The following is a 72,089-nucleotide window of genomic DNA, read 5'->3' on the forward strand; positions in this document are numbered from 1 at the left end:
TAACATTGATATTTGAGAAGACGCGTAGAGGTAGAAGCAATAATTTGGACTTCATTGGCACATATTATCCCAATCTGAGAGGCTGACAGTCCTGGCCTAGGATACGACAACTCCGCGACCCCGATATTTCGCCACGAAAATGGACACAGCCGAAACGAGTGCGACAGTAGTTTTGTGCGGGAAAATTTAAATCAAATATTTTTTCTCCTATTTTCAAGCAATATTATCATCAATTTTATCGATTTTCAACGATTTTTCGGGTTTTTTTGCGAAAAAATAAATAATAATTGTGCTTTGCTTCGATATTCTTACGTTTTATTCTCGCTTCTTTGAAAATATTCGATTCGCTGTCATATTTTATTATTTTTACACCTATTTCATCGATTTTTTTGCTTTCAGGTACACCGAAGACATCAACGCTTCAACACATCGTCATTTTCCCCGTTTCAACCGATTTCGATTCTTTTTTTGCGGTTAGTTTAATTTCAGAGCAGATATTTTCTTCTCCGCCAGAGGTTTTCGTTTCAGATTTTGTCAGTCAACGTCACGAAGACGGATAAATTCAATGGATGTGGCTGTCTAGAAGGGAACAAGCTGCTTTTAAAGGAATCATCCACAAAGGAATCGTGAAGGTCTGAAAAGCCAGCAACAGAAATGAGAAAATTTGAAAGAGATTCGAAGCATCCTCATTCCACTGCCACTGTTGTCATCTTCATCGATCACAAATTTGTTTTTTTTTTGCGGTTAGTTTTAGTAAAGAGCAGGTGTATTCTTCTCCGCCGAACCTCCTCGTTACAGGTTTCATCGCTGAGCCAACAACGTCAATCAACGTCGCGAAGTAATTCGTGTTCTCAAAATTCAAAAAAAAAGAGATGGACTTCAAGACAAATCCAACTCGTTGTTTCCACGACGTCAATGTTTCAAACGATGTTAATCTTGACAATGGTTCCAAAGATCTGAATGATGCCAACAATGTTTGCGGTTAGTTTTATTGCAGAACGGGTAAATTCTTCTCCGCCAAAAGTTCTCGTTTCAGATTTCGTCGCTGAGTCAACGCCGAGAAGTGTCAACGTTCAAAAGAAGAGCTCTTCACTCGGTTTCCACGTCCAAAAGAAGCCATTGGAATGCACGCATATCTCATGAAGACTCCTTTCATTTTAAATGTATTAAATTTCTTTGTTTTCTTATAATAAAAATAAAATTTATGTGTGACATTGAGTGTTCTGAATATTCATGAAGTGGTCTTTCAATGCATCTGAATTAAGCAACTCTGAAAATACGAACGTGATGTTTCAGGGAAAAATGTTGCCTCCGTTCATAAAAATTAAATTCTCGAATCTCGGTCCACTTAGTTGCTCGAAACTGTGGCCAAAAGAAAGACTTTCCATGGAGCAGATTCGATTGGTTGAGACCTCGCCATCGGCATTCTTGATGATTGATAATGGAACAGATATTTCCACCCAGACAGATTTCTGTAGTATTAACACATCTACTCAAACAGAGGTACACATCACATTTTTCGTAATTAGCTAGAATTTTTTTAATCAGACTGATCCATTCAAATCATTCTATGAAATCATGACACAAATGAAAACTGTTGACGTCAAAAATCCATCGGGAAACAGCCAGGCTCGCCTCATCCAGATGATCAAAAACATCCTCATCCAAGTGAACAACTTCAAGTCACAGTTAGGAGCATTTGCTCGCCTCACTGTGTTTCGCAATGTGAACAAACTTGTGGCTGCGTTGTTGGGTGTCGCCGAGTCCACTGTGATTCGATACAATAAGAAGACTGTCGCCGATGTCAAAGAAAAGCGAGTTGAAACAAGAAAAATGCGAAATGCAAAGGCTTTGGAACTTTTGAGTGATGATGAAAAGAGGCTCATTTCCGAGCACATCGAAAAGTGCTACATCGAGGATTCCAACTTCTCGGTGCACTCTCTTCACTCAGATCTCCAAAATTTGTACGACTATCCGTACTCTCCATCAACGCTCTATCGACAGCTGAAAGCTATGAGATTTAGCTACAAAATTAAGACTTATAATCCTTTCAGTACTGTTCGAGAAGAGATCGTTGAATGGCGAGCTCGATATTTGCAAACAATGGAGGAACTCAGAGCACAGGGAGCATACATCTGTTATTACGATGAAACCTGGCTATACCATGGGATGACTAAAACTCGGGGATGGAATCGAACAGATACATCACCATATCTCATTGCAAATTTGGGGGATTTGAGTAAACCTCGACCAGGATTCACTGCCTCCAGTGACAAGGGACAACGGGCAATCGTTCTTGCAGTCACTACGGAATCCGAAATCCTTCCAGGATCCATCGACGTCGTGATTCCAAACCGTCCGAAGGCCGAGGTGTTAGTCGATTACCACCAGTACATGTCATCCGACTTGTACACGCAGTACATGGAAAAAGTTCTTCCGTTGATCGTCAAAGCAACTCCAGCCGGCCGTCAAGCAGTTCTCGTAATCGATAATGCGTCGATTCACAACACATTAGTCGAGACGGTACTTTGATAACCTGAAACAATTGAAACATTATGGTTTACAGCTTCCCACCAAAAGCTCCAACAAATCTGAACTTCTCGCATTTCTAGAAAAGTATCAAGTTGACACTGCTGCGGGTGCCACAAATAAGGAATTGTGGGAAGAAGTTCAAATTGTTATGGAGGCTAGAGGTGGAAGAGATGCTCTCAAACGCTATCTGACAGATGAATATGCGGCGACTCTTGGTGTCCTGATTGTACGACTTCCACCTTATCACTGTCAGTTTTCTCCAATCGAACTGGTTTGGAACCAACTGAAAAGTCATCTTCGAACTGCTGGGAAGACAAGTGATAAGCTGGAAGTCGTTGCGGAACGGGCTAAGACATGGCTACGAAATACGAATGAAGCGCAAATGGCGTGGACGTATGAGCATGTACTTGACATTGAAGAGGGAATCAAACTTGTCATGGATGAAGATGACGAAAGCTGGGAGTGGGACGACGACGAATCGGATATGTGATTTTTCTTCGTATTTTTCATAAATTGTTGTTGACGTTTCCCATTCTTAACGAATTTGCAGTCATCGAAGTGATCTGAAACAATAGAAGGCGGAGAAGAATTTGCTGAACATTGTGCGACTAACCGCTCATAATTTTTTAAATATGTCGTTCCATAGTGTTGCTTTTATTTGGTCGTCGAATTGCGCAATCGATTGATTCCATGGTCTAATCTGAAACGAAAACCTCTGGCGGAGAAGAAAATATCTGCTCTGAAATTAAACTAACCGCAAAAAAAGAATCGAAATCGGTTGAAACGGGGAAAATGACGATGTGTTGAAGCGTTGATGTCTTCGGTGTACCTGAAAGCAAAAAAATCGATGAAATAGGTGTAAAAATAATAAAATATGACAGCGAATCGAATATTTTCAAAGAAGCGAGAATAAAACGTAAGAATATCGAAGCAAAGCACAATTATTTTTTATTTTTTCGCAAAAAAAACCCGAAAAATCGTTGAAAATCGATAAAATTGATGATAATATTGCTTGAAAATAGGAGAAAAAATATTTGATTTAAATTTTCCCGCACAAAACTACTGTCGCACTCGTTTCGGCTGTGTCCATTTTCGTGGCGAAATATCGGGGTCGCGGAGTTGTCGTATCCTAGGCCAGGACTGTCAGCCTCTCAGATTGGGATAATACATACATAGTTTTGTGAAACAGTGCTTGCATACATTTGCTAAATAGTCTATTGCGAGAAGGGTCTCACCATTAACTGTAAACTGTTGTAAAATAAGTCTTTCGCACACTCGATACACTGATGAAACAGAATACAATCAAGAAATAGTGTTAGTTTGAAAATTGTTCTATTAAAACCGCAAAAATGAAGTTTCAATGATTTGCTTAAGACGGAGTGAAATTCTTTGTGGAAGCTTCGAAACAAAAAATTGAAAACGCACAGTAGTGCGAGGCGTAAGTTCCTGCAACGAAAATATTTGAACTTTTTCCGAATTGCGTAGCGTGTGCGTCGCGGTTTTTATTAAAAGATACGGCAAATTCTATTTTGGCACCGTGACAACCGTTGCGCGTTAGAGAGCTTTTCCGCGATCCTCGCGCTGCTGTGACCGACAGACTAACTAGGGAAGGTCCTCGACTCGGTCTGGAGTTATAGTACTGGATCTATATCATTGGAAAGCTGCGAAAACGCTGATTCCAAATATATATTCAGTTTTTGCCCTCGATCCCTGGTGTTCAAGAAACACAAGGTCAAAGTTCGGAAAAATGACAAATTATTGCCTTTTAACACGCGAAAATCGCAAAAAAATTTCAAAACATTTTTCCCGTGTTAAAAAAGCAATAATTTGTCTTTTTTCTAACTTTGACCTTGTTTTTCTCGAATACCAGGCCTCGAGGGCAAAAACTGAATATATATTTGGAATCAGCGTTTTCCCAGCTTTCCAATGATATATGTCACGTCCCATTATTCCAGAATAAATTGGTGACATTTTGTGAAATAAGTAAACAATAAGAAACAGATATACATTTTTGAAACATTTTCAGTATCAGCGACTTCGAGACCATAATCAATATTGGATATTAAAAACATATTATTTTAATTATGACCTGAAATGTTTCTCAAGCGGGACGTTGTGAATATAGTGTATCTGAACAGGTGGATTTCAAGTTTCAAGATATTATTTTCAGTATTCATTTCTTTCAATTTGGATATATAATTAACTTGTTTTCAATTTCTAAAAATGATTATATCTGTACTGCTAGGGTGCAAACAGAAACCACGGTTTTGAGTTTTATGTCATTGAATCTTGAAATCACTGAAAATTGTTCACTGAACTTTTTCAACGTTTTGAAAAAGAAATCTTCCTATTAGAAAAATAATGAAGAAAACAGTATTAAGGTCTGGAAATAGACAAAGAGTGTGTGTCTTGTTTAAACCTCAGGAAGCACTGATTAAAAAATAAAAAATGTGGACTTAACAGTTCTCTGAAACAGTAATGATTAGGGAAACTAGTGGAACAGAATGACAAAATAAGTTTGTACAGGCAAAATAATGGAATATGATTCGTAGTTAGTCTTAGTTTTTGTGATAAAAAGTATGATGGAAAATAATAAAATACCGGAAGCAAATTGCTCTCTTGTGCTGAGAAATAAAAATACTGTGGATCAGGAAGTGTTTTTCGACACTTTCAATCGCCCACTTTGCCAGTGCTCCTTCATTTCTTTATACCTTTTATAGCTAGTAAGATTATAGATTCGAAAAAAAACAATAATGAATCAGAAACTCTTACTTCAGCATTTTCTTCATTTTCACTAAAAATCAACAAAAACCCCCAGAGGATTAGAAAAACGAATCTAGATTTTTTTTTCATTATCGGTGAGTATGTTGCTTCATACACTATATTTAGCCTTGGTTGGAGGTAATTGACTCAGCTCTGATAATTGGCTCGTGACCGAAACGTTGACTATTTATTGACACTAACTTTAAACATGTCATTGAAACAGATAATCATTGCTACACAAAAGCTTGAAAAAGTAATTTAATTGCACTAGTATTAAGTTTCTCTTTACTTTGCGGTATTATTCAATACGGTGAAAATAAGCTGTCTTTCTTTTAATGTTTCAAAAAATCTATTTTCACTAAGTAACAGAATACAAACATTTTTCTTCATGGACTAAAATTGATTAGTTTCAACCACCTTATCAAGTTTTGTCACTCTTTGGAAAAACCATATTTATTTCTCTTTTAGAAAAATCATTTTTAAAAACTTGTTGGTTGAATACTAATTATCTCTGTAGTCCAGATAACTGGAACCTGTGATTACCGGCTTTATATTTGGAACCTCTAGTCAGACATACTCTATTTCACATTTGTCTTTTCTCAGATTTCTGTGATTCAGAGGTAATTATTCGCTTTGCTCTTACCTTTCTGACATGTCAACCCTTTGGTGTTAACAATTCAACAAAATTTTTTTTTCGATTAATTGACTACAACATGCTAGCAGCTTCGGAGTTAGTACAGAATATGCGTGAGTTAATGAACATTTATTCATAAGGAAAAACACTAATCTAAATTTAACGGTAGTTTGTCTGATAAGCAGCAATTTATTTTAACAAAACACCTTTCATTTTTCACCGTTCTCCACATGTTAAATTTTTCTGTGTTGCGGAGTGTGGTTATAATGGAAAATGTTCAAAATTATTCAATTGTTTTTTTGGTCTATCCGGATTGAAATAGTTAAATTTCACGAACGTTTCGTAACTAAATGATCATTTTGGAATCAGAATTTTTAGAATGAAAATTAAAAAAAAAGAAGGAATTTCGCAAAAAAGAGCAGCAACGCCAAACCCAGTAGCGATTAAAATCTGAAAATCTGAAAATGATTATTTTGAAACAGAATAATCGAAAAAGTTTGTCAAGCAGCCACGTGGTAAGGAAATACACAAAAACATTTTTAACAGTCTTGAATCTCACACAAAAAAGTTGACGTGAAAGTGAGAGACGCAGAGAAACATTGCTTTTAATATTATCTTTTGCTCCATTAAAATTTTCGACATTGAACTTGGGAAAACTAACAAGAAATATCTGGTAACCAAGTAATGAAGAGAAACTGATATATAATTGAATGGAAGCTATAACAGTGTTTCAATGTGTTTATCGGGCGTCACTTGATGGAAAGCTGGAATTGCATATTATTTTCGCGACTACATACTTTGAACGAAAAATGTGCCAGCGCAACGAGAAAAGCGTCAGAAGTCTACTGTGCGCATAACGTGATAAAAATGTTTTAAGAGGCGTTGTCTGTAAGATGAGGATTCCTCTTGGCACAGTTGCAAAAAGTTGTTTCAATCCGAACTCTTTTTACAGCATATGTACCCCTATGGTAGTGGTTTACAAAAAATATGTCATCAGTCCCCTATGACGTCATCATAGGAAAATATGACCAATAATTGAATTTTCTCCCAAAAATTCATAAAAATTTCAATCTTTCAGATAACATTAGGAAACTTTCGCAACATGTTAGGAGTGTTTTTGACTACCCCTACACAAATTTTTAGCTGCTCAGAAACCCCAGAAACCGTTCAAGTGAATTTCTCTTTCATGTTTTTCCAACTTTTCTCGAAAAATCCCTCTAGAAGTACTCAAATTTCAAATCGTATTCGTATTCTCCGCAAAAAGTTCTATTAGGTCCAATTAAAATCATCCAAAAACCATTGCACCATTTTGAGATATTTCGATTTTTTCAAAAATCCCATAAGGGTCCCCCCTTATGAAAAAAAAAATTTCACGAAAAATTCCAAGAAAAAATTTGTTCTGAAAATAATTAGAATATTGATAAAAGAGAAAGAATAAACCAATTCCGAGATTATACACCTCAGAAATATGTTTGAACCGATTTCGTTTTTTTCTTCATCGAAATTTTTTCCCATTTTTTGACGTTTTCATCAATATTTTGTACTGAAGTACACAAATTTCAAGTAATGTACTTATTGCTCGCTAAATTCAACATATAATCAAAATAAGACAAATGAAAAACCATTGGACCATTTTGAGATTTTTCCATTTATTTCGAAAATCACATAAGGGTCCCCCCCATGGAACACAATTTTTATCGAAAAAATAATTCAACATTATTTTGATGCAAAAACGTTCAGAACATTGACGCAATATTACAAAATGTTTTCTAAAAAAGTGGTGACAATAAGAAAGTCAATGATTGCTAGACTTTTGTCAATTGTATTTTGCACTTTTCGAAACAGTACAATTTTTATGGGATTACACCATAGTTAAACATTTTTTGAAACGCTATAAAAAATATCGATGAAAAAAACCTTTTCAATTTCAGATGTCAGAATCTAATAACAATGATAGTAGTCTGTTTGAGAGAAAAAGATCCCATTTGAAACAGGAATCGCTTAACAAATCCGAAAAATAATAGAAGTGAAAGAAGTTGAGAATGATGCAATTAAACAATTTCTGTGGAAAAAGCAAAAATTAAAAATCATTTTAACGAAAATGTATTGGTTATTGGAACCATTGGAAAACAGTATTTCTTTAAATTTCTGAGTGGTTATTGTAATGTTAACAATTCTGATCATTTTTTGAAAATTATCATTTCTTATTCCTCTTTCCTAGAAATACTTATTTACATTCAAAGTGAGAGGTAGAACTTCATCAGACCTAAAATATCCACAGTTCTAATTGTATTTGAAAGAACAAAATGCATATAAAGTCATTTGGTCTAAATATCCTCAACCAATTGACAGAAATGTTTCGAATTGTCTTATTCTGTACCCTACCTACTGTTTGGAACATTGGAACTTCAGCACTTCAATTTATACTGAAAATGTAGTTTTTTTTGAAAGAAAAGTTATTTCGTTTTTATTACTTTTATTTTATTACTATCTGATGACAACTAAACACATTTCAATAAACTATTTCGAAACCGTAAATAAATACCGAAGTAATAATTTGAGCGTTCTGAAAAATAAAAATGGTGCAGAAACCGATATAAATATTATGTTATGACAGAATGGTGATAATAATGATGTCATGCGATGAACTGCGTTGATAATTAAATAAATGAAATAATTAACCTTCTGAAACTGAGAATTTTTGTAAATTTTGAGTCACTGTAAGAAACGTGTTGTTATTTTTTTGTTTAGTGAGGTTTACTTATCAAAGTCTGATTTGTATCAGCTTTAATTAATAATTACAACTGACAAACGGCAATTTTTGGAATACTGATTTCAAAACCACGGTAATCCCTTTGTAACCAAAAATCACATAAAAGTGAGAATGAAATTAGGACTTTATGAAACAGTGAAAACACCCAATAATATGTTTTGGGTATTCGAAGCAAATTGCGATTTATTAATTGTAAGTGAAAAGTTAACAAGACAACTAAGATAATCGAGATAATGAATATTGCTGTGGTGAACACTGTCTTGAAACCTTTATAAAACAGTAAACAAGCAAATAACATGTTAGAATTGATTTCAGAGAATGATAATTGAGACAATTGGTAGCTTGGATATCGAAACTAAATAATACCTCCAAGGAATTAAGACATTTTTGAAACTGGCTTTCATGCACTGAAATAGGAACACTGAACCAATAAACGGAAAAAAACTAAAAGCACTAAAAAGTGATTATCCTGAAACTAGAAAAACACGTTGAGGCCCATGCTACCTATGCAAACGCGCTCTGAAAAAGACATGGTCCGCAATACGTGACGGTGAACATTAGAATCTATTTTCCTACAGAAAATTGTAGGATACGTGAAAATATTTTCATTTCCACGTAGTTTCTCGTTAGAGCGTGTTTGCATAGGGAGCCTGGGCCTCAACGTGGAAAAGGTCATTTCAAACGCTCATCAGTAAAATGACCTATTTCGATATAGCATCAAAAAAGCAACAACTTTGAAAAAATTAAGAGCATTTATGTTTTTTGTAAAACCGATAAACATCGCCCATTTAAGAACGCGTTTTATAGATTAATATTTTGTAACAGAAGAAAAATCTAACTTTCAAGATTTTTCAGTAGGCAACATTTTCAATTTTTCTGATAAAAATGACTGTTTCTAAACCTTGATGTGTTGTATGACCTCAATTTGAAATTGATAGAAGTTTAATTTATAATATAAATCTAATGAAGTTGAATTCTGTCTATGTCTCCCCAACATTCTGTTTTTCAGCGAGTCTTCTGATTCAATTCCAGAAGCTTTCAATTTCACTTTTTCTCAAAGACCGACCAGGATAGGTGAACAATTTAAAAATAAACCGTAGCGTTGAAATTTTGTCACGGTTTGTCAATGACTTCCTGTTTCTACAGCCTGTGTTTAATGCATTTTTCTTATTTGGATGATGATCCTAGGAGACTCTGAACTTTTGGTTAGCTTACTATTAGAAACAACAACAAATCATTCATATAATGGAAACAATTGTTAATAATTGAATACCAAACTCAGATCGACTGCCAAACAAGAAACCCATCATAATTGAAATGCTCTTGAAACATGACTTTTCAAAAGGAAATCAGTCATGTTTAATGTCTTTTGATTTTCTAATCGATAATGTTTTCGATATTGAGAGAAACTAGACCAATTGAAACAGGAACTTTCGGGCAGTGATTTTGTTATTATGGCATCTGTCGGACACACAGATTATCTGTGGTATGAGACTGATCAGACATCCTTATTGGTTATTTAAAAAGGACAGCCTTCTACAATTTTCGAACATTGCCGCAAGGAATGGGCGTGGCCGCCGCAAAAAATGAGGCGATTTTTCCTTGAACAAAGAAATTTGAATTTATAATCAACCAGCTTGGCTGCCATGGCGCGCTCTCCCCTTTATTTCTCAAAAATCTTGCGAACATCCTGAAAAACACACAGACAAATCCACAAACAGAGCCCACACGCGTTTTATATATAAGAATGATGTCAATATCATTTTACTGTCAATATCGATCTAACTTTTTTTGTTTCTTACGTCATTCCTGAAACAGTCCTTCCCCACAAAAACAAAAATAATTACCTGGGAAACTTAGACATTTTCAATGACAACTCCGGTCTGTCCTTATAGCTGAAAACCCTAGAAGCAGAAAAAATTACAAATGGAAACTTTTTTCAATTCGTGAATTCAAAGTACTGTTTCAGTGGCTCGTTATCAGAAAACCATTTTTCTTGAAACTCAATTTGTGTAAAATGTGTTTCTTGATACACCCGTAACGAAACATTATGAGATAACGTTCATAATATTTCAGAAGTTTACAATAGGAAGTGTTTTAACCGAGATGGGTACAAAGCGAAAATAAGACAAAGAGAAACCACAATAATAACACTTGTTACTTTCAATCTTTTTTGAATTTTCGAAACACGAATGGTAGTGGGAGTAGTTTCAAATCCACAAGACGTACCTAACTTCCAAAAAAAATGCATGTGCCCTTAAAACAAACGAATAAAAAACTGTTGATTTTTTAATTTTGACGGTATTTTCTATAATTTTTTTGTATTTCTTCGAGGATTCAAAGTACTGTTTCAGTGGCGGCTCGTTATCAGTAAACCATTTTCTTGAAACTCAATTTGAGGTATGTATAAGCCAGTTTGGAAAATTTTCTAGTTACACCGGTAACCATTTCTGATGAAGTTGAATCTGGGATTGACAGTGATTTGCAAAAATTGAATTGACAAAGTGGAAATGAGTACAATTTTGAATGTTACAAAGCAGAAAATAGTTTTTTTTTAAATATTAGTTGAGCTCCATTCTTTCAAAATTGGCCACGATAAACGTTCTTCGAAAATAAACTTCCAAGAAACAGAAAAAGTTGGAGAACTGGATTTGGAGAACAATTTGAACCAATTTTCTATTCTTTTCCATGTTTCACCGTGCCATTATCAACAAAACACCGTTTTCAGAACGATTTGTTTTGATATAAAAATCTATTTTTCATCAACTCCCGAAAATTTTGATTTTTTTTTGGGTTCAGACCATGCATGTAAATTCAGTAACAATGAATCCAAATAGAAATGAAAATGGATGAACATGAAATCAATATCGATCAATCCTCAAGGGTCAAACTTTAAAAAATTATTAAAGAATCTTGATATTTGAAGACGGAAAACTAAACTTTAGGTGTTGAAATCAAACCGGAAACATTATAAAAAAGTACTGTTCTTCAAAACTGACTTCATCTTTTTAGAAAAGATGGATAGTATTCGACGGAGAATATTAGCAGCCCACGCGTTCTTACAACTGCGCCCCACTGCAAACGATCGACGAGAGACGCAGAGTATTTTCTGGCGCGAAACAAATTTTCACCATTTTTGATCTATTTTTGCAAAATTTTATTTCGGGAATTGGCAAATTTTGAATTAAAACTTGTGAAAATAGATCAAAAATGGTGAAAATCTGCTTCGCGCCAGAAAATACTCTGCGTCTCTCTCCGATACTCTCTCGCTTGCGGTGGGGCGCAGTTGTAACGAAATTGCTCTGCTAATAATTGTGGCGATTTTGGTACAGAATGCAAATGAGACACCGATAAAACGAAACAGATACTATTCGTAATTTGGACATCAGTGAATATGATTCATTTGAACAGAAAAATTCAATCAGAAATAATAACTCTAGAAATTACCTTTTCAAGTCTTTTTTAATTCTTTGTTTGTCTTTTCGATGCAATAACTTGAATCAAGGCAGAAACATCTAAATTTATCGAGAATGTTGTAACTGGACATTTTGAAAATGTTATCTGATTTTCAGGTAAATACACACAAATTACTAAAAAAATTGTTTCCCAAACTGCTGAAGAGAATCATAGTTTGAAAAAAAACACTTGAATATTCCATTAAATCAGAATTAGTTTATTAAAAGGAACGTGACCTAGTTTCGTTCATTTAAGCAAATTATTTCCCAATTTTATATTCATTTTTTCGTAATACTAGCGGAATACTGACATAATATTGCTCACTTCCAGAAAATCACATTTTGATACAGAACAATTTTAATGAAAATCTGAAAAAAAGTGAAGTGTACAACAAATGATATACAGTTTCAGATACATCTTCTTTGTTTGCTTGTGATGTGACTGACAATAGGAACAATAGTTTTATATTAAAAATTCTACATTTTTCCATGAAATTAGAATTTCAAATGCCTGTATATCTATGCAAGTTTCAGAACTTATTCTAGTAAATATGAAAATTAATAGCTAAACATTTTTAGATGAGGGCAGTCCTTGGAACATTGATATTCAAGCCATGGGATTAGTTAAAACCTTACATAAAATATTTATGAAACTGGAATTATACGTTTCCAAATTACATATTCTGAAACTCCAGGCAAACATTTTAGGGTCTGTCTACTATAAACGGGAGAGATGCAAGATTCCGAAGTATGAAGAAGAGTAGAAATAACCCTTGTTTTTACTTTCTATCTCTTAGAAGTTTTGTAATACGATTGGTTGTCGGAATAAGTTCCAATTCACCGGAAGCAACAAACTTCCCAAAATTTTTCTCAAGTGTCCATTATAAAAAAAAGTCTGTAATCATTCTCAGCGAAAAGAAAAGAACTGAACTATTATACGATGAATTTTTGAATTTGAAGTGTTAAGAGAACAGTAATATTTGATCCATTAGTTGAACCTTTTTTTTTAACCGGTGTTTATTCATTTGGTGTACCTGCGTACAGTAGCGAGCATAAGTGAGCACCCCTTCATACTTTTATGTGTAACTCTGCTGAATCGTGTCCGTTTTGCATAAACTTTTTTTTGAAAAAAAGCCAAAGTATTCAGCAATAAGAAAATATGTTTTTTGAAAAATTTCAATCACTGATTTTTTCGATAATCGATTTTTCCTAATCTTGATTTGAAAATTCGAAAAAAAACATTTTCTTTTTCTCTTGGAGATATTGAATTTTTTGTTTCAAAATGTTGAAAACAGTCTGAATAAACAAAAAATTGTGTTGAATTAGCTTCTCAACTCCTAAGTATCGCGCTAAAGCTCCAGAAGTCAAAAGTAGTGCCCTCGGGGAAACCATCATAACTCATCAAAAAATTCTCCAAATTTTTTGAAACATGTATCAAAATACGTGTCTTGAGTTTTTCTACAAACCAACATTAAAAAGTTACAATTTTAGAAAAAATTATTTTTCAAATTATTTTCACTCAAAAATTATTTTATTCTCATTTTTTCTCAATTTCCGTAATTTTTTGGCTATAACACGAACAAGGAATACATACATGTGTTTTGTTATTTGTGATAACGCACTTTGCATACAGTTTTGGAAAGGTATGTACGTTTTATAGCCAAAAAATTACGGAAACTGAGAAAAAATGAGAATAAAATAATTTTTGAGTGAAAATAATTTGAAAAATAATTTTTTCTAAAATTGTAACTTTTTAATGTTGGTTTGTAGAAAAACTCAAGACACGTATTTTGGTACATGTTTCAAAAAATTTGGAGAATTTTTTGATGAGTTATGATGGTTTCGCCGAGGGCACTACTTTTGACTTCTGGAGCTTTAGCACGATACTTAGAAGTTGAGAAGCTAATTCAACACAATTTTTTGTTTATTTCAGTGTTTTCCAATATTTTAAAACCAAAAACTCAATATCTCCAAGAGAAAAATAAAAAGTTTTTTTTCGAATTTTCAAATCAAGATTAGGAAAAATCGATTATCGAAAAAATCAGTGATTGAAATTTTTCAAAAAACATATTTTCTTATTGCTGAATAGTTTGGCTTTCTTTCAAAAAAAAGTTTATGCGAAACGGACACGATTCAGCAGAGTTACACATGAAAGTATGAAGGGGTGCTCACTTATGCTCGCTACTGTATGTAACCGAAGTGGGAATCCTGATTACAATATAATGACAATTAAAATACCTGTCAGAAACAGCACAGTATTAATCGTATATAGTTTTCTTTTAATACCACACTGTTTATTTTGTTCTCATTTTTGAAACGTCCACAGGTTGTCTAGAGTTTTTTAGAGGCCTAATTTCCGTGTTGGACCTCGGCACAGTCTGAACGGAGATCGAACAGGTTTTTGTTTGAGAAATGTCAGAAAACAGATAATGTACCTGGAAAAGTGGAAGCATTCATTTCCTAATTCGGAAACAGGGAAAAATATTGAAAAATATTTTAGTTTAGTTTCAAATAATAACTTGTTTCAAGTTGTTGTCATTTGTTAGGAAAGTTTGATAACGGATTACAGTAAGGAGGCTAAATCGCGATTTCTACAAATTACAGAGTGGCGCATAAGTATACAACGCTCTTTTCTCGTGCCCCAGATCCTGCACCATTAAACCTGATTCCGAAAATCAAAGTTTTTACTTAAGAAATCTTTGTGTTTAATTAAAACATTCAGTTATTGAGAACATTTCTTTTTTCAGATAGTCAATTTCAGTACTAAATTGACAAAGTCGGATAGTCTACAGTATTCTGGTGCAGACTGTGAAAACACAAAATTGTTCATTATATGCATATCGTATATTTATCGTTTTTATATTTTCAAGTTCATTGAAAACAAAAATCTGAAACATGGAATATAAGAAAAAATCTTTTACAAGTCAATCCAGGATGAGAGTTTTCATTGTCAAATTTGGATTTAAAGAGATAGAACTGACAACTCTTACGAATACAACATTCTATGCATTCTTCAAAACAGTTAGTTTTGAAACAGATAGATTGATAGGCTCTATTCCAGTTTAGATGTCCTTTGAAAACTTGAACGTCCCAAAAAACACTTAGACGTCCCTTAAAACACTCAGACGTCCCTTGAAACACTTAGACGTCCCTTGAAACATTTAAACGTCCTTTCGGATCCCAAATATGTTCAAAAATGTTTAAACGTCCCAAAAAACATTTAGACGTCCCAAAATACGTTTAGACGTCCCATAAAATATTGAGACGTCCCTTAAAATCCGGAAATTTGATTTTAAATAATTAGACGTCCCAAAAAACATTTAGACGTCCCAATAAACATTTAAACGTCCCAAAAAATGTTTAGACGTCCCTTCAATACTAAAAGCCACTGAAAATGTTCGAGGGACGTCTAAATAATTTTTGGGACGTTTAAATGTTTTTTGGGACGTCTAAATGTTTTGTTAGACGTCTAAATGTTTTTTGGGACGTTTAAAACTTCAGAACTATATTTTGGGATTTCAAGGGACGTCTATACATTTTATGGGACGTTTAAACGTTTTTTGGGACGTCTAAACTTTTGAAAGGACGTTTTAAAAAAATTAGAGTTTGAAAGGACGTTTAAGTGTTTTAAGGGACGTCTAAGTGTTTTAAGGGACGTTTAAGTGTTTTAAGGGACGTTTTAGTTTTTAAAGGACATCTAAACTGGAATAGAGCCGATTGATATTGTAGAGGTCGATACAAGTCATCAGTTACTTACAGAGGCTCTGAATATTCATCTAAAAATTCGTGTTGCTGAAAAGTGCAGTTGACACCGGTAGAATTTTTCACAAAACTGTATAACATCAAGGTAATCTCAATCTTGTGTGACACTAACTGTATCGAATACCATTAAACATTGGATAAGCATAATCCCAATGATAAATTTTTTTGTTTTCAAGCTTTTTGGAAGTTTTGAAGCAGCAAGTGTTGTTTTTGAATTTTGACTGAAAGAGAGCTTTGATAAGAAGCCTAAAAAATTTTCAGGTTATTGCAAGAATAGACTGAATTGGGTGAATTAAGACGTTTTGAATCTGCAATTTTTTTAAATATTGAAAAAACGATATAAGTGATCAAAATATCAGGTTTTATTTAATTTTTTATGAGATTCCTATTTTTAAAGCAAGACAAATAAATTTGGATTAAATATAATTTTTGTACAGACACGATCGAAACAAAATTTCAGCAACGGCATGAAATTGACAAATTCCGAAAACAGTAATTTTTTGGAATGTGTAATTGTTGAAAACCGTTTGTAGAACAAGGTGCTGAAAGAAACATATATTGACTCAATAAATCAATCAGATATTCAGAATTAGGAGCTTTCAGATGTTGATTCTCAAGGGACTCAATCAGGTGAATCAAAATATTAAGATTTCTTAAATTAGAACTTAAGGAATCATTGGTGATTTCGACTTTTTAAAGGAAGCTCTGCAACTTTAAAGACGCATAGGATCGGTGAAATTTCAGAATGCCGCATACCTAGTCATGATTATACTCATTCGAACCATCTCGAAGCGCATTTTCCGAATAATTCATTGGTTGTTTGAAATCTAATAAACCGCTTAAAAACTTTATTTTCCAACATCTCTTATAAACCAAACGGAGCGGCAGGTGTGTCTTCACCATTAAAAAGGATAGCGGTGCTATGTATGTCCCACCGAGATAGTCTATGCAAAGTGGAGAGTAAAAAGAAAGAGAGATAGGTACTTTATGTTTATTCCCCCTCCAATTCTAATCACAACTCCCCTCAAATGTGTTATGGGTAAGTACAAAAATTGAAAAGTACTACTTGCCTTTTGAGTGATTTTCGGAGCAGAATCATTAAAAAATTGATGAATTTTGGGCTTTTGAAACTAAATTTTGCAATTTTCTTGGTGTTAAATCGAAAAAAATTCAGTTTCTTAAATTAGAACCTTGGTAATAGTCTTTTTTGTAATTTTAGAAATCTTTATGCGTTTTTTTGATGGAAAAACTGTTTTAAAATGATTATACAAACAGTTTCAAATATTTTAGATCATATTTTTCAGATATCCTACCGGAATGGATGTCGAACAACGATTATTCTTGATTTTTTCGGAATGATTTTAATTTTTGAGGATTTTCTGAGAAGGTGAGCACTATCAAGCAGTGCTAGATGAAAGTAAAGTCAATTGTCTTCTATTCAGAACTCCATTCAGTGTTCAATGTGAAAATTTTTGTGTATTCTTGGTCTTCTCCTCTTCATCTACTGAATAGCCTTTGCTGACGACGAACAACCTCGTTATTTTGCAAATACCGGCGATGATCCTGCAAAGGACCAAAAATTCGGCGCCCTTTCCATCCAGACGATGAGAAACGTTATCAAAGAGCCCTGAGGTCATTGGGATTCTGTTCCAACCCGATTTCGTGATTGTTGGTTGCAACGACACATACTCGATAGGTAGATTTATTAAAGTTATCACAATTAATAATAATCTGATTTCAGAGAAGCTGATTCAATACTTGGTTAAGATTAAACAAACTCCAAGGTTTCATGTCTCCTCACCTATAATTACTGTAGAACTTGTTTGCAACGTGAAAAATTGGAATCTGCTCGTGTCACTAGCTGCAAAAACTTTTATTGGAAGGATCTATTTTTTTTCATTTTTTTTCATCAAACGTATCTCTAAAATTTTTTGCTTTGTGGTTGGAAATAAATTGTTAATTCCAAGTATTTGTTGTAATTCTACCAAAAGACAGATGAATATGCTTTGGCATGACCATAATCTGAAAACTCCAAAATACTCAAATCTATTACTATTTATCAGGAAGACAAATAGTGGTCGAAACAAAACTACAGAAACGTTATGTATTTGACAAATTCTGAAAACAGTAATTTTTTGAGAAAAATAATTGCCAAAAACTGAAAAGTAACCTAGTATATTTAAAGGCGCACGGGTAAGTGAAATCTGAGAACATCCTTTTTGAAAGGTCTCAATAATTTTTGAGTTTGGAAATGATTCGAAAATCTGTAGCTTTCTTTATTTTCCACTTTTTTGGGTGATTTTTATCTGAAATTGTGTAGAATGATTCCAACTAGTTCGAAAAAATAGAAAAACTGATAATTTTGACTATCTAAAAGTAGCTCTGCAACTTTAAAGGCTCATAGGGTAGGTCAAATTTCAAAATGCCGCATAGCTAGTCATGACTATACTCATTCGAACCGTCTCCACGCGCTGATTCCGAATATTTCATTTATTTTTGTCTGAAATTTAATCAAACGCTTGAAAACTTTATTTTTATCAATTTCATATAAAACAAACGGAGCGGCAGGTGTGTCTTCACCATTAAAAAGGATAGCGGCGGTGTGTCTGCTCCACCGAGAGAGCTCGTGCAAAGTGGAGAGGGAAAAGAATAAGAGAAATGAAAACTGAATGTCTATTTCCCGCTTTTATTCTAGTCATAACTCCCCTCATGACGCTTTCCCGGATATACGCGTCCCCCCTTTCTTCTTGATTATTATTGAATTCTAGTTGGTACATTTTATTTTTATTTTCATAAGGTAAGTATTACACAAAAATCGAAGGACATGCGTAGAATTGTATTGAAAACTTAGTTTTTTGGGTTACATGATCGATTTTTGGACCAAAATCATCAAAAATTTGGCTCTGTTTTGGAATCGGGTGCCGGCCATCAAAAATCGGGTGCCCAAAAAAAATCGGGTGCCGGTCAAAAAAATCGGGTGCCCAAAAAATCGGGTGCCCAAAAAATGGGGTGCCCAAAAATCGGGGTGCCCAAAAATCGGGTGCCCGACTTCTTATATCAAAGATTTTCTATTTTTTTGTTTTTTTAGTATTTTAGTGTGTCTTCATCGTCGTCTTATCACTAAAGCTGAAAGACAGAAGGAGAAAATTGCAGGCTAATAGGGAGAGTCGGACATTTTATTGCTTTTACTTTTTATGGCCAGAAGCCGATTGATAAGATGTTACGGCCAGAAGCCGATTGATAAGACAAGAAGAGCAGAACATTTGAATGCATAACAACAACAGGATTGTAAGTTTAAGAATGAAACTGAATGATAAGATTGTTTTTTATAAAAACACGGCTAGTATAAATATGTCTGAGTGGAAACAGAATTATTCAGAATAATGTCTGCAATTCGTGTGTTTGTATTGTTTCTTATTATTTCTGCTTCCCAAGGTGAAAATCCAACAAGGTATAGAGAACAGGATTTTTGTGTGACAATAGTAATTGTTGAAGATCAAAACGAGCTGCTGATCGGCAACTTGTGAGGAAAGTTAGACGGCCGGAAGATTTGATAGATCTGGAAGAACTGAATTCTAGAAACCTTGCGAATTATGTAGGCTCATGGACGGAAAAATCTGCAGAAAACGGACGAAAAGGACTCAACTTTTTGTCAAAGTCGGTAAGGCTAACGGATTCGTTTTATATCTCTGTTTTTCCAACTTCTTCCACACATCTCATTTTTTACCAATTGCTATGATCTGCTTGTTCTGCTACTTTTGTTTCCCATGCTTCTCCTTCTCCCCTCGTCTTGCTCCCCGGACGCCGTTCATTGATGAATGACGCGGGAGTGGGAGAAATAAGTGTCTGTATATGTGTATTGTGTGATAAGACGACGATGAAAACGCTAAAAAAATACTAAAAAAAACAAAAAAATAGAAAATCTTTGATAAAAAAAGTCGGGCACCCGATTTTTTGGGCACCCGATTTCTGGGCACCCGATTTTGAGGGCACCCGATTTTTGGGCACCCGATTTTTGGGCACCCGATTTTTTGGGCACCCGATTTTTGGGCACCCGATTTTTTGGGCACCCGATTTTTTTGACCGGCACCCGATTTTTTTTGGGCACCCGATTTTTGTTTTCGTGAAAAATTTCGTGAAAAAAAGCTAAATCGAAACCTTTTTTTTGTTCAAAGTACTGCAAATTTTGAGGTTTTTGGGTAATTTTGTCAGAGAGAATGTTAGTTTGGTTGAAAATTGATGACTTAAAAGTTTGAAAAATAGCTAAATCGAAAATTAGCTATTTTCTGAAAATAGCTTGATCGAAATTGTGATTAAGTTGAGTACACATAGAGAAAGCTTGACGGCTCATAACTTGGCTCACAAAAGGATTTAGCAGCATTTTATTTCACATTTGGAATCTACGAACTCGAAATTATCTGGTTTCAAATTCTTGAGTCGTTTGAATAAGAAGGACTTCCCTTGTAAACTTTTCGTTCACAAAATCCTATTTCGATTCTCCAAATACACTTGATTAATTTTCAGCCAACAATCACCTCACTGGATCGTTCAAGTCATCAGGGAGACATACGTCTGGAAGGCAACCCTCCAGTTGTTCGCCTACCTGCGCGACTTGTTCCAGCCAACAACTGTTTATTTCGAACCCAGATCTATCGAAAAAAAATCCAAGGGAATTATTCCTTGAGGCTGTTCGACCTTCGATGCCACCGGTGGACTTGGTTAGTTTCATTACGATTTAAAAAGTTATATACATAGCTATTTAGTGAACAAAGATGTGAAAAACAAGAAAAGCTCTATAAATATTATATTTTCAGCTCCAAAATTTCTACTGCGTCTACCTCCCAAACGTTTGCACGTGGATCACATAGGAGCACATTTGTTTGATGAATTGCAGATTCTTGGAGGTCGGCAAGGCCAGCCAAGAAAGGAGCATCTTCCGTGATGAGTTGAAGATTCTTGCCAATTACTGGGTGTCATCTGATGAACTCATGTCGTGGAAAGCCTACTTTTTCCACGATATCAAAGATCACGACGATGGACTCGCGTGGGACGAAAAAAGACGCACACAACACATCAGGTACTTCTGTTCAATTGGTTAATTTTTTGGTTATTTCGAAATATATGACAAGTGATTTTGCAGGTACACCGACCCAAGAACTGGCCGTGATTATTACCGACGGAGCCATTGCGACGGTCGTGAAGTGGAACGCAAATGGATAATCTTTTTTCATTCAATTTTTTCTTCTCTGATAAAAGAAACTTTTTGAAAGAAAGACGTTCGAAAAGTTGTTGTTTTAATATACATACATATAACGTCTTACAATAGGCGCATAGATTAGAAAAAATTGTAGCAACATATAATATGTCGAGCCGGTGCAATGTTTCAAATTGGACAACTTCAAGAGGACAATTAGTTGTTTCAAATCTTATCCATGCAAGGTGCTTTTTTGTTCTGACGTTTCGAAAACATAGTCATAAAACAGCTAGAAATGCAGCCCGATTTTTGTGAAACTTTGGAAAACGCGTCCCACCCATTAAATGTCTGTAAGATCAGTATAACTTTCACGGTACTCCGAGACTGAAATTGGATGAAAAGTTAGTTTTTGGTTTCCAATTTGAATTGGTCTAATCTATGTGCCTTCTTTCATCTTTTGATGTTTCAAAATTAGTTTCGCGTTTTGCTATTACCCTTGATTTTTTCTTAGCACTCACCTGTGCTATATAATCCATTCAAACAGTTTTCCTTGAAAATTATAGAAATACAAGTTTATTTTGTTAGCACGCAGCCTGCAATACTATTTTTATGTAAGAGAAACCATTAACACTTGTCTGAAATTTTTATAAACATATATGGGATTCGTTTCCAGTATGGAGAATAACTATAGTAAACATCTATCAGCTTTCATGTATCCGTTTGGAAGCAGTAATCAAAATAGCATAAAACTAAATCCTTCTTGTTTTTTTTGTCTGTTTCAGATGTATAGTTTCTTCTTCATATACATTAGCCTTCGTTTCTTCCAAACTGACAAAAAATGAATTCAAAACGGATACATTTATGACAGAAAGCGTATTTTCCAAATATGAGGACCGTTTCTATGTGCAAAATTACCAACAAGACAAATGATGTGTGATATCTCATCTGTAACTGAAAAATTTTGTGAGAGAATTTAAGACGCACTCTCTGACTCGTTCGATCACCCATGTTCACCCGAAAAAAGTCAACCATCTCCGATTTGCCAATCCTTTCGGTCAAAGATAGTACCAAGTGTTCTTAGCAAATTGGGGTACTTTTTGGCCAGGTCCGTCACCTGGGTACCTAGAAAAATCAAAAAATCGATATTTTTCGAAAATTTTTCCTGAAGTAGTTAGGAATGAAATCTCAACGGGAAGTTATTGCAGACACTATTTTAAGCATTTTTTGTGTTCAAAAGAAAAATCCAGCTCAACACCTTCATTGTGAAAATTTTCAAAATGTGTGAAATTTTTGGGATTTTTTCATGAAATCGTTTTTATCTCGGCAGGGACACGAGAAGACGGGCTTTTTTATTTCAAATTCAAAATCTACATAAAATTTGGTATCGGAAACATGCTGTCCCTACTCGTAACTCTAGATCCCAAGAACGGTTTTTTGGGGAAGAATGAGAAAAACTGCAATTTCAATTTTCAAGTCTTTCCAGTAAATTGTTTTGGATGTTTCAAAATAATGGTTTTTTGAAGTTTTTCATTCAATCATGCTAATTTTATTCAGTTCCGGTACAATTTTCGATCATACCACAAAATTTTTTTTAGAAAAAATTGAATTTTTTGATTTCTGATAATTTTCTTCCGAATTGAATCATTCCGACTGAAATGTTAAGGATAGCATTATAAAATCAGGAGAATATAACTGGAATATTTCTAAGATTTATAAATGTTATGTCGTTAGGTGGCAGGAGAGTGGAGTATAAATAACCATTTATTTACATAAAGAATAACCGACAACTATTAGTTCTCTCGGCCTATATGGGCAGATCTTCTTGCCACGTATGACCTCAGGGTTAGACGATCACTAGGCTAGGCCATGCTAGTTCACGCCACAACAATAAAAAACTTGATTCCACTGTCGGGTACCTACGCGTTCATGGTGAAATTCAGCGAAATTGTCAACTTGGGAAGTTGGTGCAACGCTACTTCATACTTGCAACGTTATTTGACAGGTAATTGCGATGAATATGACAGGAATAGTGAAAAAACTGCAAAAATTGATAGATTCAGCAAGATTTACGAAAAAAAACTTTTAAAAATTAGGACTCATAAATGTTCAATGGTCTGACCTTTTTATGGATATCAGGAAAAAACTTTTCAAGTTTTTTTTCGTAAATCTTGCTGAATCTATCAAGATTTGCAGTTTTCTCACTATTTCTGTCATATTCATCGCATTTCCCTGTCAAATAACGTTGCAAGTATGAAGTACCGTTGCACCAACTTCCCAAGTTGAAAATTTCGCTGAATTTCACCATGAACACGTAAGTAGCAGATGACCCGACAGTGGGAATCAAGTTTTTTATGAACCTAAAGGATATTCCAGTTATATTCTCCTGATTTTATAATGCTATCCTTAACATTTCAGTCGGAATGATTCAATTCGGGAGAAAATTTTCAGAAATCAAAAAATTCAATTTTTTCGAAAATTTTTTGTGGCATGATCGAAAATTGTACCGGAACTGAATAAAATTAGCATGATTGAATGAAAAACTTCAAAAAACCATTATTTTGAAACATCCAAAACAATTTACTGGAAAGACTTAAAAATTGAAATTGCAGTTTTTCTCATTCTTCCCCAAAAAACCGTTCTTGGGATCTAGAGTTACGAGTAGGGACAGCATGTTTCCGATACCAAATTTTATGTAGATTTTGAATTTAAAATAAAAAATAATGTCTTCTCGTGTGATTGCCGAGATAAAAACGATTTCATGAAAAAATCTCGAAAATTTCACACATTTTCAAAAATTTCACAATGAAGGTGTTGAGCTGGATTTTTTTTTCGAACACAAAAAATGTTTTAAAATAGTGTCTGCTATAACTTCCCGTTGAGATTTCATACCTAACTACCTTAGGAAAAATTTTCGAAAAATATCGATTTTTTGATTTTCCTAGGTACCCAGGTGACGGACCCGGCCAAAAAGTACCCCAGTTTGCTGAGACCACTTGATACTGTCTTTGATAAAAATTATAGGCAAATCGGAGATGGTCAACTTTTTTCGTGTGCCTACGGGTGATCGAACTAGTCAGAGAGTGCGTCTTAAACTGCAAGCGGCGCGGTTTTTAATTTGGTAAAAAACAACTGGAATTAGAACCGCGCCGTTTATTTAAGCTTGCAGTTTAAGCTCCGCCCACAAGTTTATGCGCTTGCGCGTTTCAGCGCGCGAAATTTTTTTTGAAAATCCTTGTCGAAACTTTATTTTTTCGACAGTATGAAAATCAACTCATTAACACTCATACATTATTCTATGAAAAAAATCAGAGTTGACTTTAGTACACTTTTAATCAAATTTGAAAAAAAAATCGAAAAAAATTTGAAAAAAAATTCCCTCCAAAAGGACGGGCCTGACGTTTTGAAAAAAAAGCCCGGCCCTTGACAAGTATGCTTTTTTTCCTTCTTTTTTTGTGTTTTATATGAAACTGTAGGTAAATTTAAAACAAAAATATTTTTAATGGAAACAAGTAAATTGTTACGTTTTTTGCTGTAAAATTACATTATCACTCTAATCAGCCCATTCAAATTCGCTAGTAGAAAAACACAATTTGAAACAGCGAAACTTTCTGATTGTCCGGGATATCGAAGGACGGTATCAGGTTGTTGTAATTGAACAGTTTCAGTTTCGCAAATCTGTCTAAATGCATTACAAACTGAAGCAATTATTGCAGCATCCATCATAAGTGTAATCTTGCTCAATTGCCCCTTTTCTTAAAAATCTTCATGAGCTCCGGAGCTCTATAATTATCGCTATTCTTTCTGTTTCTAATTAGATTTTTTCGTTGTTTTTGACAATGAGAGTGAATTGGTCTTGTAAAAAACTTGTTCTCTCTGCAAAATTGTTTCTATATGTGTTCACTTTTTTCATTTGCAAGTAATCACCTTTCAAACTCACCATGAGAGACTTATCCGTATAATTATTGCACTCTTTTTCAGTCAGAGTAGCTCCGTAACAATCAAAAAATACTTAAATTTGTCCGATAAGTAGGGAATTTGAAACATAGAAATTGCAACAAGATCTGTTTCGAAATGTGCACAAATCATGTCACCTTCAGGGCCAGCGTTAATTTGTCGATTTTTACCTGTCTACAGAAAACAAATTACGAAACACAAACTAGGAATCCACACCTTCAACGTGTCTACAGAAATTTATGTTTCTCGTTGTCAATTTATAAACTTGATTACAAAGTTTGATCATGTTACATTACGCTCTTCACAACCGCGCTCTAAACCGAAAAAAAACTGTGTGCGAAATTGAGAGACTCAGAGAAAAATGAGTCATTTTTCAAGGGTGTTACGGTGGAGCGCAGTTGTAAGAACTGTGCTGAGCTGATAACTATCCAAACAAAACATTTTCCTTATTTTTGTGTTTCCTCACCCGTTGAATATATGCATTAAATTTGAAGAACTTGATTGTCTTTTCATTGAAGTAAAAATTAGATAGACTCTCCGATATTACCTAACGAAGAATTCGGTGTTGAAATCGCAAAATTTCAGTTTCACAAATCTATCATAACGCTTTCTGAAGCAATTATTCAATGGTTTCTGTATGTTCAACTGAACCTTTCTTAAGATGCGTCGAGTGTCCGAAGCTTTACTGGTTTATATGACCTTATCCCAATTTTTCGCATGATTGTGAAAATGAAACTATTTTCTTACAACATTGGACACCGTCTTTCGATAACCCGGACAATCAGAAATTTTCGCTGTTTCAGATGATTTGTTTCCACTTTTGTAATATGAAGTTCACGTTCCATTCTTAATTGGGAAAAAAAATGAAATTGATGTCTGAAGCAGAAACATAACTGTTAAATTATAGAATGAGAAAATGTCAACAGTTTTTTTTAAATTTCCATCGAAAGTATTTTAGTTTTGACTTTTCTCGCAGTTTCATATAAAACACAAAAAGAGAAGGATAAAAACTTGTTAGTAGTATAATTTTTGCACTCTTTCTCAATAATTCTGAAATGTTTTTCTTCTGCTTCTAATGAATTGAAATCGGATTTATTGAACTTCATTGACTTCCTTTGTGACTTGTTAATAGCAGTGTTTGTCTTCTGCTTTTAAAGTTTCGAGTTTGATTTCATTGGACGTTTCTTTTTGTTATTCACACCTAAGTTCAGTTTGAGGTTGACTAGGCGTTTTGAAATGTGCTTAAAGTATTCATTGTTCCGTTGTTTCTCCCCAATTAATTTCAGTGGACTTTATTACAAAATGTGATAGATTTTTGTGTTTCATCGCATGAGTACAAAGAATGAATAAAATTTGAAAAGCTAGTTCAGCGAGCTGTTTTAATGGGACTATAAAACAAATCATTATTTTTTTAAATTTGGATAAATTGGGACAGGTAGATTCTTCATCTAGTAGTTCTTTCACCATAGCTACCTGTTTCAGTAATTAATTTTCAGAACAATTCTGTCTTTGATATTCAATACCCGTGACATACTACGGGCCGGATGGCTATCCGTTAATGTGCCGCGGGCGGGGAAAAAGTGCCAAAAAACGCGAAAATGGCCGAAAAAGACATTCTAGCCCGGCCCGCGGACGATTAACGAATAGACATCCGGCCCGTAGTAGGTCATAGGCATAGAACTCGTCGAGATCTACATTTTGGTATATTTTTCAGCTCATAATATTCATTTTGACGCGAGTTACGAGCCGGCCCGTGTCGGCCCGTTTCGGCCCGGTTGACAAGTATGCCAATTTCTGTTTCAAGAGTTTTGTAACAAAGATAATCAACTTTAAGTAACATTACTATTTGATTTTTGTGATTATTACTAGCATTTTCGGTTCCACTTTTCACACTTCTACTAGCTTTTAAAATAATGACTTCAGTTTCCGAAAATTTCATCTTCTCACTTCTCCATTCCGGTTCCAAAACTTTAATAGTTCTGTTTCACCCTCCAGTTATATAGAGAAGTCTTTTCAGTTTTATAATTTTTATTGACTATTCTTTCGAAATGTGTTGTCACATTAGCTCGGCACAGTTCTTACAACTGCGCTCCACCGAAATGGCTTTGAAAAGTGACTCTTTTTCTTCGCGTCTCTTAATTCTCCACCTTGTTTCCCTGAGTTTCAGTTGAGCGCGGCTGTAAGAAACCTGCCGTAGGGACAAATTCGCAAAACAACGATATCTCTGCAAACTAGGCCTCCTAATGTCATCTTGTACTACAAACCAGAACAATTATCTCAAATCAGGTCTATAATTATGTAGACATGCCCTATAATTCAGCGCCTTTTAGATTCATCATGTGAAACTGAACCCTATATTTATGTATCCCACCTCTTTTGCTTTCCATCTTTTTTCTTTTTTCAGTTTTCAAAACTATTTTTTTGAGTTTCATAATCCTATTAAATCGTTTTCATGAAACAATTCTTTGATTTTCGTCGTTGGCATTTTTTAACCACCTATCATTCCAGGTAACCATGGACCCTGACCTCACACCCAACTGTACCGCCACCGCTCTAGCGGACGTTGAAAAATCCATGCAATCCTCTCAGATTGCCCTTCAACTCCTAACTCTCCTATTCAGCATTCTCTCCATCGCATTCACCTACCTCTCAACTTCCCGCTTCCGGTCAAGCCCACTCCCGAAGAATTTGAGGATTCTGATGGGCTTCCATCATATAGCTCTCCTGGTGTATACCATTCCGTTTAGTCTTAATCAGGTAGAGAATAGACATTTGGAGTGACAGACACACAGACAGATGTTTCATTTCCATTTTTAGGGCTACCACCTAGTCACCCGAATATTCTACTCCGATTGCGCTCTACTCGTCCCTGTGAGCCGATGTGTAGTCCTTCGTATCTTCCAATCCGCCGCCTCTGTCTGTAAGTATCGTAATCTCTCAAAATCAAGCTTAATTATCTAATTAAGTTTTCCAATTCTTCTACATTGCCGTTCTTCTCAACACCTTCCTGAACAGCTTCAAGTTCTGGAGCGAATCTCAACACTCGAAATGGTTGGGCTTTCTTTGCGTGAGTATATTTTTGAATTTTATGAGGATTATCTGAAAATTTATTGGATTGTAGTGGATTATTGCCGGATATGCGACGTTCCCGTCGGTTGCCGTCGATCATGAATCGAAGGAGTTCATGCTGAACTGTTCGTCGTTTGAGCATAAGAGGAATAGCGTGCAGAAAATGATATTTTTGGTGAGTAAGGGGGAGGGGAGACATATGGACAGACAGAAAGACACAGTCACTAGAACATTGGAAAAAAAGATAACTGGACATATATACATCTGGAGAAACAGACAGAAAACGCAACCGACAAGCATACAGACAAACAGAAATTTAGCGCTTGAAATGGGACGAGTTGGGACGTCCCGCACCCCCCCGTCCCGCGCGTCCTGGATAGTCATAAAATGGTTAAAAACGAACCCATGTTTTTGAAACTTTGGAAATCGCTTTCCGAGCCCTCCCAAGTAGCAATTTTCAACCTCAATTTTCTATGCCTAGATGTAACTTTAGAAACATGGCTTGAATTGCATTTTTGTTCATTTTAACCTGATCTATATAAAAACCCAAGTTTCAAAGACATAGCGTGACTTTGAAAAAAGTTACAGCTCCTCAATCCATTATTTCTGTTTTCAGCGACCTCTACGCAAGTATCAACCCGTATCTTCTTTGGGTATTCTCAGATTCTCTCAGGAAATATATACTTCAACGGCTAGGATTTATCAAGAAAAATAAAAATATCACTTCAGTTACACCTATAACTTTTGTGTTATAATTGATTTTTCTGTTTTATAAGATTATTTTATGAATACGTGCACGGCTAACTGTTGTTTCTCTCGGTGCATGATGTTTAAAAAGTGAAGTCGAGAAGTTTAACGGTCTGACACAATTAATATTTTAAATAATAATAAATAATTTATCTATCAAAAAAAGAAGTTCCCTTTTTGAAAAATTCATGAAACATGGAAACAAACTACAGCCACCTTCTGAGAATCTAGAATGCTATCTTGGATTAAATCGATGTTGTTCATTGCATTGAGTCCATCTGAAACAGTGAGACACTTAAAAAAAATATGAACTACTGTTCCAGTAGCATCAGATGTTAGTTTCCCATGACGAGTGTTTGCTCACAATATAAATAAATAGAAATAGAACATTCCGATCATCACTCTATAAACAAGATTCTGGCATCGAAAAAATAATTTTAATTTTCTTAATCCGCTACATCAAACACATCTTTTTTATTACAGTTTCAAGCTTCATAAGATAATAACTCCCCGACAGACATCCAATGATCCCAGATTTTTAAAAGTTTGATTAATGAAAAAAGTTTTTTTGAATCCCAATCGTATTAAAAAAAGAAGGTACCATTTGAAAAGTGTCTGAAATAAGAAATCAACAAATTTACAATAATAATAACTGATATTTTCCTCTATGAATCTAGAATGTTTTTCTACTGGTCTATCAAATTGAATCGATGTTGCTCTTAACTTGGGATTTATCTAAAACAATGAGGCATGTTTTTAAAAAACTACTGTATCAGTTGCATCAGATATTAGTTTCCCATGACGACTGTTTGCTAACGATGCTGTTCTCAATGTATTAGATTATTTGTTGAAAATCCTCTATTTCAATTATCATTTTGTGATTAACGATTTCTAGAACACTTATTTTCCCTTTCCTTGTACGCTTCTTCACACTTATTTTTTGAAATCTGACCATTCATTGTCTCGTCAAGCTGAAATTTCTTCTACGGTGGTGATATGCGGGCATTGGTTCGTTTGGATTCCTAGCTTGTTCAATTTGCAAGTTCTACTATATGTATTATATTGCGACCGAATAAAAAAAGAAACCTGAAACATTTTTTTGTGTTTCATTACAAAGATAACTCAATTTGAAAGTATTCACAGTTAATAACATTACAACCGACTGTGTTCATTTATCAAAGACAGCTCTAGGTTCACAATGTATTTCAACCGTTTCCTGTTTCAATTATATTTTAACACAGTTGTAGGTTTCTGGTAGCATTGTCTTTTTTCCCACCTTTAGTACACCATAAATGCGTTTCTGGTTTTCTGCAAAGTCAAAGTCAAAGTCAAAGATTTTCAGCGTTTTATAGTTTATCATTTTTCATTATATCCACCTGTAACACCCTAGACCATTCAACCGGCGGTTTGTCTATCCCCCCAATGAATATACGTGTAGAGGCAACACGCGGATCGTCTACTTCAGTTTGAGAACTGAAATTTACCCAAACTTTGGAACCGAAATTCTCATAACTGGGAGGCCACTGCAAAAACTGAATATAGATTCGGAATCAGGGAAACGTCAGCTTTCCGTCGATATATGTCATGATGTGTTTCTCCAAACATTGTGTGAGACATTCACAGTTTGGCACCTTTGGGGCAATTCGAACGAAATTAGAAGCCCAAGATTGCAAATCGCTAACTCTCTCACTCTTTTTGAAACATTTTTTCTGAGGAAGTGTAGAGAAATGAATAGTTTTGTGGCAAAAGATCTTACTAAAATGACTAACTATCAGAAAAATTAATCGGCCCCTCTTCTTAAATCACCCTAATAAAACTGTAATTGTTTCCAGAATTTTCTGTTGCATATCGGATTTATAATTTGGTCTAATTATTTATTAAATGTTAGAAGGATCACCTTTGCAGGAGACTACATTGACCAAAGTTCTGGAAACATAAACCATCCTACACATACTTCATTTATTCAATCTTTATACAAATTAGGGAACCTATAATTCTCCGTCTCCTGCAGCCAATTATCCTCACTCCACTTTGTGTTCTTCCTCTCCATCACATGTACCGTATAGGCGTGACGTGACTTATCCGAAGTGTTGGCTTCACTCTTATGAACAACCAATCCATGGATCAGAATCAAGGATCCCTTGGAAATCGGGATATGTTGGAATTTGGATTGATCGTAGGTTGGACGGGTGCCAATGAATTTGAGGAGTGGGCCCCCGGTGGTGTCATGGGTTCGGACGAATCGGTAGTCGGAGGTGGAGGTGTCTGGAATTTTATGATAATTTTGAGGATCCAATGAATTTATTTCATTCGAAGCACTTTTGTGACTTTTTTGAAAGCGTAAAAACAAGAAATCATTTACACAATGCGTTTTCTCAACACCACTACTCCTAGTTTCTATCATGTCCTCGGTAGTATAGTGGTGAGTATCCGCGTCTGTCACATGCGAGACCCGGGTTCAATTCCCGGCCGGGGAGAAATCTTTTTTTTACCTTTATTTTCTTACCTTTATGACTTCCCGGAATGAACGAAAGACATCCATTTTCCACACTCCCCTCATCTATGGCTATCCACACTCCAGTCAAATGATCAATTGGGTCCACTCGAAGAAAAGTAGAATCCACGTGGTCAGTGACTGCTCCTCCAATTTTCGGCTGCTTGAAAATATACATACTTTGAACGACTTCTGGCTCCTGGTATCCGATTTCCTCGAAGATTTTTTGAATCTTGGTGTTGAATGTCATTTTCTTGAAAGTTGTGTCAAGGAAATGAAGACCGTGTCCAATTTTGTTAAGAGCCTTGTCTTTTGGGACCGTAAGCTCTCCATTCTTGTCAACGGCACCTTCCTCGAAAAAGAATCGGATTTTATCGGAACTGTTGAGGAAGTAGGAGTCGGCGGCGTGCTGGAACATAGAAAATTGAGATTTTAATTCGAAAAAATGCTATGTTTCAAAAAATTCATTTCAGCATAGGAGCTTTTTCAGTTACATTGAGAATTTTTTTTAAAGAATGTTGAAAAACTGAAATAAAATCTCACCTTATCCTCATCATACGTTGAAAACACACTTTTTGGGTGCTCCGCCAGATTCATATCATCCACAATTTTGCCGATTGCACCCTTCATTTCCTCAATTTCCTGATCGTTGAACACATTCTCAATCACCACGAAACCATCCCTCTCGAATTTTTGGCAGAGCTCGAACATTTTCAAACTGAAAAATTTGTTTGTATCTTAGTGAATACAATTGATAATTCAAAATTAATAAAGAAAAGGTAAAACAGTGGAATGTTTTTGCGACGTGAGAAAAATCAATTTGAAAATGCGACGAATGTGGTCAAATGATAATAGTGGTCAGGTCAACACAGCTATCTTATCACTCGGTGTCATCAAGATGCTTATCAAATCAAGATGACCGATAATTGTTTTTTTATTACTATTTGTGATGACGTAAACCAAATAACTTGGAAAGAAAAAATGATGGAATGACGTTCAGAGAATTGCAACAATAGCAATTGTTCAAAGAAGTTTCATTGGCGATACAGTAAAATTTATATTTTATAACTATTTTAGTTAAAAAAAAACTGCTTAGTATTAGGTTACACAAACAAATAAAAAGCTAGAAACTGAATTAATTTTTTCAGTTCATTTTTGAAATGTTTTACTTTTTGAAATTTACTGTTTTATTAACATTAAAAATACACTTTCACTTTATCTAACAACACTCTCGAATTCATCAAAAGTGTCTTTTCTCAAATAATACATAGTACTGTAACTGATGTATCCAAAATATATTGTTAACCAATATGAACAAAACATATTCTTCCCGGCCGGGAATTGAACCCGGGTCTCGCATGTGACAGACGCGGATACTCACCACTATACCGAGGACATGATAGAAAATAGGAGTGGGGGTGTTGAGAAAACCCATTGGAAAAGTGATTTCTTGCCTTTACGTTTTCAAAAAAGTCACAAAAGCACTTCGAATGAAATTAATGCAGTGAGACGCTGAAAGTAAAACTATGGGAAGCTGAGAAACGTGTTGGGTCGTGAAAACTTGAATTCCTTCCCAAAGTTTCTAGTTTTGCTTCACATAACTTTTCCTGTTTCAGAGAAAAAGAATAAAAAAGCAAAAATGAATCAGATGTTTGTATCTAGATTCTGATGTTATGTCTGTTGTTAGTGGAATATCATGTCTATCCTTAAGTTGTTTTGATCTTTACCACTGATCTTTGCTTACATACATCTTCAAATTATATAGGGATTGAAACAGAAAGTATTTCTGACAAATTTCCAGAACACTACATACAACTTTGAAAGAGGTCAGTAAGTTTTGAACACTTCATAGTTGTTAAACCAGAAAACTGGTGCTGTTATGATTGTTTCTAAACATTTCAGTTTCAGCTAATCGATTTTATAATAATTTCATCTAGCCATGTACTCATTGTGGGTGTAGCCAAAAGCTGATAAAGAGAAATGCAGAAAAACTGGTTGTGGTGATCACTATGCATTATCTTTATTTCCTGAAACAGAAGGTAATAATTATAAAAATGTTCATTCGATATTTCCGATAATACAGTAACATAGATTTGTTTCGACCAAGATAGTTATAGGCATTTTGTTCCAATTACATATGTTTTCATTTATTAGCTTTCGTATTAAAATTTGATGTTTTTTTGGAAATTTTTTGAAAAAAAAAGTTTTCGAATAAAACTTCAAAATTCAATAAAAAGGTAAATATGTATAGTAATTTAAGCATTTTTACTCTAAATTTTCAAAAAATTTCAGAAAATTTTGTTACAAAATAAGTACACATTTTTGAATCCAGGCCGGGCCGGGCCGAGCCGAGAGAAATTTCGGCCCGGCCCGATTTTTGACAAGTATGGTTTTTTCTTTTTACCACATCAAATGATAACAAGTATTACTGTCATTTTTGATAAATTCGAACGGAAAATTCTTTAAATCAGTTTTCAAGAAGCTGAATTTTACTGGTACGTTATAAGAACTTTACTATCTGCAGAGTTACAGCCTTTCAATGTAAAATGACTAATCGGATCTATCTAAAAATTGCCAGTTTTCACTTTTCTTGGGGAACCCAGTACAAAAACGATGTCAACTGTTCGATTTGTATCGAAATCTCTAGGAAACGACCCTTAGATACTCAGAAACATATTACGGCAGTACTTTCCTCAATAATGTAGTGTTGCCGCAAACATTAATCCAGTTGGATAGTTTTTCGTTTTCTAACTTTTCTAAAGAAACGGTAGTAATTTACTCATCTAATAATGACAATAATTATTTTAACTTTCGTTCTGCTCGTAAGCGCACACACTATCTCTTATTATCCCAGGAGCCAGCGCGGCGCGGTCGCGTAGCGTGCTTACACATTCAGAGGAAGAATCAATTGCTGACTTCACTATTTACCTTCATTTTCCATAAACCAAAATGAAAATTCTCCGTTTCCCAATGCTAGTAATCAAAGACGTCTTGAAAAACATGGATTCTATCGATTTGTAAGTTATACCATCATCTAATTAAAGTTTTTGGTTCTTTTTTCAGAATAAACTTATCCCTGGCGTCTAAAAAGATGGGTCACTTGATTTCTCTAGCAGACACTCATCGATTCAAAGTAGACTTGGAACATTTTCTTATTATTTCCATCAACGAGAAACAATATAACATTCAACTTCCCAAAAATGTATCGAGTCGAGTGACCGTAATGATAACTATTGATAACGCATGGCCTGCTAGAGAATGGCTACATATTTATTGGAATAAGAAATGGACTGAACTCCTGGTGCATATCTTACGAGTCTTCAAGAGTCCTTTAACCACAGTCAATAGCAAATCAATGCCAAATGGAAAATTGATAGAGGCTATTCAGATCTTGTCAGCTGAGCAGTGTGAGATTAAGAAAATGTATATACATCAAGATTTGCAAAAGAAAAAGTCACTCAGAAACATTATTGAGAGCCTTAATATCACGGAGAGGCTTATAACAACTCGGTAGGAATCCAAAAATGTAAGGATAACACTATTTTTTTCTCTAGTTTAATTGTAGTTACAGAATGGGAAAGATCACTCGAACAGTCATTGGAGGAGTCCCAAATCAACGGAGGTAGTCATCTGGATTCGATTTCTTCTGGAAATTGAATTACATGTTTTATTATGTCGATATAAGACAGGCCAAATTTGAAAATTTTATTTTTTCAACGTGATAAGTTGGTTTTCGCATGAGAAATGAGCTTTCACAGATTCTTTACTGTCAGAAAACATGAAATTTTAAATGTGAAATTAACCGAGAAGTCCCAGAAAAAAGCCAAGTTATTTTTATTGTTATTTATTCCAATTCGTCTTGTTTTGTTTTTAAATTGAAGTTATATTTACGTGACCTTATTTATTAGGACAAATGAAAAAAACAGAAAATCACAGAAAAGACTCAAGGGTCAATTCTGTGGAAAACAACAAAAAAGTGAAGACGTTTTAAACAACGTGAACCAGAAAGAAGTTTTCACAGATTTTCCTCATGAGGTAAATCTGTGAAAACAAAAAATTCATTGAAAGGGAGAAATATAACGTGAACTTCGATATCCGATATTGATAACATCCACGTAGGGCTCATCGGAATTTTCGTATCGGAGTCAAAAAATAGATAGATAGAAATTCTTGATTAATCTCAGACAACTGCATTTGAGTTGAATAATCTGGAAATTGATAATTGAAATCTGCCGATTTCTTAAATGACTCACCTCTCGAAACTTGGAATTTTCAGCTTTCTCCCAAATAAAAACATAAAGAATCCACTCGTAAATATAGTTCAAGATAAAGTGACTTCTGAAATCATCTGAAATTGATGCTCCTCACCTTCTTCTCATCATCTGTCAGACAGAACCATTAAAAGCACAAACTCACACTACCAGAAAAAGTTGGAATGAATTGAAAAAATATTATTTGGGGCATTTTTTCGAATTTACGTGACTTTTTGTCCGTTGTTAAGAATTCATTCCAACTTTTTCTGGTGGTGTCTGTTTGTGTTTTTTTAATCGTTCTGTGTGACAGATGATAAGAAGAAGGTGAGGAGTATAAATTTCAGATGATTTCAGAAGTAACTTTAACTTGAACTATTTTTACCAGTGGATTCTTTATATTTTTATTTGGGAGAAAGCTGAAAATCCCAATTTTCAAAAAGTGAGTCATTTAAGAAATCAACAGATTTCAGTTATCAATTTTCAGATTAGACCACTCGGATGCAGTTGTCTGAGATTAATCAAGGATTTCGACCTATCTATTTTTGAAGAAAACTCCGATGATACGAAAATTCCGATGAGCTCTACGTGGATGTTATCAATATCGGATATCGAAGTTCACGTTCTATTTCTCCTTTTCAATAGATTTTGTAATTTCACAGATTTACCTCGTGAGGAAAATCTGTGAAAACTCCTTTCTGGTTCACTTTTTTTTTTAATTGTCTTCACTTTTTTGTAATTTTCCACAGAATTTACTCTTGAGTCTTTTCTGTGATTTTGTTTATTTTCTCATTTCTGTTCACATTTTCTCCTCTGGAGACTATTCTGTGGATGTGTTTTGAATAAATGAAAAGTTGAAGGTCACGTTATTATAATTTCAATCGAAACTAAAACGAAATAAATTTAATTTAATCGAACAAAAAACCATTTCTCTCACTATTTCAATAAATGAAGTAGCGAATCATAAATTAAGAGAATTATCTTATAATAATTTAGAAAACACGTGATTTGAGGTTTTCTGTGAGAAAACCACGTTTTCGCCATTGAACGCGTTAATTTTTTTCAAATTTTGAAATTTTGAAATTTAGCCTGTCTTATATGGTATTGGTGCTACAGCACAATTTTTTTTAAATACGATTACTATTGGATATATTTCAAGTTCACAAGTCGGTGTCTAGAACTTATAATTATGAATCGAAAATATATTATTTTTCTTAGAGAAATTATAAAAATGTATTAGTGATTATCCGTCGTTCAAAATGTCTGCTGGGTTATGCTTTATGCTCTCAAACAAACTTGATTTCAACAATCATGAAAGAATTTAATAACTTCGCCGATAGTTCAACTACTGTCTTAAAATTCAAGAAAACATAATTTGTTTTATCAGAATATCAGATTCTCACGGTTATCTGAAATTTTGCAACTCTATCAAAAATTGAACTATTTTTTCTGTTTCTAGATGTTTATTCAAAACTTTCTAAAGGATCTACAGAGATTTACTCATTGTTACACCTTCCACAAATAAAGGGAAACAAGTAAAAGTAGCCTAAAAACCGAGTGAATCTTCCTAGCACTATGTTTCAACGTTTCAGGCTTTCTGTTATTTTTGAAACAGTAACATACGTTTTTGATTTCCAGCACACAAAGTAAACTAGAATTTCAATATACAAATGAAGACAGGAAGGAAACGTGTGTTCTATAATGTACCTCTAGAGCAATAACAGAAAATGATGGGCTCCGCGACAATTCACAACAGCGACATTCCGCAACTGCGACATTTCGCAACTCACGTAGGTTTCGCAACTGCGACACTTCGCAACTGTTCATTTCCCAACTATGACGTTTCGCAACCATAGAACTAGCAATAGTTTAACCTTGTTTTGCCAGAAAATGGGTCAGATGACTTTTTCTTCTATTTGATTGTTTTCAAATATGTTCCCAGACTCTTCGGTACACTCAACATTTTCAACTGACCCAAATATGCAAATGCGGTGTAGTTGCGAAACGTCGCAGTTGCGAAGTGTCGCAGTTGCGAAACCTACGTGAGTTGCGAAATGTCGCAGTTGTGAATTGTCGCGGAGCCAAATGATGCATGAATTATGGCAGATTTTTAAACGCATGAATTATGGCAGATTCGAAACAGTATCTTGAATATTTTCTACGATTGTTTTTCGTAATTTGTAAACGACAAGGAAACTTATTTTTGTTTTCATAAAATTACATCTAATTGCATAACAGAAGAGCCACTACAGATAAATAATCATTTAGAAAACGTGGGAAACAGAGATTTCAGTCAATATCCGTAATGATGAACTGTCTGTTCTCACACAAAATTTCACAATTTGCCGCGCATAACACTCTGCAAACTACTGTCCAATTATATCAGGTCGTTGAAACAGAGATTTTGGTAAATGACTTATGCAATCAAATACAGCGCCATGATACTTTTCAACTTTTTAAATAAATCGCAGTTACAGATAATGCGTTTAAAATTTGGATGATTATTTCCAGAGATGAATATGAATTAAACGATCACTTTTGTTAAAAAATCAGAGATACGCCAAAAAATCTCGGATGCAAACGATTGATACTTTACGTTCTCATCAAAACAGTATTATGAGTTTTTCATTTTAGGAATCCGATTCCAAGTTTTTTTGGTTTCAGTTTAGTATGTTTAACAATGAATTTTACAAAACAGAATTTTCCAGTCCAAGTTGTTAACACAAAACCTAAAGCATGTTGAAATTGATAACTTATGAATGGTGGTGAATGCGAAAGAAATAAAATAGACAAATTATGGTTATTAATGGTTCTAACATTTTTGAGCCGTGTTTTTATAATTTAGCGTCACGGGTTTCAACAACTTGCAACCTAAAACGTGTCCAACATTATTGAATTTGGTTCGAGAACTATATGATGTTGTTGAAACTTTTAAAAAAAGTTTGCCGCAAACATTGGGGGAAAACACTTTTCACATAATTGAATGTCATCAAATAACCTTTATTTCGAAAATTTGAAACAGGAGTGTTTTCAATAGCACAGAAATGTTTCCAAGTGCTGTCAGGATAGTGAGATTTATACAAAATACGATTTTGTATAGTAAGACAAAATCTTGGCATCCTCACAATCAGCAACATACAAATTTTAAAATTGAATGCACGTCAAGGTTTTTTAACAGAAACACTCAAACCAGATTTTTTTGGTCATACATATAATTAACCAATACTGAAAACATTCCATTTCGTTCTGTTACATAACATTCATGAAACTGAATATGTTTTTATTGTTTCGTTGTTGAATAGATATTTGGCTCAAATTGTTTAAAAGTATTTATCAAATTGGTAAAAGTACTCTTATGGAAATGAAAGCATCAAACAGTGATAGGGGAATGTGAAAATCAACGATCTACACTCATTATGTATAAGGTTCTGAAGCAGAACAACATATCGGAACGTAGGACCACTGGAAGTATACGTGACAGTTTTTGTTAAAATTTAGAAAGGGTTCATTTAAAACAGCTATTCGCATGATAAACTTGATGAGAATGTGTTTGTTAGAAATCAAAAGAACTGTTTGGAACAAACAATTTGAAAAACATAATTATGCAATATTCGTCAAAAGATTTCTGTTTCATTAGGTTTTAAAATATCAACCCGCTTGTTGTTTTCGATTGTAGGTATAAACCAAAATATGTCACGTTGGAGAGTTCTAAAGCCGCCCTTAATTATTAACAATGTATACTCAGAAATTTTGTCTTCAATGTTTCAAACACACGATTTATGGCAGATTCGAAACAGGAACTTGAATGTTTTCAACAACTGTTTTCAGTAATTTGAAAACGACAACGCTAGGAAACTTATTTTTGGGCACACAATCGCTCAACACAATATCGACAACGATTCTAACACTCTGAAAACTACTGTCCAATACTATCAGGTAGTTTCAGTTGCCAGGTCCCCGATCAGGCCTCTGTCCCACTCCAAACTAAAATGCATTAATTGATTGTAAAAATTATTCTAATTTATTCAATTACGTTTATTTATTTTACTTTCTGCTATTAATTCCCTTTTTTCCTTGTTTTTCACTATTATTGTAATAAGACTTAATTCCTTTTTTACAGTTCAAACTGCCGCCACTGCGATGTCTCCGTCTATTATTTGCAAAGTTCAAAAAGATTAGAGAGAATCCTTGAAGTCACGGATATAAACGATTGAAACTTTGCGTTCTCACCAAAACAGTCGTAAGTGTTTTTATTTTTATTTTGGGAATCTGGTTCCAAGTTTTTTGTTTTCAGTTTAGTACTTGTCCAACATTATTGAATTTGGTTCGAGAACTATATGATGTTGTTGAAACATCAAAAAATACAATTTGCCGCAAGCATTGAGAAAAACGCTATTCAAATAATTCAATCTCATAAAATGAATTTTATCTCCAAAATTCAAAACATGACAGTTTTCAATAAAATGCATCGTAACACGCTATCGCTAGTAAGTCGAAGTCTTGGTATTGTCACTAACTTAAAGATGTTGAAGTTGAATGCGCGTTGAGATTTTCTCAACATAAACACTCAAAACAAATAGTTTTATAGAAACAATCACAAAACAGAAAAATTTGCATTTTGTTCTGTTACATAACATTCATGAAACTGAATATGGTTTTACATATAAGTTGTTCTGGCCGTCCAATTGTTAAAAATTAATTATCAAAATTTTAAAATTACTTCTATGAAAATGAAAGCATCAAACAATGATAGGGAAATGTGAAAATCAACTATCTACACTCATTATAAGGTTCTGAAGCAGAACAACATATAATAATAATAATAATAATTTATTCATATTTTTTGTTGTGGGAGAGAAAAAGAAAGAACCGGGCAAAAATTATAAGAACATACAACAAGAAGGGGTGAATAAATATGTAAGATGAGCTATAGGACCCGCAAAGAGTCCAGTGCTCAAATTTTAGGAAAAATGGTCTGTAAAGGCAGTTGGCGGAGTCGAGACGCAAAAGTTTGTTCGGTTACGGTTTTAGGGAAGAAGGGTACGATTTTATCCCAGGTCGAAAAATGTTTATGGAGGAATGAATCGTTTTTCTTACCGCAAAGTACTATTCTATATGGGAACCGGGGGGATAGCGCGGGTTTTACATATAAGGCAAGATTGGGGAAATGACACTGGTGGGTTACAATTTTAAAATAGGTTTTAAGAATTAAAATGATGCGTCTATAGTACATGGACATTTGGGAGGAGATTGCTAAGCGTCGCTCATAAGGGGAAAGGTGAGCATTGGATGAAATTGGTTGGAAGGATAAATTACATCTATGGAAGACTTTTCGAGAGAAGAAGCGAAGGGGAGATTCTAATTGATTTGTAATGTGAGAGGTTGAAGGGTGAAACAATTCGCAAGCGTACTCGAGTGTTGGACGAATGAAGGAATTGAACAGCTTGAAGTAGAACTTTGGATTGTTTGATCGGAAGCTATTCAAGATTCTTCTACAATTGAATTTTGCGTTGTTGACTATTTTTGCTATGTGGGTTTCAAATCTCAGATCACAATCGACAAGAAGACCAAGATCTCTGGCAATATTGGTAGACGCTAGCTTAGCGTTTCCTATAAAATAATCTATCTGTGGGTTGCTTGCACCAAGATGCAGGACTACTGTTTTATTTTCAGCTAGTTGTAGTTTCCACTTTTCGCACCAATCAGAGATAACGTTAAGAGTTTTCTGGAGACTGGAGGGGTTTTCGCTGTAGATCTTGAGATCATCAGCAAAGGCAATAGAGTAAACATCTGTTGGAAGGGACTGAATCAAGTCATTGATATACACCAAGAACAGGAATGGACCCGTTACTGTACCCTGGAGAACACCCGAAATGTTATGAAAACTGTTTTCTGATATGTAGTCATCTATTTTGATTTTGGATTTGCGATTGGACAGAAAAGATTTGAACCAATCACATAGAACCGAGTCGAGTCCAAAGTTCATCAGTTTCAATAACAGCAGATTATGTGGAACCGAATCAAAGGCCTTACGGAAATCGATTAGAATGACATCCATACATGCTTTAGGTTTCGAGAGGGTCAGATGGTATTGAGAAACAGCATCGATGAGGGCTAGTGGGCATGATCTGTTGCTTAAGAATCCGTACTGTTTCTTGGATAACTGAGCAGCGAGTTCTGATTTAATTGGTTTCAGAACAACTCGCTCAAACAGTCTGGCTAGTGGATGAGTTAAGGAAATTGGTCTAAAATTAGATGGATCCAGTATACTACCTTTTTTGTGCAACGGAATAACCGTTGCAGTTTTCCAGCAGTCGGGAAACTTCCTGGCAGACAGTGATTCTGTAAAGAGTAGCGAAAGTGGGACGGAGATAGAGTTTGCACATTTCTTGATAATATAAAAGTTGATCCTATCTGTTGAGTATCCGATTTTGGGCTGTAACTTAGAAATGGCTAGGAACACACTAAGGGGAGAAAGATCCACGAAAATGTTTTTGGGTTTTGGATGAGGGAGGGCAGGATGCGGTGGGGACGGAATTGTGAAACTATCTGCAAACGTTTTGATAAATTGGTCGGCAATTTCAGAAGGTTCAGTGACCAGACTACCGTTAATAAGGAGCTTTGTTATGGAGGAAGAAGATGTGAGCCTTCTTTTGACGAAGCCAAAGAGCCTTCTAGAATTTGCCGTTCCAATTATCTCGTTTTCAGATTTCCTTATCCTTTTTCGTATGTTTTTCAGACAAGATTTGACTTTGGATTTGAGCTTGATAGGATCAAAGGATTTGTTCCGACGCTTCAGGAGTTTATAGGTATACTTCCGACTTACTACCGCGGACCTAGAATTTATTTTCATTAGAGGGGTAAACATATCGATGCTTTCATTAAAGATTTTTAAGAAGTGAGAAAGCTTTGTATCGAGAGTTGCAAAGAAAGAAAACTGTTTTGCCCAATTGAAACCAGCTAAATATGAATTCAGTGAATCAAAGTCGCATTTACGGTAGTTCAGCAGTTTCTTGACTTTGTGACGCGAACTTGCTTCTTTTGCGAGGTCGGTTGAGAAGAGAACGGAGTTGTGGTCTGACATCATCAAGGGCTCACTTACTTCAACGTCGAAGCAGGCTTTAGGATTGCTGGAGAAAATAAGATCTAGCATGTTTTCTGCGCCATGTTGGGAGATTCTAGTTGCGGATTTCACTAGCTGAATCATATTGTGAGATTCAGTCAAATCTGATAGACCAGTATTATCAACACGAGAATGGTGCGCCCATTGGATTCCCGGGAGATTGAAGTCTCCTAGTAATACATACGACTTTTGGGGACAAACCATTAGAGTGTCAAGTTGGTTGAATAGGTTCAGTGTCTGAGAACTTGAGGTGTCTGGTGGGCGATAGATAAGAATGTAACGGACGTTGGATTCAGTGTGGTCCACAACGAGAATGTCGCAGAAATGGGTGGAATAAACGTTATCGTCAAGATCTATTTTAACTAAGTTTATGAACTTACGGTAGAACAGTGCGCATCCGCCTCCTCTGATTTTTGGATGAGAAGAAGAGCGATCAGACCGAAGACACGAGAAGTTGCTAGAATTGCAAATGGATTCGGGGACGGCGGACGATAGGAAGGTCTCCGTAAGGAAAGCTAGGTGAATACCCTTTTTTTCCAGAAGGTTTTGAAGGAATGTTATTCTTTCAATGGTGGCGATTGATCGGATGTTTGAGAGAACACAAGAGAGTCTGGATGATTTGGAAGAGGTTGGGGTATGGGCCTTGGGAGGAGGATGGTAGGATGAATGCGATGAGGAATGAATGACAGATAGCGGGCAGGGAGACTGAGAATTAGGCGGTGATGAGAAAAGTACATGTGAGATAGGGGCCGCCTGACAGTAGGGAGCGGGGAGATTGGAAGATTGCGATGAGGTAGAGTGATATGAGGGTTCAAGTGATTGGGTTTCAGAGGAAGATGGTGATGAGTGGCGGCCGCGTTCCTAGGCAAGGGAAGCCGGAGCTGCAGGAGCAGCGGTTGAAGAGGCCGGAGGCAAAGGCTTGGCTGGAGGAAGAGGGCGCGGGGTTTTGAGTTCCACGATTTTTAAATCGTGAACGACAAACTTGATTTGACCAGCCTTTGTGTTGGCATCGTAGACCTCCTTCCGAATGGCGTATAGAACATTGAGTTCTTCCCTAGTCATATCGCGCCGCGCTCTAACAGGACGGGGCCCCATTTTTCGACCTGCGTAGTTGACCCAGCTTCCGTAAAAACCTTTCAAGAAATCGTCTCTTTCCACTTGGCTACCAAAACGGACCTTAGTGGGTCTTGAGATACTGGACTCGTTTTTGCATTTAACACGAAAAATTTCTGTGGGAATAGGGAGAGAACAATCTGAAGAAAATTTAGAAATAAGAGACTTATCCTGGTCCTGTTGATTTTCTTCCTTGCTATCCGGCAAATTCTCTATGACAGCGGTGCAGCTTTTCTTGTTGAATGCAATAATATCAGTGACTAGATTCAGACGGTTCGATACCTCCACGACTTTTGGATTTCTCTTGGCAACTTCATTATACAGTGCACATTGCTTTGGGCTGGTTTTTCGTGTGAGTGAACTCATGAGCGGAGGAAATTCGCGGAGGAAATCCTCATTATCAATTCCAGTGATCTTTGACATTCCTCGAATCTCCGCGATTATCTGTCCTTGCTCTGTGATAGTCTTCCGTTGCTCTTCGATAAGCAGTTTCAGCGATATGACCGTAGATTCCAGAGATTTGAGCCTAGCGGGTATTGTTTGGCTGGTCTTCGCGGTTCCTGCGCCGAACTTTCTTTTTTGTCCTCCACGGGGTTTTTTAGCCGTTGGCGATAACAATTCCCCTTCGGGATCCGATTCATGAAAATCACCTGGCATATTTTCACAATGTATCCAATAATCCGTCGATATTTATAGCACAATAGATGATGATGGTATTATAGCACAGGTAAGAATATTTAAAAATCAATATAGGACGGCAGACGGAGACGGCGTTCTCGCAGGGAGAAGGGAGACCGTATGGAGAAGGGAGACCGTATGGAGAAGGGAGACCGTATGGAGAAGGGAGACCGTATGGAGAAGGGAGACCGTACCGATTTCTTCTTTGCCTCTGGTTTTGATCTCGACTCCTGAAGTCTCAATTCCTGCGTCAATCGTTTGTTTTCTTTCTTCAACCAGTGAATTGCAACTGTTTCTGGGCTTTTCTTGATTGGAAAGGACTGCTTTTCCAGTTCGGAATCTTGATCCTCATCTTTTTGCTCCTCGATCTCCTCTTTGATCTTTTTATGAACTCTCGGCGTGTCTTGCTCAGGTATCTCTTGTTTCACGATACCAGTCAGACCCTTCTGCTCGCTCAGAGACTTGATCAATTTGTTCGCATCGTCAAGTCTCTTCTTCAACTGCTCGCTCATTCGCTTTTCAGCCCGCAGGCTCCGAACGACTCTCTCCAGATTCTTGTGATATCTGGTCTTCATGGAGAGGAATTCGAGCTGTCTGGAAATAATTCATTTGTTGGAAAATGTTGATTGTGGTAATTTCCCTTACTTCTCACGGTTTTCCCGTTGCTCCTTCAGAAATTTCTTCGTGAGGTTTGACGCCATGGTTTTATAGTTTTGGAGTTGGTAGTACATTTTTCAGTTGAGTTTTGTACTTCTGGAAAAATAAAACTAAGATTCACCAAAAATAAGAAAGAAAGGAAAGAAGAAAACCAGGAACTGGTGTACAGACCCCTAGAATGAGGTATCTTGACAGTGGAGAATCAATAAGTCGTCCTCTTATTTGGGTGTCGTGTGCGCGCTCTAATTTTTGACCTACCGGTCATTTTTTGGGAAGAAAACGGGTCTCCTATCGTCTTTTTTTTTGTAAGATTGGTTTTGAGGACGTTCAAGTAAATAAAACTATATGAAAGTTCTTTCAAAATATATATCGAACAGTAATTATTTCATTGATAACAATGCATTGAACCGCATGTGAGAATGACTCCGGGGCGTTTTGAGATCAGGAAACCATGACATTTCGACACCAAACATGGAAAAAATTACAGAAAAATGTCACTTAAAACGCAAAAAAACCTTATTTTGTAGGTATTGTTTCATGTTTAGTGGCGAAATGTCAAGATGTCTGGTTTCCAAACGTCCGGGACCAGAGAGAATTAATCACATCAGTTCAGTCAGGTTTTTTTTTGCTAACCACATTTAGTAGATAATTATTCTACAGTTTCAAGAGCTAGAGAAAGTTGTACACTGTGATAGACACCGAATATATATTTTTCTGTTTTAGCGATTTTCTTCATTTGCTTTTTATGCAAAAAAAATTATTGATTCATCATAATCTTCGAAAAGAAACCACTCAATTTTTGAAAACATTCTCAATCAGAAAGAAACATATATTTCGGGTTTCGATGTGCCAAATATATTTTTCATCAACAATTTTAAGAATTCGTTTTGAAAACAAATTATTGTTTTCAAGTATTGGTTGATAATAATAATAATGAGAAAAAGTAAAAATTTCTGTTAGAATATCGTTATGTTTTATACACTTCTATAAAATTTGTTGAAGACGTAATTCACCATGCAACAATGTACCAAGTGTTCCAAACTTACAGACACATTAAAAAGGTTTTTGAAACAGTTGCAAAAATGTGTTTCATGTTTTTCAGAAATAACCGACAAAACTATTAGAAATTAATACTGTACATGATTTTTTTCGAATCATCAAAATTTTAAAGAGAATTTTCCGGTAGAGAATTTTCAAGGCCCGGCCCGGCTTAAAAAAGGTACCTATTTTTTACCAAATTTTTTGAATTTTTTTGAAATTTTACATTAAAAATTTCAATTTTTTGATGCATAACAATATTTTGATTGAATTCCGAAGTATAGTCAAAAATGCGACACTTTTGGGAAAAAATTAAAAAAAAATCAAAATTTCGTTCAAAATTTCAGATCAAATTTTTCAGCCGGGCCTTGGAAATTCTCGTCACGGCCCAGCCCGGCCCGTTGCAAGTATGCCGATTTCAAATTTTCACAGTTCAAGTGTGCCTAGATTTCTATAAGTTGTTAACTTTGTCATTCTCAATTTTTTTCGAAAATTAATTCACAAATGTTCAGAAACAGAAAATTTCATTGAATTTTTCGATAGATAGTACTCAAAAAACGTCAAACTAAATGTTATTATATATTTATTGGCTAAAGAAATTTGATCCACATTCAGTAGATAAGTATTCTACAGTTTGAAGAGCTAGAGAAACTTGTACACTGAAAAAGTAAAATGTCTGTTAGAATTTTGTTTTGCTTCATACTTTCCTAATAATTAGTTGATTTTTTTCACAATACCATCGAGTGTTGCGAACTGGCACACACATTAAAAAAGTTTTTGAAACAGTTGTAAACATGTTGTTTTTTGTTTTTCAGGAAAAGTAACAAAACTATTTGAACTTATGTTGTGCGTGAATTTTCTCGAATCATAAAATTTGAAAATATTTCTTATCAGTTTCAGATTCCTGACTTCTCAAGGCTTCTCCTATTCTGAAAGAGTTTCTTTTAAGAATTTGGTTAAGGAAAATTGAGAATATTCTATAAAAGGTGGAAACCCGTTATTCTTATTGTGAAGGACTCCTAACAAAATGCATACTGTTTCTATCTCTGCTAAAAAGAATAAGGTTTTTTTTCAGCAATGTTAATCCAGGGTTTGCCAGAAATGACCAATTCCCAACTATGACAGCTCCAGTGTGTCTAGATTTCTATAAGTTTGTAACAATTTATCGGTCTTCTGATTTTTCAATTCGAACTTCTGTTTCAAATCTAACACTAATTCTTATTTGGTTTGAGTTGAACACTCTCCATAATGTATTTTTTCGGAAAATGATCAAGAGACACATTTTTATTGTTTTGTTAATCGTTTCACACATTTCACACATAGCACTAAACAAATAGTTTCAACAAAAATTTATGAAAACTGGTTGAAACATATTTTTCTCATTGTTAGTTAAAACTTTTTCAGTTTCACTAAGGATGTATATCACTAAATTCTGCGTCTTCGAGAATTCTAGAAACATTGGGTTTTCAGTTTACAAGTGCATTGATTGAATCTGCAAAAATTGTAGTAACAGAATATTTTGATCAGTTGTGCGGAATTCCGACTTCCGGATAAGAAAGTTTATTTCCGACTTTCGCCATTCCATAACTGTGGAATTTGGAAAGAACACATTTCGCGAAAACACATGGAAAAACTAATTTCCCACTGTTTTTCGCGAATTTTATAAACTTTTTCTTGCAGTTTTAAAATGTTTGCAAAAAAATCTACTTCCGACTTTCAACTTCCATTTTTAAAATTTTACTTCCAACTTCCGCACAACTCTGGTCTTGATATTTCTATAAGAACTCACTTAATTTATACTGTTTCTTATTGGTTTCTAACTATTTTCTTTATTTCATTGGGCAATAAACTCAGTATCAATTGACTGAAAAAATTTGATAAAACATTATTGAGTTTCAAGTGGCAGTTACTGATATCAGTAGACATTTTGAATAATTGCATTTCTTGTCCTCTTAATTCATACCTCCTTGTAACCGAAATATTTAAACTTTGCTCCAATCATAATACATTTATTTTTAGCCTAACCGTGTTATGAAACACTTATCCCAATTTTATTCCCCTTGGTTTTTGTGTTGTCATGCACCTGCCCTTCCCGTGGCACAACATCGCCAACATTTCAGTTTTAACCTGAATCATTCCAGCTGCAAAATTGGTCGATTTTTGAGCATAGAAGTAAGGAGACTAACCAGTTATTAAGGGTTGCACCTGTCTTCGAGTTAGAAAATTCGTGATTTATTCTGTTCATTTCATCCAATTTCAAACTTCAGTTACATGTCTTCCAACTTAACTTTATGGCCGAATACTATCCATTTCAATAAGACTTATATGAATTACCGTATCCAATGGAACGGTTGGCCTCAAATATGTGCAATCCTTCCCTGGGTTTACATTCTTCCAAGTTTTCACGTCATCTGCAAGATATTCTCAGTCTACCTATCGGCTAACTGGACCCGACCGGAGCCAGGATTGAATCAACATGTGTTTCTAGTAATTTCATTATCACAACTCACTGTTTTCATCTTTTTCTTATTCGATTGGCTTATGGTTCGACTTCCGTCTACCGGGTTGTTCACTTCATGGTGTGCATCAATTGAGCCGAATCATTTTTTGAAGTTTATATTTATGATGGCGTATTACACAAATTATTGTGCGATGATTTTTCCGTTTCTGATGCCTGTGGTGAGGTTGGTGGTGGTCTCGTTTCCAAGGAATCATTTTAAGGTGAGGATGACCCAGGGGGGAAGACCTGGAACAGTAGGTAATCATAGATCTGTTCATCTATAGAATTTCGTACCGACAGAAATTAACAGTATTGGCACTGTTGGACCAAAATTGTTTCTGTAACATAAATTTTCGGTTTCATTGAAATAACTTATGTGCTTGAAGTTTTCTAAAAGTGATTATTTTAGAACCAAAGTTTCAATTCGGTCCAGTCGGCTTCGGTCCGACCGCCGACCGACCTAGCCGACCAAGGTCCGCATTTTGAGCTTGAAAAGTTTTTATTTCTCGAAGGAAGTTATTTTCCACAAATTTCAGAATTTTCCGAAATTCAATTGGTGTTTTGCGACTTATCAACATTCAAAAATCAACTAAAAGTACATATAAGCCGTTTTTGAAACAGAACATTTATGACTTGATAGGATTTTTCAAAAAAAAAAAATTACCGGGGATTCCGATTGTTACCAATGTAGATGAGGGATACATTAGACTAATTGTAAGACTGCTTTTGCAACAAGAATTTTCGGTTTCATTTAATAAATTTACGTTCATCAAATTTTTAAAAGGTGGTAGTCCCTCAGAAACTCGGAAGAATAAAACTGTGACAAAATAAAACTATGAAAATATAGAACAGACAATGGTAGAACTGAACAGAGTGGATCTACGAAAAAATGAAACTGCTAAAACATAGAACTCTACTTCGAATTGAGCGCGTTTGTATTCGTGGCTTTTTAGAAGAATTACAACCAATTCTTCAGGAGAAAAGTCGACTTAGACAATTATTTCATGGAGAAGATGTCTTTGAAACCCAATAAGCATTTTAAAGGCAGAACTAGAGTTATATTTTATAAAAGTTCCAGTTTGTAACAGTTCTATTGTTGTTTGTTCTATATTGTCTCAGTTCTATTTTTTTCCGAGTTCTAAAGTTAAATTCCGACACCAAAGCAGAATAATTGCATTCAAAATATTAACTAGAATTATATGCCTTTTTTGAAACAGAACATTTATGATTATTATGACATTTTGGAAAACAAACCCCCGGTGTTTCCGATTCCAGATGTTCAGACCAACATTGTTTGTGCAACAAGAATTTTCGGTTACATTGAAAACGTGTATCGTCCTTAAATTTTCAACAACCGATTTGTCGTTCCCAGTATCAATAAATGTTACACCAGAGCCGGGTTCGGAAGCTTTATTTTTTCCCATTTCTGGCCTGCTTCAATATGGGTGGTGTCCCTAACCGGAATCACAACAGGCACTAATTAGAGCACAAAAAGAATTGACGGTTCAGCTTTGCTTTGATGAGATTAAGAACAGCACCGTGATATAAACTCTTTCAAAATGCAAATTTCGGGTTCAAGCTTTTTAGGATTTAATGAAAGTATAATAAAACTGTGCACATTGTAACATTTTAGTGAATTAGAATATATTTCCTCTTTGTAACAGAAAAAGTACGACTTGGCAACGTTACTGGCTCAATGAAATTATTTTTTGACTTAAAAGTTTACTTATGTTATCGGTGCAGATGAGTAACAGTTTATAAGTGGACCTCATGAAACAGCTTTCGTTTTCCACTAACTACTTTTCCGCGTTTAACAGGTATTTCTTATTCCAGTTTATTAACATACATACTAAAACAGTATTCTAAATCTTTTCAATTTTTTCACGTTTTCAAAATACCCCTGAACTGATCACAAATCCAGCATAACCTAATTTCTATTTAAATTCAATTTGCAGATAAACTCAATTCTCCTGCGCGTCAGTGTGCCTCTCATCTGGCTCTATCCCCTCTGTTTCACATTTTTCCTTATTCCAGCCGTTGGTGTTTGCCGTCAAATTAGTAGTCCATATCCGTTGGGCGCGATTCATATTTAATATGCAAATTCTGCGTTTGGGGTAAGATTTTACATGAAGAAGTAAACATTTTAAAATTTATCGACGAATGCTTTGTGATCTCGTTGAAACCGGTGATGTTTGATAACTGTGATCATAGAAAGTGCTTCAAACCTAGCAATTTTTTTAGTAAAGTTATAATTACCACTTTCAAAAAATTTTGCAAATAAAAAACAACTCAAAGAACAAATTGAGTCACCGCGCGCCAAAGACACCCCAGCCCCCAAATTTTCACTATTTCCAGCTCCGAAACTCATATTTCTACCTCTACAACACTATTGCATGGCTCACACTCGCAATTCTGGCCAATATTCTTCTATTCTTTAAAGTTGCAAAGGCCAGAGCGCAACTCATCAGTTTCCAAAAAAGTGCAGTGTCTTACAAAGCGGAATTATCGATTACAATTACTACTGTAGTTATGATACTTTTCTATGTTATAAATGGAGGTTTTATAGTGAGTTTGTTACTTGATAACAGAAATTATATTATCTACATTTTTATTTTCAGATAATTTATGTCCTGTACTATGGTACAAGTTCCTATTTCTCGTTTTTGGTTATCGTGAAAGCGTTTGCAAACGACGCTCAGACTTGTGTTGTCCCGTGGATATTCTATTTGACTCATCCGGTATTCAAGAAGAAAGCAATCAGTGGCGACTTGGTATTTTCTACGAGTTCATTCAAGAGAAGGATTAATAATAGTTGATGTTTTTAAATTTGTTTTGTGAATAACAATGAATGTAAAATCAGAGGATATTCCTCACTTTTTTAAACAGAAAAAAATTGTTTTTTTTTTACATTGAACACTGTCATATTCAATCTCTGAAACTGTACCAGTTTCGATAAACTTTTCGTTTACTACACTATTAATACGTGTAATTGAAATAAATAGAAATAATTTTACAAGATAGTGCTGAAATAATTTTCAGAGTTTGTACCGTTCGTTGAGATGAATTTTCCAGTATGCGCACTGTTGAACTATATTTCTATTTTTACTATATATTTTTTTCCATAATGGTGAACTGCTAGGTTCGATGCTGTTCAAATCTATTATTAAGTTCAAAATGTTATTGTTTAGCTAGTGCTGCGCCTCAAATATATCGAAATTCAGAAACAAATTTGATTATTTTATGTGTTTTTCTACATTTTTTTCACTGTTTTAACATTTTTTCTTCTTGAATACAGTTTTCGTTTGAAGCAATAAGTCTTCTTGTTTTGATGATTCACTCAATTTTTCTCCGTGTCGGTCTATCTCAAAACTGTGAAAATAATATTAATTCGAAAATAAAGAAGAATTCTCAACGCAATCGTTTCACTACATCGAACACTCTCATATTCAATATCTGAAACCGTGACTGTTTCAGTGAATTTATATTACTTACTATCTTTTTGTTTCCACAGTAATTTTTTAACAACAATACATTGAAAAACGGATAAGCTGATAGCTGATTTGAAAACAAAATTAACATCCCTGAAAAATCTTGAAAAAAAAAACGAAAAATTCTCAGACAGGTTTGAACAGAGTCGAACCTAGCAGTCACCGTTTCTAGTAATTCGTATCTCCGGTCTAAGAGCATCGAAACTATTTTCCAACTTCCAAACAAGAATAGTTACTGTTACGGTAGCTATCCGGTTGTTGACTTAACTATTATTACCAAACGGATCAGAAGCCGACAGGTTGGTACTTCATAAAATTGATTACGAAACAAAAAATGCGTAGCCGCAAAATGTGGTCAAAATACAGATTTTCTGAAACTTGAGAGTACTGGTAGTTCAAACAAATTGGTACTCTATTAAACATAACCGCTGGAATACCTTGCTCCGAAATCGAAAGAATAAAAAATTTTCAGATTCCTTCTGGTTTTTTGAACATAATATATATACATTTATTTATGGCGATCGGAATCAAGTAGCTTCATGTCATCTAAAATGCAACATTTCTGAAACACATAATAGTTGAGTAAAATTGTGTAGAACTAGCGATCTGTGTAGAAATCAAAACAAAAAAGCATACTTGCAAGATTCCGGGCCGGGCCGAGAAAGTGCCGGCCCGGCCCGGCCCGGTCGGCCCGGATTTGAATTTTTGAATTTTTTTAACTAGAATTTTTATTTCAATAATTTTTTTTCAAAAATTTTCCAAATTTTTTTCCCAAGTATATCTAAAAAAAATGCGTTTAAATTGAGATATGAGACCCCAAAATTCCAATTTTCCGAAAAAATCGGAAAAAATTCGAAAAAAAATTTTGAAATTCTTTAGTACTGAAAATCCGGGCCGAAACGGGCCGGGCCGGGCTCGGGCCGGGCCGCGGGCCGGGCTGGGCCGGAGAATTTCTGATTTCGGCCGGGCCCGGCCCGGCCCGGCCCGGCCCGTTGCAACTCTGCAAAAAAGATGGGAAGAGTTGCTTCATTTCGCAACTAAGGAACATTGAAACATTCCAATTGAAATAACCAGGGTGCCACGTGTTCACCTGAATTTTACAGTTTTACGCTGTTGTTGTCTTTTTGATTTTTTGGAGCTTGTTTCTATATTGCTGGGTTTACCTTAATCTACTGAAAAATGTATGTATTACCTACTGCAGCAATAAAAACATATGGCGTCAAATCTTACAAAAGAAATTCTTAGAGGAAACTGAAGAGCCATGAGATGTTAGTGAAATGAGCAGGATGAAACTGTGAATTTTGTTCTAAATATCAAAGAAACTAACTGGCGGCTATCGAAAAACGTCAGTGGCCTCCTTTTACTGGAATCTAGAAAAAACAACTAATAGATAGATGACTCAAAAGGGCAGGATTGGTTGATATTTGGAATCACTAAATTTACTTTTTCTGTTTCTCATATGTTTCATGTTCTATCTGTTTTAGTGAGCTAATGTTCCGTGCCTAATGAAATGAGCAACGAAAAACTAGTGGTAGAAAACAATATTTTCATTTATAATTATTATGAGAAACAGTTAAAAATATTAAAGTTTAAATCCCATTTATAGTCAAAATTAATAGTTGGAGTTTTGACTGAAATCGAGAGTCACATTATTATTATCCCACGATGACTTATTGGATGGTCCGGTAGGCCGAGTGATTCCTTGGTGTCCCGCTTGTTCCATATTGTGGTGGACGGTTCTGCATGGAATTGGTTGCGATTGCAATGAAATGAGCAAATTATTGGTAGCCATGGATGCTTGATCAAGTGGCCTAAAATCATTCATCGAGTACTGAGGTGCTCCGTTGCTCAGTTTTTCTGTGGAAAAAGCAAAAGTAGGAACACCGGGAGTCACGTTGTAGTTTGAAAAATTTGGAGTATAATGTGCGACTGTGGAGGTTGAGGGTCCACGAGTCAACAATAATTCCAGATTTGAGTTACCATTACTTTGAGGAACACCCATTGTGGATACGGTAGCCTGATAACACTCCGAATCCTCCTGCCTTCTCTTTGCAACTATTTTTGAGTCACGTGACGATGCCATTGTGTTGTTCGCCGATAAGATTCCAGAATCGTTTTCTGATTCCTTGGAACCGAAAACTAGCGATGATCGTTTCCTATTCAAATTTTTCTTATAATCAACTCTCGCGAATTTGTTTTTTGCAGTTTTCCAGTTTACCACAGCGGTATTCTGAAAAGAAAATGCTATGCGATTTAGCAAGAGAACAAAAAAATTATACCTTCACACAAGTGACTGCAACAAACTGTGTTTTCTCGATTTCGAATGATTTGAGGAACTCTCTAGCAATTTCAGATTTCTGGGAATAGATACTGAGGACTGGAATATAGCGGCAGCGGGTGTTGATAAGAAGTCCTTCCTGTCTTTTCTCCTCAGTCTCTGTCACTATTCTGGTTCTTTTCTTTTCAGAATAGATTTTAGCTCTCTCGAAAGACACTTCATCCTCCATCCACACAAATCCTTCCTTAGTATCCAAAAATATCTCATTGCTCTCCCAAGACGCCTTCACCTTAATTTTACTTTCTTCCCAACCCCCCTCAACGCGTTTCAAAATATTCGTGTTGAGTCGCTTGAGTTTTAGGCCGAATGAGTAATTTTCGTGTGTATTGAGACCAGTGACCAGGTAGTTGAGTTGTGGGGAGAGCATTCTGTAAAAGGATAATTAAGAAAAAGATAATTATGAAAAAAGATAATTATAGGAAAATTACCTTCCAACTGATAAAACTAGCATCTCGTTTCCCAGCTCATGCAGTTCCTTCCACTCTTTTTCATCTTGCAATGTTACTCTGATATTATCGGGATTGTTCAAAACCGTTTGCGGTTGAGGCGGCAGTTGTGGTCTCTGGAATTCATGGGCTGGTTCATATTGGCTCCAATCCTGATTGTGAGATGTTGCATATTGATGTGTATTCTTGAAGCTATTGTGGGGGTATCCATATTGACCGTTATTCCACATCACTTGTTGATTCATCCGCATTTGATCCGTCAAGCCTTCTGATGGGTACTGAGGAAATGGATTGGGGTACATTTCTGAAAATAAAGGATAGGCGTAAAAACAAATTACCGAAAATCGGTTTCAATATAAACATAAAGAAATAAAAATGAAACAGAGGTAATGCGAAAATGGAATCTAACCAAAGTACAAATTGAAATGAAGGGAGACCTGAGTCACCATCCACTACAACAAAAAAAGAGCTAATGACAAGAAAACCGTCTGACCAGCAGGATTAGGATGTGTTGTGGGAGGAGCCCACCTACCTATGACACGCCCACAATATTTAAGACAAGATGGATACTGAAAGATAGCAATGAATTATGGATACTGTATCTTGACTAAACAGCTAACAGTATACCCTAGAGTATACCCGATACCTTAGTAAATGACAAGTGGAAAAAATTAAGTACTCTGGCAAGTATACTGTATTCTTGTATTTTTGTGTTACGGGTCATAAAAATCATACGTATCTTAAATAAGGAAAGAGGAGAGTTTATGAATTGTATCTCAAAAATAGCTGTAAGATATCTGGAAATTCTGAAACAGGAACCAGTATTTTTTGAATCAGGGCGGGAATTTGCACGCTGGTATGTATCACGGAACTGACTTCAATCTGCTGAGAAAAAAATTGTTCCTGTAGCTGATGGTGGGTAAAAGTGTGTTGCTAAATGATAGAAAACAGTGTAAAACATTAAAAATAAATGTTTTCCATGAAAAGAGTGTAGAAGAATTAGTTACTTTTTGAGATAATGGAGTGCCAGCAGATATAATTTTTTTTCTGTTTCAGGAAACTCTCGATTATCTCGCAATGTACAAAATATTGATTTTTCTCCGCAATCTTCATCACTATTTCGTTCGCAACATCCCTCTTTTCAAAATATTCTTTTAGCCCGAAAATCTCACCCCAAAAATGATGCACGTAATTTTGTCCAGCCTACGAAGAAAATTTATTGAATTCTCACATCAGAGAAAAAATGACTGTTTCGCAATGATCTTTTTTTTTGAACTGAAAATTTATTCAATGGGCGCTCCTATGTAGCAATAATTTTCAATAAAATCTTATTAATGAAACGTGGACAAAGTTAAAAAAGAAATTCTATCAGTATCTGTGCAAAATGTAATCATGAACTCAATACTCGATTTTGAAAAAAAAAATTTAATAAAAATCGTTCACGCGATGTAACATTCAGTTGAAACTGCTTTCCTGAAACAGTACACTCGTGGTAGAGACTACAGAAAGTTGTTTTTCTATGTTTCAAAAACTTAATTTCCAATCACATCTATGAAAGCTGTTTTGCATACAGTTCCGTTATTCCTGGCATTGCAGGAGATCTAATTTATTATGACTCAAATAGGAATGTGGTTGTTGTAGTGAGTACATCAGGTAGGAGTAAATCAGGTTCTGACGTTTTTATTGAAAGTTCTTCAAGAACTTAAAAGTGATATTACTAATTTATCTTTTAAACCGTTTCGCAAACTTTACAATTGAAATTTGATAGTGAATTGGAGTAATGAATAGTTTTCTTTTATTTTCTTACTACATAAATGAATAGTTCTGTCGGTCCGCCCGACGCTTCTCTCCAAATAACTTTTTTCTCTCTGAACCGTTTCAAAACATATTTGGGGGTATACACATGAACCTCCGTGCGCTTCAGTTTTTTGGACCGTGGGTACCAGATTACTGTAGGATTACTGTAGCTACCGTAATGGAATAAATGGAAAATAACTTCAAACTGAATGCGAGGAAAGACTCGGGTGGTAACAACCAGAAAATTCTAGAAACTTTGAGAAATGATTATGAATTTTGGCGATATTTCAAATTGTTAGCAGGAATTCAAATTTTCGAGCTTCGGCGTATTTTTTTCTGTTTCAAATTCAATATTTTGCAAGTTTTACATTTAACCAATCTTCTACACACGTTTACCAAAGTTTTGTTCTTTATCATTACAGTTCCAGTTTCATTGCCATCGTTCATTTATTTTGAGGTAAATTAGTCCGAAAATCCTGAAAACGAATCAAATATTTCAATGTTTCAAATATACTATTCCTTTTGATAGAATTAATAGAGACAATAACTTTTCTAGTCGAAAAAAAAGAAAACAATAGTAACGAAACTGATTTGAAGCTAGCTTTTTACAATTGAAACCATGATACAGTTTTAAAAACTTATCTTAGGTTAGGCTATAGTGAACCATACCGGTCTTCAATTTTGTGTTCAACTAGGAACATCAGAGACGGATTTTACAAGTTATTTACATTTCTCATATCTCAAAAGGCATCACAGTATACCTAACTTCCTAAGTGAAAGTATACCTGATTTTTAATAACGTGGACTGTATCCTTGTAAAATATAGGTGATTATAACATTTATTGTTAGACAGCAACAACTATCCGGAATAGTAAAATAGAGCTTACTGGAAGATATCTGGAACTTTTGGGACAGCAATATTTTGTATCACCAGTTGGGCATACTTGCAACGGGCCGGGCCAATTTGAGAATTTTCAACGGCCCGGCCCGGCCCGGTCGGCCCGGGTCACAGTACAAAAATTTGAAAATTTGAATTTTTTGAAAATTTTTTTGATTTTTTCGCAAAAAAGTCGAATTTTCGACTATGTTTTTACATATCGATAAAACTCAAGTGTACATAGGATTTTTGACTATTTTTTATGAAAATTTCAAAAAATTTCGAAAAATTTTGTGAAAAAGTTGTGCTCATTTTTTGACTCCGGGCCGACCGGGCCGGGCCGGGCCGGCAACTTTCTCTACCGGCCCGGCCCGGCCCGGCCCGGTCGGCCCGGGTCACAGTACAAAAATTTGAAAATTTGAATTTTTTTGAAAATTTTTTGTTTTTTTCGCAAAAAAGTCGAATTTTCGACTATGTTTTTACATATCGATAAAACTCAAGTTTACATAGGATTTTTGACTATTTTTGACGAAAATTTCAAAAAATTTCGAAAAATTTTGTGAAAAAGTTGTGCTCATTTTTTGACTCCGGGCCGACCGGGCCGGGCCGGGCCGGCAACTTTCTCTACCGGCCCGGCCCGGCCCGGCCCGGGCCGGGCCGACGGGCCGATATTTTGCAAGTATGCAGTTGGGGTTTCGTATGTCTGTACTATTCTCTTTCTTACTAGTTTTCCCAGATGCGAAGCTATTAAACTCAGATCCTTAAAACGGAGATGTTTTTCTTTATCGTTTCTTTTCATTGGATTGTTTAATTAAAAAATGAACTGGCCAATTGATACGGTTGCAAAAAAAATCAGTTTCAGATAACCGTTGTGATTAATGATATTAATAATTAAGTTATTACTCGGAATATATCTGGAAGTTATCTAAAATATTAGCATAAAAATCAAAGTGAAGAACTTTTCCTTATAACTAAAATAGCGGTTTCTTCATTCTATCATATGTAGAAGTACATTTCTATTGAAGTGGATACTTAGATTTCTCATTCCAAATATATTTGTTATTTTCTTTCTTTTGCATAAAGTTTAATTATAAACATATTTTCCCTCAATCGGTAATAAGCTTTATGAAACATATATATGATGTTTTTATGGAATAAGTACATTATCACGGTGTGATCAATTACAAGTTTTATAAATCACCGTTTACCGTTTGTTCCGGAAAGAAATGTTTGGTTCACTTCAAAGATACACCGAAGTCCATTTTGAAAGACGCGGAAGACAGAAGACGGTAGGAAAAAATTGTCGCAGTTAAAGAAAAAGAAACACAAATGCAAAAATTACCAACGTAATGTTTACTCCAATCGCGGAAAAGAAATTAACAGAACAGAGAAACACTTTTTTTGAATTTCAATAAACATTTTCGAAATTTTTTAAAAACAAGTTTCATTTCTATTGCACTATGTACTTACCTATCGAACTATGTTGTTAGCACATCATTCTTCATTATTTTCAGACTTGTCACGGGCCGGGCCGGGCCAAAATCAGGAAAAATCTCGGCCCGGCCCGCTCGGCCCGTTTTGAAACATTTTTTGTTTTTGAACTTTTTTTGGAAATGTTTGGAAATTTTTTGAACTTTTTTGAAAAAAGTATAGTTTTCGAATAAACATTCAAAATTGAATCAAAATGTGAATATGTATGATAATTTACCATTTTTACTCTTTTTTCGAAAAATTTCAAAATTGGTAAAAATGGGTACTCATTTTTGAATCCGGGCCGACCGGGCCGGGCCGGGCCAAGAGAAATTTCGGCCCGGCCGGCCCGATTTTTGACAAGTCTGATTATTTTAGATTCAAGACGTCATATTAGTATTCGAACTTCCCATGTGTTGATTTTCAGATTACACAACCGAGATCCGATTTTGCTATTTGAGATGTTAGGGTTTTGGAAACACAACTATACATACACAAATTTTTTCTATGCCCGCAAGATGAAACACTTTGTTACATTCTAGAAGCTTAACATATTTTTCTTGAAACAGTGAACACACCGATTTGAATACTGTTGACTCATTGAGATGTATACAAGAATAAAATAGACTAACATCTGCTGAAATAAAAATAAATCGAAGAATGAAAAAAACAAGCACGAATCGAACATTCCAATTGCTTGCTTTAATCTCGGAAAACAAATTAACAGAACAGAGAAACACTAATTTTTAAATTTCAATAAACATTTTTTGAAGTTATTGTAAAACCAGTTTTACCTTTATTGTCAGAATAATTAGATAGATATTCTAGTATTTCCTAGTGTATTAACAAACATCTAATTTCATCACAGAACATAATAAAACAAAAATATGCATGTTTCAGTTTTTTTTTATAAAACAAACGTCTTGATTTTTTTCACTTCAGTTTCGTTCCGAGCCGACTTCAGAACATGTTCAACTAAAAATAGAGTTTGCAAAAATGTTCATATCAATCTAATAAAACCCGAAAATTCCATACTTGTCAAAGCCAGGAATCGGATAAATGGCGCCAAAATTCCATACTTGTCAACCGGGCCGAAACGGGCCGACACGGGCCGGCGCGTAACTCGCGTCAAAATGAATGTTACGAGCTGAAAAATATACCAAAATGTAGATCTCGACGAGTTCTATGTCCGTGACCTACTACGGGCCGGATGACTTTTCGTTAATGTGCCGCGGGCAGGGAAAAAGTGTCAAAAAACGCGAAAATGACCGAAAAAGCCATTCTAGCGCGGCCCGCGGCACATTAACGAATAGCCATCCGGCCCGTAGTAGGTCACGGGCATAGAACGCGTCGAAATCTACATTTTGGTATATTTTTCAGCTCATAATATTCATTTTGACGCGAGTTACGCGCCGGCCCGTGTCGGCCCGTTTCGGCCCGGTTGACAAATATGCAAAATTCGATTTTTTTTTTTGAATTTTTCTCCCGAAAAAATTAAATGCTCAGAATTAGAAAAAATTCTTATGATTCAGAATTTAAAAAATGAAATATTATTAAAAAATGCTCACATGTTTGATTTTTGGAAAAATTGGGGCTTTTTTATAATTCGGGTCTAGTCCCTTTGACAAGTATGGAACAAAAAGTATCTGTGGAGAAATTGTCAGAATTGCTTCAAAAGTTTAATTAAAAATTCACAAACTGCTCAAATTTTGACGGTACTCTGAAACAGAGACCGCAAGATGAGACCGACTCATAAAATTTCTACTTTACCTTTCAGTTTTCTAGTTTGTGTGCCTGTTCACTCCAATATCAATTCCTGAGGCATTCCAATACATTACAAACTAATCGGAAAAAAGTTTCATTTTTCAAAAAAAAAACCGATTCTACTGTGAAAAAAATAAAGTTTGGCCAAGGATTTTCAAAAAAAAATTTCGCGCCCAAAACACTTTAGTTCACAAATGCACTAAAGTGTTTTGGGCGCGAAATTTTTTTTTGAAAATCCTTGGCCAAACTTTATTTTTTTCACAGTAAATCTACAAATTACAATTTATCAAGATAATTATCAAGGGCTGGAATTCCCTCTTTGAGACCTTTTCGTTTTCTTATATCCGTCACAATTTGATTCGGCTTGCTACCAATTTCCAGAGGGTCACCGGGTAGTACCTGCCAATGATCGAACACACATTGCGGGAATGCTTGTCCACCGGTGTTGGATCGGAGATCTGCTGTGAATCCGAAGGATTCGTTGACAGGTAGATATGCTTTGACAATGAACATCGGAGTTCCGATGACCTGAGATTCTTCGATGACAAGGCCACGTCGCTTGTTGATGACACCGTAGATACCTGAAAAAAAATCATAAGAAGTAATTTACTAGAGTGACCATTAAGAATTACCTCCTATCACCGGCTCCGGACACTGAATCTCCACCAGGTACACCGGCTCAAGGACACGTGGCTCTGCAGTCAACTGTGATGCATAGAACACTCTCCTTGCCGCAGGAATAATCTGAGCCCCTCCTCGATGCATAGAATCTGAGTGGACTGTGACGTCATGGATGTTGAACCTCACATCTCTCAAAGTCTCCTCACAAAGGACACCTTCTCTAGTCGCCCAACTGAATCCGGCCATCATTGGATCCTTGATATCATTCAAATATTGTACTCCTTTGGTCACATCGAACAGAAGATTGGGGCCAGTGCCATCTGGACCGAAGCACCATATCCTCCGGGCTTCCGTAACGTCATAGTTGTACTTTTCTGATAGAGTTTTCGCGCGAGATTTGAATTCATCACGGGCGTTGATGACTCCTCCCTCGATATCATCTGCGAGACCATCTGGCATTGGTTGGGCGGAGCAGTGAAGTCGATTCAGCTTATTTGCAGACTTCGCAAGACAAATCTGACTAGACTCCGCTTGAACAGTCTCCCGATAAGAAACTACTGGATCCGAAATCTTCAGTGGGATACAAGCGTGGTCCTCCTCCAAATCTTTCAAACAAATCTCCAAATGGAGCTCCCCGGCTCCAGCGATAATGTGCTCACCGGAAGATTCAAAGGTGCATTGGACCATTGGATCCGACTTGGCCAGCCGCTTGAGTCCCTCCACAAGTTTCGGTAGATCAGCCGGGTTCTTAGCTTCCACAGCGACACGGACCACCGGGGATACTGAGAATTTCATGACTCGTAAGTTATGGGCGTCCTTGAATGTTGTGATGGTACCACCTTTCACAAGGTACTGATCAACTCCGACTAGTCCAGCAATATTTCCACACGGGATATCCTCAATACACTCCACATACTTTCCCATCATGATAATCGTTCGTTGGATAGTCTTCTCATACAAGTCGTCTTTCTTCCCTGGCACGTAGTTCGGTCCCTGTATCCTCGCCTTCATTCCAGTCGCCACTTTTCCAGAGAACACTCTTCCAAACGCATAGAATCTTCCTTTGTCAGAAGTCGGAACCATTTTCGAGATGTACATCATAAGGGGACCATTAGGATCGCAGTTCTTGATTGCCAAGGCCGCATCGTCGTCGTGTGGCCCTTCATATAACATTTCCATTCGATAATTCTGCGCGGCGACGGGTGATGGAAGATGGAACGCTATCATCTGGAGCATGGTGTCACCTGCTGGTAGCCATCGTCGCATGAAGGCTTTCAAGAGTGGTTTGCCTTCCAGATCCTCCTCATCGTAGTCCAGCTTGATGGAAAGTTTTTTCACGAGCTCCTGGATCTTTTCCTTCTTTACACTCATGATAGCATCAAAGACCATGAGTATTGGTTCAAGCAAAAATTGATTGAATCCTCGTTTGCTATCATCGGTTTTGGTATAGCTCCACTTTTTTGTGGTAGGGTTGAAGAATCGGTCACCCCACAGGTTTTTCATCAGTTTGTCGACTTGAAAACTTCTGATTTGCAGTTTCACGGGTACCAGAAGTATGTCGGATAGATTTTGGCGCATTTCTGGCAGTAGTGATAACAGCATACTTGCAAACCGGGCCGGCGTGTAACTTTCTTAGAACTAAATATTATGAGCTGTAAATATACCAAAATGTAGATCTCGGCGAGTTGTATTTCCTTGACCTACTACGGGCTGGATGGTGTATCGTTAATAGCCGAGAAAATGTTGCAAAACCGAAAAACCGGAAAATCCATTCCAGCTTGGTCCGCGGCACATTATCCCAAACTACAGTGACCAACTTACAGTGACCACACTGACACTCAATCCTGTTTGTCAGTGTAACTTGGTCACTGTAGTTTTGTCAGTGTAACTTGGTCATTGTAGTTTTGGTTAATGCTCCGCCAGCCGGACTAGAATGACTTTTTGTCCATTTTTGCGTTTTATCACCCTTTTTCCCGGCCCGCGGCACAAAAGAATAGCCATCCGGCCCGTAGTTGGTCACTAACATAAAACTCGCCGAGATCTGCATTTTTGTATATTTTCCATTTCATAAAAGCGAGTTAGGCTCCGGTTTGCCAGAATTTTTTTGGTTAGATTTTGACTTATTTCACAGATTACTGATAACCCTACCTGAACTCCAAACTTGTCAGCGTACATCTCCGAGAACTGCTTCAACGTGAACGCCCATCCATGGAGACCAGATCCAAACCCAACATTTCCAATCGATGGATCTACCATAACTGGGCCCATTGGGCCATCATCATCCAAATAGGTGGCGATGATTACATTGACATTCTCCACAATCCGTCGGAACGTTTGATACATCTCCTCGGCTCCGAGCTGCAATTCCTGAAGAGCTCGATCCATCTTGTTCATGAACAATATCGGTTTAATCCTCTCCGCAATCGCTTGCCGTAAAACTGTTTCCGTCTGAACACAAACTCCGGATACACAGTCCACCACTACCATAGCTCCGTCGGTGACTCGAAGTGCCGCAGTGACTTCAGATGAGAAGTCGACGTGGCCTGGAAAGTCGATGAGGTTGATCAGGAAGCCGTTGAACTTTTCGGGTTTTCCGTTGACTTCAATGGTTTCACATTGGTTTTCCCCTTGGAAAAAGTGTAGGTCCTTCTTGTCAAGCTCGAAGAATAGGGAGATGGCGCTGGAAGTATATGGAAATATAAGATTATGGGTGAATCAAAACGCACAAGTTATTATTGAAAGTTCCATCACCTAATCTTATATAATAATTGTGCTACAGTATAATTTTGCATTGAAATTATTTATAAGTCATTAAATTTGTCTTTATACTTTCAGGCTGCCCCAACTCACGTCGACTTGATCGTAATACACCTCTCCTGCTCGTCCTTCCTTGTATCCGTAAATCTCGCTTCACCGGCTTTCGACTGCGCGATAATACCCGCCTTGGACACCAGCGAATCCGTCAAAGTAGACTTTCCATGGTCCACATGGGCGATGACGGACATGTTACGGATATTCCGTCTCCGGTCCATCAGGGAGCGTATCTCATCGGCGGTGAAGTTGACCTGGAAATGGGGAATAGGAAAATGTGAGGTAAATACCGTAAAAATTGTATGATAATCATGCCGTTATATTTTTAACCAGAAAAATTTTTGGAAAATTGTTGCCTAAGATGAAGTAATGTACAAAACGCGCTATTCATAAGTGGAATAAATGAAAATGAGAAAATTTAAATTTACCTACATAGTTTTTTTCTGTTCTTATCGGTGGTTACCAGACAACATATATTGCAAGACGTGTTGTAACTTCTAATGAATCGTTCAAAAAATGGGAAAGTAAACAAAAATGTTTTGGAAATCGCCGAAAATCTCGCCCTTTTCCTGCTGCATCGCTACTGAAAAACTGAAAAAAATTAATGTTTCTCTTTCTCCATTAAAATAAGTGTTTTAAAGATTCAGTTTAATGATACGAAAGGAAGCTCAAAAACCAACAAAAAAAGTTTTCAAATAATTTTTGGATTTTTTTTTTAATTTTGAAAGCATGTCACAATGTCAGCACGATGAAGAAATTATGCAAATTGTGAAATTCTTTTGTTTAGCTAGAATAAATTCCGAAACTATCTCAAACGGAGCAACTCAACGTCGAACATGACACTGTTTCTGGTATTCTTGATACAGTAATTCACGAAACTAGTACTAATTAAAACAGTATGTTCACAACGAAGCTCAACCTACCTCTGCACACCAGCTCTATTGACAACGGGGGCTACAAATTGTCGTGACGGTGAAATTAGAGCTCTTACTGGAGAGACCTAGCGAAATAAAAAATGGCTCCCGAGTAAATAAAATGTTGGAAACAGTAAAACACTAAATTGCTTGAAAACCACGTTTTTCAATCCTAATGGTCTTGATAGAAACTTTTGAGACTAAAAGAATAGACTGGTATCATTGCGCTAGAATTACCTATGCGCTGGTCTAAAAATGACAGAAAGGCGTTTTCAGCGAAAATCAAATTCTCCGTGAAAAATCTTTTTCAGTTCTTCAGAAGAGTTAACACAAAAGGAAAACACAAACAAAAAATTTAACAGTTTTCGGAAATTTTTTTTAATTTTGAAAGACTGTCTTATTTCCCCACACTCCGCGCTAATATGCTCCTTTCAAAAAAGGTGTCAACTACAAAAATAAAACTATTGGTGTATTCTAGTCGCCGTAGGAAAACTGGAAAAATAGGAAAATTATTATTTCCGTGTCAAGATTAGCAAAAAAATTAAAACAGGGGAACGTTCAGGATTGAAACCTCACCCCAGAAAAATTATAAATTTATTGTTTGAAACAGGGGTTATTTTCCAAAAATTTTGCAATGCCCATTCTGTCTTCAATAGAATATTTAAGCACTCACCATGTTCCCTTCTCTTGCAGCTTTTTTTTTTCAGCTACACACGGGAAATAGGTCGGTGAGACAAGCGGTGAGACACAGACTGAATTCGAATCAAATCGTCAGACACTGAAAATTAAAACCAAAAACAATTTTTCTAAGACAACAAAAAAAACTACTCCTATTATCAAAAAATTTCTCTCAATAAATATGTTTTCCTTCCCCGATACACATATGAAATATTGCGAAATTTTGCATGCGAGGTCGCAAGGGGGGAACAGAATAACAAGAGGGTGCAACATTTCGTCACTGACCAAACAACTAGTTTATTTATTTTCAGAGCGGGGAGAAAGGTGTCTACGGCATCTGGCGCGTCTTGGACGCGCGGCCAGAAGGGGGGGGGGGGGCAGAGTGATGTTTGCTTGGTGTGTATTTTGTGTTTGTTTTTTGCTGTCAAGGTTGGCTGGCGTGTCTTTGACGCGAGAGATATTTTCTGATGAATGAGTTTAAAAACATTATATACGAATGGTGAAGCTCAATTAATATAGGTTTTGTTTTGAACTACATAACATAACACGTGGGAAACTGTAACCGAGAGAAGCAATCTGACAATATCGACGAAGAATACAAGCAGAATTATATGACGAATGCGGATATGTTTTTATCCTGAAACTTTAAAAAATTTAAGTGATTTTAGAACACCTCACCTATGCGTAAATAAACAAGATGTCATTGATAATGTGAATTGTAACTAAAGTTCTTGCAACAGGAAAAATCATTGATAAAGGTAAAAAATTGAGATTAAAATCTTAGTAAGCTCTTAAATTCGAATTTAAAAAAGATTTAATTAAGCCAGGAAACTATTGAAGAAGAAATTAATTAATGGACAATAAACTTTCATGTCGAAACAGAAAAAAAGTCTAAAAGAAAGTCGGGTATCGCTTATGAAACTTGAAATGTTATAGCCTCTTTTTATTTCTAAAAAAATGATTTTCTGATTAATTACGTACTTGTTCTATCTTCATATTATTGAGCTCATATTCTATCTGTCAATTGTAGTTAGTATTCATTATCACTATTTTTTCTGTGAACAGGAACCCCTTTCACTTCCGTTTCAAAAATGTTTTTTTTTTTAAATTTAGGCCGATAGAAGACAGAAATCAATTGGTATCTCTTAACCGGCAGAAGGAAACGTATTGTTAATAGATTCTCGTCAAATATGGACATAGAATACACTACGATGAAACAGGAGCATGATTGCAAATGTGGTAATGGATCAATCCCCGCCCCCCTTTTCTTTTTGAACCATTGAATTCTCATTATGCTTATTAGGACTTGTATCAAATCTTTTTCCAGTTTTTAGTTGAAGCAAACCTTGTTTGTGTTGATCATGACAATTATAAGTGTTGTGTTTTCATGTTATTTTGGAAAAATGAATTCTGAAATGAAAAATTGCTTTAGAGTCATGAAATCTTGGTCTTGAACACATTCACTAGTCTCTATTGTTGACGCTCCAAAACAGAAGATTTAAAAAAAGTTTTGCTGAAGATAGGAGAACGTCGGTAAACCAGTTGGGATATCGACTTTCTCATGTTTGTTTCTGTTTTGGAATTGTGCTGAAATTGTTCAGAGCAAAATTTTTTGATCATGGAGGCCTGGTTTTAGAAGCTTTTTTAGTGATAGAACACGTTTTTTTTCGATTCCTCATTTTCTTGACAACAAGAAACAATTTTTGTTGGAAAAAATTACGAGCTTATCTCTAAGTTTATCTGTAAGTCTTATAAGGGTGTACTTTAAAAATTTATGTGTTTCAAATTGAAGGGAAACTAGAAAATTGCGCGCAATATCAATATATCAATATTGTAGCCGCCCGTCTTTTGTGAAGTTTTAGAAATTGGTTATATTATTTGTTAACAAAACAGGACAAAATAGTTTTTCTAAAAGAACCGCTGTTTTAATAATTTCATTTTGAAGAAGATGCTATTTCTCGTAGTTAATAGGAATATTTGACTGGGAAATACGGCCCATCAGTTGGATCTATTGAATCAGAAACTTCACAATGGTAAGAGACAGTGAATTTTTTTCTAAACATTGAACTAAAACTTGTTTCTAAAAACGATAAATTCATTGGTTTCACGAAATTTTCAGTTCAAGAACCTGAAATAAGTTGAAACACTTCAGGAAATCGATTAAAAGTGTTTGTTTTGTTCCTCGTCATATTTTATTGCATTGCTACACTTGAATAAATGAAATGGTTACTGTTATCACTACAGGTTTTCAATAGGTGCCACTTTTCATTATTAATGGGTACAACATATTTGTGATGCATAGAACGGAGGCAATTTACTATTAAGACTTAAAGTTTTATACACTTCAAACTTTTGTGAAACTGCAAATGTTTTCAGCACAACTGGCGCATAATTCTAATGCATAATTTCGGGATATTTTAAATTTTACATTTTATGCTATTCAGAAAAAAAAAATCAGAAACGAAATCAGGCAGTTGTGTAATTAACCAAAAAAATTATCAGAACAGTAAAAATAGTTGTGTTGTGGAAAATTGACAATTCCCCACATATTCTGACGGTTTTCATGATCATTCTTGTTTTTTCAGTTTCTATAGGTTTTTTCTAGTACTGAACGTTAAATAACAAAACAAACAACATCGCTTCACCATTGAAAAAAATATAAAAACCCGCAGCTATGCTTTTTGAAGTTGGAGAAGGTCACAGTTAGTTTGAAACCGAACTACGAATCTAGCAAAATGTGATTTTAGACACTTTACTCATGAAAAATTTGAAACAGTTTTTATTTAACATTACACCATGGAGAGAGCTGATACTCTCAGTTGAATCCGACTAATTCGAATGAAACACTTTTTTATTTTCAGACTGTCTTCAAACAAAGAGAATCGCTATGCCATGATTGATCTGAAACTCTAAAAATAATATAATTATTACTTGAGTAATTTTCCAATTATCAGCATTTATGCAAGATAAAACTGTTTCATATTATTAATAAAAAATTGTTGAACTATTAAAAAAATGATTTTCCTGCGAGGTTATCTTAATCCGGTTTGATACTATAATCTTTAGAAGAACATTTATTCCAAAAAATATTGTATACAACAATTATTAAAATTAAAACCGTTCTAATGATTTTTTCAAAACGGGTAACTTTTTGGAAATGACTAGTGAACATAGTTTTTGTATAACAAAATGCGTAAAGTAATGTGCAAACTATTACCTTTGATAGACGAAACAAAAACGAGTTATTCTTGTGAGCACTCATTTCAAAACTATTTGCAACCGACAGAAATAAAAGTTCAGTTTCATGGAGAAATAATTACAACTTTACTTCTGATATAATTGTTTAACATACAAAAAAGAAAAAAATCAAGTCTTTAAAAAAGTATCTTCTTCGGAAAAGTATGAAGTCAAAATAGCACATCCATTTTCTAACTAGAAATAGTTAGATTCCTCATTTCAAATAGCTGTCCCATTTTCAAATTGTCTAGAAACGCTGAAACCGAAAATATATAGTAGGCAATGTATCCACGTTATCGATAGCTAACCCGTTGTCAGTTGAACAAAGCTCACTTCACTTTTGTGCATGAAATATTCAATTGCTCATTGAAAAAAAATTACCTGGAAATACTAATACAACATAGGCGAATCGGAGAATTTTGAAAAAAATCAAAATCTGTAGAATTAGGTTAAAAATCAAAAAAGGAAAAGATGATTCGTAACGAGCTAGAAATTGTAGTGTAAATTTGGGTTTTTGAACGAAATAAGATTTGTAGAAAAGTTCAACATCGATTACAATTGTAATCAAGAAGAATGAACTTATAGAAGAAATTCTCATGCAGAAACAGAAAATGAAGGTTGTACACATTTTCAAATTATTCAGCTGTTGCAGGCAGTTTTTTTCTTCTCAAGTTAAGATTTCCAGTCTTTTGCTAATGTTATTCATCACAACTTCTACCCGCTACTCTTAACTTCTTTTCTCTGTTTTAAGACATTAATATCTTGTTTGGAAATTCCTTGAAGAAAATTTGACTGTGCAACTGCGAATAAAAATGCCACGAACATAAGTTGAAAGTTTTGCTCCAACTTGGTAGGATCAGAGATAAATGAGATTTCATAAAGATCATAACATTCTTTAGAATTTCCACAACCTTTTCAACATTAAACAAAAATATATGTATACATGTTTCAGATTTATTTCATAAATCTTCATTTTTTGTCTATGACCGTTAAAGACGGTTTAAGAAATCAAAAAAGTGTTCGCAAGCATTTTCATATAAATCTAATAAAAACTCAAAAATTCCAACTTATTAATCTCTGTGAATGGAAATATATTCAGTTAAAAATAACTTTTTTGTTGGAAAAAGTTCAAAAACTGATTAAAAGTTCACAGAAAAACTCTCATTAATCAAAAATAGAATCGACAACTGAGATTCAAGATCCTGTTATAAATAACTGGAACAAATAAATAATCGTGAACACAATTGTTCAGCTGCTAAAATTTTTACGGTACTCTGAAACAGATCAGAAAAACTTGAAACAATTCAAGAAGTTACAAAACTACTTTATCTGTTTCAGTTGTTTGATTTGTGTGCACATTCACTTCAATAGCAATATTCACCTCTCTTTTGGTTGTAGGTTACCTTTTCTTTAAAAAGAATTCAAATACACCCGAATTTCTTTTCGGGAATTTGTTCTGTTTCGACATGAAAGTTTCTTATCCATAAATACGTTTTTTCATCAATTGTTTCGTGATCAGATAAATTATTTTTTGTCCAATTTAAGAACTTACTAAGATCTCGATCTTGTTAAAAACTAGTATTCCCAAATGTGAGTCCTACCACGCTAAAATTATTATTTTTTCTCAATGTTTTTATTTGCAACTCAATTTTCTTCCATCTTTAAATAATTGATTTTTCCTGTTGCAAGAACATTAGTTCATAAAACTCAATCCAAATAACCAATGATTTTTTAACTATACAGAACTGCACGAATAACACTAACATGTTTAATGTTTCAAGAAAATATATTTTCACCTACATATTTTACATTCAATAGAATTTTGCTAGTATCTTTTTAAATATCTTTTAAAAAATAGCGTGATAGTACTCACATTTGGGAATACTAGTTTTTAACAAGATCGAGATCTTAGTAAGTTCTTAAATTGAACAAAAAATAATTTATCTGAACACAAAACAATTGATGATAAGGTATTTATGGAAAAGAAACTTTCATGTCGAAACAGAACAAATTCCCGAAAAGAAATTCGGGTGTAGCTTATCGAATTTTTCAACTGTTTCAGCTGCTACCTATTTCTAAAAACTTAATTTCTATTTATTAGCGTGATAGGTAAGTTGTTAGTATCTACGATCCCTATTTTTCCTGTTAACCAGTTTTCCACTTCCGTTTCCATAAAATATTTTATTTAGGCCGTTAGACGATAGGAGTCAATTGATTTCCAGATTTAAACTTGTTAATAGATTCTCGTCAAATGAGGACATAGAATACACTACGATGAAACAGGAGCATGGTTGTAACTGTGGTAATGGATCATGATTATGACAATTGTAAATGTTTTGTTATCATGAGATTTTGGAAAAATAAATTCGGATGTGAAAAATTGGTTTATAATTATGAAATCTTGGTCTTGAATACATTCATTAGTATCTATTTATTATTGTTGACACTTCGAAGCAAAAGTTTAATAAAAAAGTTTTTTCTGAAGACAGGAAGACGTTGGTAAATCAGTTGGGATACTCATGATTTTCTGTTTTGGAATTGTGCTAAAATTGATTAGAACCAAAATTTTTGATTATCAAGGCCAGGCTTTCAGGCTTTTTAATTCAGGTATTGATGTAACACGGTTTTTTCGATTCCTCATTTTCTTGACAACAAGAAATAATTTTTAGTTGAAAAAAATTACGAAAAATTTAAAAATTTGTGTGTTTCAAATTGATGGGGAAATAGAAATTTCGATCCAATAGCAATGTTTCAGATCCCTGTATTCTGTGAATTTTTTAAAAATTGTTTACTTTCTTGTTAACAGTACGGGTCATCATCGTTTTTCTGAAAAAAAACTGATGTTTTAACTATTTCATTTAAAATAAGATGATATTTTTCATTGTTATTTAGGAATTTGACATGTTAACCTA

The 72,089-nt window shown here is 35.2% G+C and overlaps 11 protein-coding genes across 11 annotated transcripts; 6 read left to right on the forward strand and 5 right to left on the reverse strand.

The window, feature by feature from the left end:
• Positions 1 to 872: 872 nt before the first annotated feature.
• GCK72_012303 (uncharacterized protein) lies at positions 873 to 1,143 on the forward strand (the record flags this gene model as incomplete). Its single annotated transcript, XM_053729000.1, has 2 exons — positions 873 to 981; positions 1,037 to 1,143. 2 exons carry the CDS (start codon positions 873 to 875, stop codon positions 1,141 to 1,143), a joined length of 216 nt encoding a protein of 71 aa, XP_053583772.1.
• Positions 1,144 to 1,302: 159 nt separating this feature from the next.
• On the forward strand, positions 1,303 to 3,022 carry GCK72_012304 (uncharacterized protein; the record flags this gene model as incomplete). Its single annotated transcript, XM_053729001.1, has 3 exons — positions 1,303 to 1,503; positions 1,549 to 2,523; positions 2,567 to 3,022. The coding sequence occupies 3 exons, from the start codon at positions 1,303 to 1,305 to the stop codon at positions 3,020 to 3,022; spliced, it is 1,632 nt and encodes a 543-aa protein (XP_053583773.1).
• Positions 3,023 to 20,802: 17,780 nt separating this feature from the next.
• On the forward strand, positions 20,803 to 21,139 carry GCK72_012305 (uncharacterized protein; the record flags this gene model as incomplete). Its single annotated transcript, XM_053729002.1, has 2 exons — positions 20,803 to 21,013; positions 21,060 to 21,139. The coding sequence occupies 2 exons, from the start codon at positions 20,803 to 20,805 to the stop codon at positions 21,137 to 21,139; spliced, it is 291 nt and encodes a 96-aa protein (XP_053583774.1).
• Positions 21,140 to 27,581: 6,442 nt separating this feature from the next.
• GCK72_012306 (uncharacterized protein) lies at positions 27,582 to 28,851 on the forward strand (the record flags this gene model as incomplete). The annotated part of the gene is made up of 5 exons (XM_053729003.1): positions 27,582 to 27,824; positions 27,885 to 27,987; positions 28,034 to 28,134; positions 28,189 to 28,311; positions 28,753 to 28,851. The coding sequence occupies 5 exons, from the start codon at positions 27,582 to 27,584 to the stop codon at positions 28,849 to 28,851; spliced, it is 669 nt and encodes a 222-aa protein (XP_053583775.1).
• Positions 28,852 to 30,846: 1,995 nt separating this feature from the next.
• Positions 30,847 to 32,088, reverse strand: GCK72_012307 (uncharacterized protein; the record flags this gene model as incomplete). Its single annotated transcript, XM_053729004.1, has 3 exons — positions 30,847 to 31,148; positions 31,390 to 31,786; positions 31,921 to 32,088. The coding sequence occupies 3 exons, from the start codon at positions 32,086 to 32,088 to the stop codon at positions 30,847 to 30,849; spliced, it is 867 nt and encodes a 288-aa protein (XP_053583776.1).
• Positions 32,089 to 34,326: 2,238 nt separating this feature from the next.
• GCK72_012308 (uncharacterized protein) lies at positions 34,327 to 35,003 on the forward strand (the record flags this gene model as incomplete). Its single annotated transcript, XM_003105342.2, has 3 exons — positions 34,327 to 34,394; positions 34,441 to 34,887; positions 34,949 to 35,003. 3 exons carry the CDS (start codon positions 34,327 to 34,329, stop codon positions 35,001 to 35,003), a joined length of 570 nt encoding a protein of 189 aa, XP_003105390.2.
• An 8,608-nt stretch (positions 35,004 to 43,611) lies between these two features.
• On the reverse strand, positions 43,612 to 44,520 carry GCK72_012309 (uncharacterized protein; the record flags this gene model as incomplete). Its single annotated transcript, XM_053729005.1, has 1 exon — positions 43,612 to 44,520. The coding sequence occupies one exon, from the start codon at positions 44,518 to 44,520 to the stop codon at positions 43,612 to 43,614; it is 909 nt and encodes a 302-aa protein (XP_053583777.1).
• Positions 44,521 to 44,600: 80 nt separating this feature from the next.
• On the reverse strand, positions 44,601 to 45,242 carry GCK72_012310 (uncharacterized protein; the record flags this gene model as incomplete). Its single annotated transcript, XM_003093099.2, has 2 exons — positions 44,601 to 45,135; positions 45,187 to 45,242. 2 exons carry the CDS (start codon positions 45,240 to 45,242, stop codon positions 44,601 to 44,603), a joined length of 591 nt encoding a protein of 196 aa, XP_003093147.2.
• A 3,265-nt stretch (positions 45,243 to 48,507) lies between these two features.
• GCK72_012311 (uncharacterized protein) lies at positions 48,508 to 51,552 on the forward strand (the record flags this gene model as incomplete). Its single annotated transcript, XM_053729006.1, has 3 exons — positions 48,508 to 48,957; positions 51,092 to 51,301; positions 51,355 to 51,552. The coding sequence occupies 3 exons, from the start codon at positions 48,508 to 48,510 to the stop codon at positions 51,550 to 51,552; spliced, it is 858 nt and encodes a 285-aa protein (XP_053583778.1).
• A 2,284-nt stretch (positions 51,553 to 53,836) lies between these two features.
• Positions 53,837 to 55,310, reverse strand: GCK72_012312 (uncharacterized protein; the record flags this gene model as incomplete). The annotated part of the gene is made up of 3 exons (XM_053729007.1): positions 53,837 to 54,454; positions 54,504 to 54,930; positions 54,991 to 55,310. 3 exons carry the CDS (start codon positions 55,308 to 55,310, stop codon positions 53,837 to 53,839), a joined length of 1,365 nt encoding a protein of 454 aa, XP_053583779.1.
• Positions 55,311 to 61,192: 5,882 nt separating this feature from the next.
• Positions 61,193 to 63,040, reverse strand: GCK72_012313 (uncharacterized protein; the record flags this gene model as incomplete). The annotated part of the gene is made up of 2 exons (XM_053729008.1): positions 61,193 to 61,497; positions 61,549 to 63,040. 2 exons carry the CDS (start codon positions 63,038 to 63,040, stop codon positions 61,193 to 61,195), a joined length of 1,797 nt encoding a protein of 598 aa, XP_053583780.1.
• Between the last annotated feature and the right edge of the window lie 9,049 nt (positions 63,041 to 72,089).

The sequence above is a fragment of the Caenorhabditis remanei genome, chromosome IV (assembly GCF_010183535.1).
Source record: "Caenorhabditis remanei strain PX506 chromosome IV, whole genome shotgun sequence".
NCBI lineage: Eukaryota > Metazoa > Nematoda > Chromadorea > Rhabditida > Rhabditidae > Caenorhabditis > Caenorhabditis remanei.